This window comes from Salvia splendens, chromosome 12 (assembly GCF_004379255.2).
Source record: "Salvia splendens isolate huo1 chromosome 12, SspV2, whole genome shotgun sequence".
Lineage (NCBI taxonomy): Eukaryota > Viridiplantae > Streptophyta > Magnoliopsida > Lamiales > Lamiaceae > Salvia > Salvia splendens.
The window spans coordinates 11,422,094-11,494,182 of record NC_056043.1 but is presented as its reverse complement, the minus strand read 5'-3'; the positions used below and the strand labels follow the sequence as shown (position 1 = coordinate 11,494,182).

The window sequence follows — 72,089 nt, the reverse complement described above, 5'->3', positions numbered from 1 at the left end:
ACACTCTTAGCATGATCTTACTTCACTGTTGTTTACAAAATACATCACTCTTAGCATGATCTTACTTCACTGTTGTTTACAAAACACATCACTCTTAGCATGATTTTTACTTCACTGTTGTTTACAAAACACATCCCTCTTAGCATGATTTTTACTTCACCGTTGTTTACAAAACACATCACTCTTAGCGAGATTTTACCTCACTGTTATTTATAAAACACATCACTCTTAGCATGATCTTACCTCACTGTTGTTTACAAAACACATCAGTCTTAGCATGATCTTACTTCACTGTTGTTTACAAAACACATCACTCTTAGCATGATCTTACTTCACTGTTGTTAACAAAACACATCACTCTTAGCATGATCTTACTTCACTGTTATTTACAAAACACATCACTCTTAGCATGATCTTACTTCACTGTTGTTTACGAAACACATCACTCTTAGCATGATCTTACTTCACTGTTGTTTACAAAACACATCACTCTTAGCATGATCTTACTTCCCTGTTGTTTACAAAACACATTACTCTTAGCATGATTTTACTTCACTGTTGTTTACAAAACACATCACTCTTAGCATGATTTTTACTTCACTGTTGTTTACAAAACACATCACTCTTAGCGTGATTTTACCTCACGGTTGTTTACAAGACACATCACTATTAGCATTATTTTACTTCACTGTTGTTTACAAAACACATTACTCTTAGCATGATTTTTACCTCACTATTGTTTATAAAACACATCACTCTTAGCATGATCTTACTTCACTGTTGTTTACAAACACATCACTCTTGTTTACAAAACAAAACACATCACTCTTAGCATGATTTTTACTTAACTGTTGTTTACAAAACACATCACTCTTAGCGTGATTTTACCTCACTGTTATTTATAAAACACATCACTCTTAGCATGATTTTACCTCACTGTTGTTTACAAAACACATCACTCTTAGCATGATCTTACTTCACTATTGTTTACAAAACACATCATTCTTAGCATGATCTTACTTCACTGTTTTTAACAAAACACATCACTCTTAGCATGATCTTACTTCACTGTTGTTTACAAAACACATCACTCTTAGCATGATCTTACTTCACTGTTGTTTACAAAACACATCACTCTTAGCATAATCTTACTTCACTGTTGTTTACAAAACACATCACTCTTAGCGTAATCTTACTTCACTGTTGTTTACAAAACAAATCACTCTTAGCATGATCTTACCTCACTGTTGTTTACATAACACATCACTCTTTGCATGATCTTACCTCACTGTTGTTTACAAAACACATCACTCTTAGCATGATTTTACCTCACTGTTGTTTACAAAACACATCACTCTTAGCATGATCTTACTTCAATGTTTTTAACAAAACACATCACTCTTAGCATGATCTTACTTCACTGTTGTTTACAAAACACATCACTCTTAACATGATTTTACTTCAATGTTGTTAACAAATTAGATCACTCTTAGCATGATTTTTACCTCACTGTTGTTTACAAAACACATCACTCTTAGCATGATCTTACTTCACAGTTGTTTACAAAACACATCACTCTTAGCATGATCATACTTCACTGTTGTTTACAAAACACATCACTCTTAGTACGATGTTACTTCAATATTGTTTACAAAACACATCACTCTTAACATGATTTTTACCTCACTGTTGTTTATAAAACACATCACCCTTAGCATTATTTTAACTCACTGTTGTTTACAAAACACATCACTCTTAGCATGATCTTACTTCACTGTTGTTTACAAAACACATCACTCTTAATATTATCTTATTTCACTGTTGTTTACAAAACACAACACTCTTAGCATGATCTTACTTCACTGTTGTTTACAAAACACATTACTCTTAGCATGATCTTACTTCACTATTGTTTACAAAACACATCACTCTTAGCATGATTTTTACTTCACTGTTGTTTACAAAACACATCACTCTTAGTATGATTTTTACTTCACCGTTGTTTACAAAACACATCACTCTTAGCATGATCTTACTTCACTGTTATTTACAAAACACATCACTCTTAGCATGATCTTACTTCACTGTTGTTTACAAAACACATCACTCTTAGCATGATCTTACTTCACTGTTGTTTACAAAACACATCACTCTTAGCATGATCTTACTTCACTGTTGTTTACAAAACACATCACTCTTAGCATGATCTTACTTCACTGTTGTTTACAAAACACATCACTCTTAGCGTGATTTTACCTCACTGTTGTTTACAAAACAAATCACTCTTAGCATGATCTTACTTCATTGTTGTTTACAAAACACATCACTCTTAACATGATCTTACTTCACTGTTGTTTACAAAACACATCACTCCTAGCATGATTTTACTTCATTGTTGTTTACAAAACACATCACTCTTATCATGATCATATTTCACTGTTGTTTACAAAACACAACACTCTTAGCATGATCTTACTTCACGGTTGTTTACAAAATACATCACTCTTAGCATGATCTTACTTCACTGTTGTTTACAAAACACATCACTCTTAGCATGATCTTATTTCACTGTTGTTTACAAAACACAACACTCTTAGCATGATATTACTTCACTGTTGTTTACAAAATACATCTCTATTAGCATGATCTTACTTCACTGTTGTTTACAAAACACATTACTCTTAGCATGACCTTACTTCACTGTTGTTTACAAAACACATCACTCTTAGCATGATTTTTACTTCACTGTTGTTTACAAAACACATCACTCTTAGCATTATTTTTACTTAACTGTTGTTTACAAAACACATCACTCTTAGCGTGATTTTACCTCACTGTTATTTATTAAACACATCACTCTTAGCATGATTTTACCTCACTGTTGTTTACAAAACACATCACTCTTAGCATGATCTTTCTTCATTATTGTTTACAAAACACATCACTCTCAGCATGATCTTACTTCACTGTTTTTAACAAAACACATCACTCTTAGCATGATCTTACTTCACTGTTCTTTACAAAACACATCACTCTTAGCATGATCTTATTTCACTGTTGTTTTCAAAACACATCACTCTTAGCATGATCTTACTTCACTGTTGTTTACAAAACACATCACTCTTAGCGTAATTTTACCTCATTGTTGTTTACAAAACACATCACTCTTACTTCACTGTTGTTTACAAAACACATCACTCTTAGCATGATCTTACTTCACTGTTGTTTACAAAACACATCACTCTTAGCATGATCTTACTTCACTGTTGTTTACATAACACATCACTCTTAGCATGATTTTTACTTCACTATTGTTTACAAAACACATCACTCTTAGCGTGATTTTACCTCACCGTTGTTTTCAAAACACATCACTCTTAGCATGATTTTGCTTCACTCTTGTTTACAAAACACATCACTCTTAGCATGATTTTTACTTAACTGTTGTTTACAAAACACATCACTCTTAGCATGATTTTACCTCACTGTTATTTATAAAACACATCACTCTTAGCATGATTTTACCTCACTGTTGTTTACAAAACACATCACTCTAAGCATGATCTAACTTCACTGTTGTTTACAAAACACATCACTCTTAGCATGATCTTACTTCAATGTTTTTAACAAAACACTTCATTCTTAGCATGATCTTACTTCACTGTTGTTTACAAAACACATCACTCATAGCGTGATTTTACCTCACTGTTATTTATAAAACACATCACTCTTAGCATGATTTTACCTCACTGTTGTTTACAAAACACATCACTCTTAGCATGATCTAACTTCACTGTTGTTTACAAAACACATCATTCTTAGCATGATCTTACTTCAATGTTTTTAACAAAACACATCACTCTTAGCATGATCTTACTTCACTGTTGTTTACAAAACACATCACTCTTAGCATGATCTTACTTCACTGTTGTTTACAAAACACATCACTGTTAGCATGATTTTACTTCAATGTTGTTTACAAATTAGATCACTCTTAGCATGATTTTTACCTCACTGTTGTTTACAAAACACATCACTCTTAGCATGATTTTTACTTCACTGTTGTTTACAAAACACATCACTCTTAGCATAATTTTACTTCACTGTTGTTTACAAAACACATCATTCTTAGCATGATTTTACTTCACCGTTGTTTACAAAACACATCACTCATAGCATGATCTTACTTCACTGTTGTTTTCAAAACACATCACTCTTAGCATGATTTTTACTTCACTGTTGTTTACAAAACACATCACTCTTAGCATGATTTTTACTTAACTGTTGTTTACAAAACACATCACTCTTAGCTTGATTTTACCTCACTGTTATTTATAAAACACATCACTCTTAGCATGATTTTACCTCACTGTTGTTTACTAAACACATCACTCTTAGCATGATCTAACTTCACTGTTGTTTACAAAACACATCACTCTTAGCATGATCTAACTTCACTGTTGTTTACAAAACACATCACTCTTAGCATGATCTTACTTCAATGTTTTTAACAAAACACATCACTCTTAGCATGATCTTACTTCACTGTTGTTTACAAAACACATCACTCTTAGCATGATCTTACTTCACTATTGTTTATAAAACTCATCACTCTTAGCATGATTTTACTTCAATGTTGTTTACAAATTAGATCACTCTTAGCATGATTTTTACCTCACTGTTGTTTACAAAACACATCACTCTTAGCGTGATCTTACTTCACAGTTGTTTATAAAACACATCACTCTTAGCATGATCTTACTTCACTGTTGTTTAGAAAACACATCACTCTTAGTATGATGTTACTTCAATATTGTTTACAAAACACATCACTCTTAACATGATTTTTACCTCACTGTTGTTTACAAATTACATAACCCTTAGCATTATTTTACCTCACTGTTGTTTACAAAACACATCACTCTTAGCATGATCTTACTTCACTATTGTTTACAAAACACATCACTCTTAATATTATCTTATTTCACTGTTGTTTACAAAACACAACACTCTTAGCATGATCTTACTTCACTGTTGTTTACAAAATACATCACTCTTAGCATGATCTTACTTCACTGTTGTTTACGAAACACATCACTCTTAGCATGATCTTACTTCACTGTTGTTTACAAAACACATCACTCTTAGCATGATCTTACTTCCCTGTTGTTTACAAAACACATCACTCTTAGCATGATTTTACTTCACTATTGTTTACAAAACACATCACTCTTAGCATGATTTTTACTTCACTGTTGTTTACAAAACACATCACTCTTAGCTTGATTTTACCTCACGGTTGTTTACAAAACACATCACTATTAGCATTATTTTACTTCACTGTTGTTTACAAAACACATTACTCTTAGCATGATTTTTACCTCACTATTGTTTATAAAACACATCACTCTTAGCATGATCTTACTTCACTGTTGTTTACAAAACACATCACTCTTGTTCACAAAACAAAACACATCACTCTTAGCATGATTTTTACTTAACTGTTGTTTACAAAACACATCATTCTTAGCGTGATTTTACCTCACTGTTATTTATAAAACACATCACTCTTAGCATGATTTTACCTCACTGTTGTTTACAAAACACATCACTCTTAGCATGATCTAACTTCACTGTTGTTTACAAAACACATCACTCTTAGCATGATCTAACTTCACTGTTGTTTACAAAACACATCACTCTTAGCATGATCTTACTTCAATGTTTTTAACAAAACACATCACTCTTAGCATGATCTTACTTCACTGTTGTTTACAAAACACATCACTCTTAGCATGATCTTACTTCACTATTGTTTACAAAACTCATCACTCTTAGCATGATTTTACTTCAATGTTGTTTACAAATTAGATCACTCTTAGCATGATTTTTACCTCACTGTTGTTTACAAAACACATCACTCTTAGCATGATCTTACTTCACAGTTGTTTATAAAACACATCACTCTTAGCATGATCTTACTTCACTGTTGTTTACAAAACACATCACTCTTAGTATGATGTTACTTCAATATTGTTTACAAAACACATCACTCTTAACATGATTTTTACCTCACTGTTGTTTACAAATTACATCACCCTTAGCATTATTTTACCTCACTAATGTTTACAAAACACATCACTCTTAGCATGATCTTACTTCACTGTTGTTTACAAAACACATCACTCTTAATATTATCTTATTTCACTGTTGTTTACAAAACGCAACACTCTTAGCATGATCTTACTTCACTGTTGTTTACAAAATACATCACTCTTAGCATGATCTTACTTCACTGTTGTTTACAAAACACATCACTCTTAGCATGATTTTTACTTCACTGTTGTTTACAAAACACATCCCTCTTAGCATGATTTTTACTTCACCGTTGTTTACAAAACACATCACTCTTAGCGAGATTTTACCTCACTGTTATTTATAAAACACATCACTCTTAGCATGATCTTACCTCACTGTTGTTTACAAAACACATCAGTCTTAGCATGATCTTACTTCACTGTTGTTTACAAAACACATCACTCTTAGCATGATCTTACTTCACTGTTGTTAACAAAACACATCACTCTTAGCATGATCTTACTTCACTGTTATTTACAAAACACATCACTCTTAGCATGATCTTACTTCACTGTTGTTTACGAAACACATCACTCTTAGCATGATCTTACTTCACCGTTGTTTACAAAACACATCACTCTTAGCATGATCTTACTTCCCTGTTGTTTACAAAACACATTACTCTTAGCATGATTTTACTTCACTGTTGTTTACAAAACACATCACTCTTAGCATGATTTTTACTTCACTGTTGTTTACAAAACACATCACTCTTAGCGTGATTTTACCTCACGGTTGTTTACAAAACACATCACTATTAGCATTATTTTACTTCACTGTTGTTTACAAAACACATTACTCTTAGCATGATTTTTACCTCACTATTGTTTATAAAACACATCACTCTTAGCATGATCTTACTTCACTGTTGTTTACAAACACATCACTCTTGTTTACAAAACAAAACACATCACTCTTAGCATGATTTTTACTTAACTGTTGTTTACAAAACACATCACTCTTAGCGTGATTTTACCTCACTGTTATTTATAAAACACATCACTCTTAGCATGATTTTACCTCACTGTTGTTTACAAAACACATCACTCTTAGCATGATCTTACTTCACTATTGTTTACAAAACACATCATTCTTAGCATGATCTTACTTCACTGTTTTTAACAAAACACATCACTCTTAGCATGATCTTACTTCACTGTTGTTTACAAAACACATCACTCTTAGCATGATCTTACTTCACTGTTGTTTACAAAACACATCACTCTTAGCATAATCTTACTTCACTGTTGTTTACAAAACACATCACTCTTAGCGTAATCTTACTTCACTGTTGTTTACAAAACAAATCACTCTTAGCATGATCTTACCTCACTGTTGTTTACATAACACATCACTCTTTGCATGATCTTACCTCACTGTTGTTTACAAAACACATCACTCTTAGCATGATTTTACCTCACTATTGTTTACAAAACACATCACTCTTAGCATGATCTTACTTCAATGTTTTTAACAAAACACATCACTCTTAGCATGATCTTACTTCACTGTTGTTTACAAAACACATCACTCTTAACATGATTTTACTTCAATGTTGTTAACAAATTAGATCACTCTTAGCATGATTTTTACCTCACTGTTGTTTACAAAACACATCACTCTTAGCATGATCTTACTTCACAGTTGTTTACAAAACACATCACTCTTAGCATGATCATACTTCACTGTTGTTTACAAAACACATCACTCTTAGTATGATGTTACTTCAATATTGTTTACAAAACACATCACTCTTAACATGATTTTTACCTCACTGTTGTTTATAAAACACATCACCCTTAGCATTATTTTAACTCACTGTTGTTTACAAAACACATCACTCTTAGCATGATCTTACTTCACTGTTGTTTACAAAACACATCACTCTTAATATTATCTTATTTCACTGTTGTTTACAAAACACAACATTCTTAGCATGATCTTACTTCACTGTTGTTTACAAAACACATTACTCTTAGCATGATCTTACTTCACTATTGTTTACAAAACACATCACTCTTAGCATGATTTTTACTTCACTGTTGTTTACAAAACACATCACTCTTAGTATGATTTTTACTTCACCGTTGTTTACAAAACACATCACTCTTAGCATGATCTTACTTCACTGTTATTTACAAAACACATCACTCTTAGCATGATCTTACTTCACTGTTGTTTACAAAACACATCACTCTTAGCATGATCTTACTTCCCTGTTGTTTACAAAACACATTACTCTTAGCATGATTTTACTTCACTGTTGTTTACAAAACACATCACTCTTAGCATGATTTTTACTTCACTGTTGTTTACAAAACACATCACTCTTAGCGTGATTTTACCTCACGGTTGTTTACAAAACACATCACTATTAGCATTATTTTACTTCACTGTTGTTTACAAAACACATTACTCTTAGCATGATTTTTACCTCACTATTGTTTATAAAACACATCACTCTTAGCATGATCTTACTTCACTGTTGTTTACAAACACATCACTCTTGTTTACAAAACAAAACACATCACTCTTAGCATGATTTTTACTTAACTGTTGTTTACAAAACACATCACTCTTAGCGTGATTTTACCTCACTGTTATTTATAAAACACATCACTCTTAGCATGATTTTACCTCACTGTTGTTTACAAAACACATCACTCTTAGCATGATCTTACTTCACTATTGTTTACAAAACACATCATTCTTAGCATGATCTTACTTCACTGTTTTTAACAAAACACATCACTCTTAGCATGATCTTACTTCACTGTTGTTTACAAAACACATCACTCTTAGCATGATCTTACTTCACTGTTGTTTACAAAACACATCACTCTTAGCATAATCTTACTTCACTGTTGTTTACAAAACACATCACTCTTAGCGTAATCTTACTTCACTGTTGTTTACAAAACAAATCACTCTTAGCATGATCTTACCTCACTGTTGTTTACATAACACATCACTCTTTGCATGATCTTACCTCACTGTTGTTTACAAAACACATCACTCTTAGCATGATTTTACCTCACTATTGTTTACAAAACACATCACTCTTAGCATGATCTTACTTCAATGTTTTTAACAAAACACATCACTCTTAGCATGATCTTACTTCACTGTTGTTTACAAAACACATCACTCTTAACATGATTTTACTTCAATGTTGTTAACAAATTAGATCACTCTTAGCATGATTTTTACCTCACTGTTGTTTACAAAACACATCACTCTTAGCATGATCTTACTTCACAGTTGTTTACAAAACACATCACTCTTAGCATGATCATACTTCACTGTTGTTTACAAAACACATCACTCTTAGTATGATGTTACTTCAATATTGTTTACAAAACACATCACTCTTAACATGATTTTTACCTCACTGTTGTTTATAAAACACATCACCCTTAGCATTATTTTAACTCACTGTTGTTTACAAAACACATCACTCTTAGCATGATCTTACTTCACTGTTGTTTACAAAACACATCACTCTTAATATTATCTTATTTCACTGTTGTTTACAAAACACAACACTCTTAGCATGATCTTACTTCACTGTTGTTTACAAAACACATTACTCTTAGCATGATCTTACTTCACTATTGTTTACAAAACACATCACTCTTAGCATGATTTTTACTTCACTGTTGTTTACAAAACACATCACTCTTAGTATGATTTTTACTTCACCGTTGTTTACAAAACACATCACTCTTAGCATGATCTTACTTCACTGTTATTTACAAAACACATCACTCTTAGCATGATCTTACTTCACTGTTGTTTACAAAACACATCACTCTTAGCATGATCTTACTTCACTGTTGTTTACAAAACACATCACTCTTAGCATGATCTTACTTCACTGTTGTTTACAAAACACATCACTCTTAGCATGATCTTACTTCACTGTTGTTTACAAAACACATCACTCTTAGCGTGATTTTACCTCACTGTTGTTTACAAAACAAATCACTCTTAGCATGATCTTACTTCATTGTTGTTTACAAAACACATCACTCTTAGCATGATCTTACTTCACTGTTGTTTACAAAACACATCACTCCTAGCATGATTTTACTTCATTGTTGTTTACAAAACACATCACTCTTATCATGATCATATTTCACTGTTGTTTACAAAACACAACACTCTTAGCATGATCTTACTTCACGGTTGTTTACAAAATACATCACTCTTAGCATGATCTTACTTCACTGTTGTTTACAAAACACATCACTCTTAGCATGATCTTATTTCACTGTTGTTTACAAAACACAACACTCTTAGCATGATATTACTTCACTGTTGTTTACAAAATACATCTCTATTAGCATGATCTTACTTCACTGTTGTTTACAAAACACATTACTCTTAGCATGACCTTACTTCACTGTTGTTTACAAAACACATCACTCTTAGCATGATTTTTACTTCACTGTTGTTTACAAAACACATCACTCTTAGCATTATTTTTACTTAACTGTTGTTTACAAAACACATCACTCTTAGCGTGATTTTACCTCACTGTTATTTATTAAACACATCACTCTTAGCATGATTTTACCTCACTGTTGTTTACAAAACACATCACTCTTAGCATGATCTTTCTTCATTATTGTTTACAAAACACATCACTCTCAGCATGATCTTACTTCACTGTTTTTAACAAAACACATCACTCTTAGCATGATCTTACTTCACTGTTCTTTACAAAACACATCACTCTTAGCATGATCTTATTTCACTGTTGTTTTCAAAACACATCACTCTTAGCATGATCTTACTTCACTGTTGTTTACAAAACACATCACTCTTAGCGTAATTTTACCTCATTGTTGTTTACAAAACACATCACTCTTACTTCACTGTTGTTTACAAAACACATCACTCTTAGCATGATCTTACTTCACTGTTGTTTACAAAACACATCACTCTTAGCATGATCTTACTTCACTGTTGTTTACATAACACATCACTCTTAGCATGATTTTTACTTCACTATTGTTTACAAAACACATCACTCTTAGCGTGATTTTACCTCACCGTTGTTTTCAAAACACATCACTCTTAGCATGATTTTACTTCACTCTTGTTTACAAAACACATCACTCTTAGCATGATTTTTACTTAACTGTTGTTTACAAAACACATCACTCTTAGCATGATTTTACCTCACTGTTATTTATAAAACACATCACTCTTAGCATGATTTTACCTCACTGTTGTTTACAAAACACATCACTCTAAGCATGATCTAACTTCACTGTTGTTTACAAAACACATCACTCTTAGCATGATCTTACTTCAATGTTTTTAACAAAACACTTCATTCTTAGCATGATCTTACTTCACTGTTGTTTACAAAACACATCACTCATAGCGTGATTTTACCTCACTGTTATTTATAAAACACATCACTCTTAGCATGATTTTACCTCACTGTTGTTTACAAAACACATCATTCTTAGCATGATCTAACTTCACTGTTGTTTACAAAACACATCATTCTTAGCATGATCTTACTTCAATGTTTTTAACAAAACACATCACTCTTAGCATGATCTTACTTCACTGTTGTTTACAAAACACATCACTCTTAGCATGATCTTACTTCACTGTTGTTTACAAAACACATCACTGTTAGCATGATTTTACTTCAATGTTGTTTACAAATTAGATCACTCTTAGCATGATTTTTACCTCACTGTTGTTTACAAAACACATCACTCTTAGCATGATTTTTACTTCACTGTTGTTTACAAAACACATCACTCTTAGCATAATTTTACTTCACTGTTGTTTACAAAACACATCATTCTTAGCATGATTTTTACTTCACTGTTGTTAACAAAACACATCACTCTTAGCGTGATTTTACCTCACTGTTATTTACAAAAACATCACCATTAGCATGATTTTACTTCACTGTTGTTTACAAAACACATCATTCTTAGCATGATTTTTACTTCACTGTTGTTAACAAAACACATCACTCTTAGCGTGATTTTACCTCACTGTTATTTACAAAAACATCACCATTAGCATGATTTTACTTCACTGTTGTTCACAAAACACATCACTCTTAACATGATTTTACTTCACTGTTGTTTACAAAACACATCACTCTTAGCATGATTTTACTTCATTGTTGTTTACAAAACACATCACTCTTAGCATTATGTTACTTCACTGTTGTTTACAAAACACATCACTCATAGCATGATCTTACTTAACTATTGTTTTCAAAACACATCACTCTTAGCATGATTTTTACTTCACTGTTGTTTACAAAACACATCACTCTTAGCATGATTTTTACTTAACTGTTGTTTACAAAACACATCACTCTTTGCGTGATTTTACCTCACTGTTGTTTACAAAACACATCACTCTTAGCATGATCTTACTTCACTGTTGTTTACATAACACATCACTCTTAGCATGATTTTACTTCAATAATGTTTACAAATTAGATCACTCTTAGCATGATTTTTACCTCACTGTTGTTTACAAAACACATCACTCTTAGCATGATCTTACTTCACAGTTGTTTACAAAACACATCACTCTTAGCATGATCTTACTTCACTGCTGTTTACAAAACACATCACTCTTAGTATGATGTTACTTCAATATTGTTTACAAAACACATCACTCTTAACATGATTTTTACCTCACTGTTGTTTACAAAACACATCACCCTTAGCATTATTTTACCTCACTGTTGTTTACAAAACACATCACTCTTAGCATGATCTTACTTCACTGTTGTTTACAAAACACATCACTCTTAATATTATCTTATTTCACTGTTGTTTACAAAACATAACACTCTTAGCATGATCTTACTTCATTGTCGTTTACAAAATACATCACTCTTAGCATGATCTTACTTCACTGTTGTTTACGAAACACATTACTCTTAGCATGATCTTACTTCACTGTTGTTTACAAAACACATTACTCTTAGCATTATTTTTACTTCACTGTTGTTTACAAAACACATCACTCTTAGCGTAATTTTACCTCATTGTTGTTTACAAAACACATCACTCTTAGCAAGATTTTACCTCACTGTTGTTTGCAAAACACATCACTATTAGCATGATTTTACTTCACTGTTGTATACAAAACACATTACTCTTAGCATGATTTTTACCTCACTGTTGTTTACAAAACACATCACTCTTAGCATGATCTTACTTCACTGTTGTTTACAAAACACAACATTCTTAGCATGATCTTACTTCACTTTTGTTTACAAAACACAAAACTCGTAGCATGGTCTTACTTCACTGTTGTTTACAAAACACATCACTCCTAGCATGATTTTACTTCAATGTAGTTTACAAAACACATCACTCTTAGCATGATTTTTACCTCACTGTTGTTTACAAAACACATCACTCTTAGCATGATTTTATCTCACTGTTGTTTATAAAACACATCACTCTTAACATGATCTTACTTCACTATTGTTTACAAAACACATCACTCTTAGCATGATCTTACTTGACTGTTTTTTAACAAAACACATCACTCTTAGCATGATCTTACTTCACCGTTGTTTACAAAACACATCACTCTTAGCATGATTTTTACTTCACTGTTGTTTACAAAACACATCACTCATAGCATGATCTTTACTTCACTGTTGTTTACAAAACACATCACTCTTAGCATGATCTTACTTCACTGTTGTTTACAAAATACATCACTCTTTGCATGATCTTACCTCACTGTTGTTTACAAAACACATCACTCTTAGCATGATTTTACCTCATTGTTGTTTACAAAACACATCACTCTTAGCATTATGTTACTTCACTGTTGTTTACAAAACACATCACTCATAGCATGATCTTTACTTCACTGTTGTTTACAAAACACATCACTCTTAGTATGATCTTACATCACTGTTGTTTACAAAATACATCACTCTTCGCATGATCTTACTTCATTGTTGTTTACAAAACACATCACTCTTAGCATGAGTTTACTTCACTGTTGTTTACAAAACACATCACTTTTAGCATGATTTTACTTCACTGTTGTTTACAAAACACATCACTCTTAGCATGATTTTACTTCACTGTTGTTTACAAAACACATCACTCTTAGCATTATTTTACTTCAATGTTGTTTACAAAACTGATCACTCTTAGCATGATTTTTACCTCACTGTTATTTACCAAACACATCACTCTTAGCATGATCTTACTTCACTGTTGTTTACAAAACACAACATTCTTAGCATGATCTTACTTCACTGTTGTTTACAAAACATAACACTCGTAGCATGGTCTTACTTCACTGTTGTTTACAAAACACATCACTCCTAGCATGATTTTACTTCAATGTAGTTTACAAAACACATCACTCTTAGCATGATTTTTACCTCACTGTTGTTTACAAAACACATCACTCTTAGCATGATTTTATCTCACTGTTGTTTATAAAACACATCACTCTTAACATGATCTTACTTCACTATTGTTTACAAAACACATCACTCTTAGCATGATCTTACTTGACTGTTTTTTAACAAAACACATCACTCTTAGCATGATCTTACTTCACCGTTGTTTACAAAACACATCACTCTTAGCATGATTTTTACTTCACTGTTGTTTACAAAACACATCACTCATAGCATGATCTTTACTTCACTGTTGTTTACAAAACACATCACTCTTAGCATGATCTTACTTCACTGTTGTTTACAAAATACATCACTCTTTGCATGATCTTACCTCACTGTTGTTTACAAAACACATCACTCTTAGCTTGATTTTACCTCATTGTTGTTTACAAAACACATCACTCTTAGCATTATGTTACTTCACTGTTGTTTACAAAACACATCACTCATAGCATGATCTTTACTTCACTGTTGTTTACAAAACACATCACTCTTAGCATGATCTTACATCACTGTTGTTTACAAAATACATCACTCTTCGCATGATCTTACTTCATTGTTGTTTACAAAACACATCACTCTTAGCATGAGTTTACTTCACTGTTGTTTACAAAACACATCACTTTTAGCATGATTTTACTTCACTGTTGTTTACAAAACACATCACTCTTAGCATGATTTTACATCACTGTTGTTTACAAAACACATCACTCTTAGCATTATTTTACTTCAATGTTGTTTACAAAACAGATCACTCTTAGCATGATTTTTACCTCACTGTTATTTACCAAACACATCACTCTTAGCATGATCTTACTTCACTGTTGTTTACAAAACACAACATTCTTAGCATGATCTTACTTCACTGTTGTTTACAAAACATAACACTCGTAGCATGGTCTTACTTCACTGTTGTTTACAAAACACATCACTCCTAGCATGATTTTACTTCAATGTTGTTTACAAAACACATCACTCTTAGCATGATTTTTACCTCACTGTTGTTTACAAAACACATCACTCTTAGCATGATTTTACCTCACTGTTGTTTATAAAACACATCACTCTTAGCATGATCTTACTTCACTATTGTTTACAAAACACATCACTCTTAGCATGATCTTACTTGACTGTTTTTTAACAAAACACATCACTCTTAGCATGATCTTACTTCACCGTAGTTTACAAAACACATCACTCTTAGCATGATCTTACTTCACTGTTGTTTACAAAACACATCACTCTTAGCATGATTTTACTTCACTGTTGTTTACAAAACACATCACTCTTAGCATTATTTTACTTCACTGTTGTTTACAAAACACATCACTCTTAGCATGATTTTTACCTCACTGTTGTTTACAAAACACATCACTCTTAGCGTAATTTTACCTCATTGTTGTTTACAAAACACATCACTCTTAGCGTAATTTTACCTCATTGTTGTTTACAAAACACATCACTCTTAGCAAGATTTTACCTCACTGTTGTTTGCAAAACACATCACTATTAGCATGATTTTACTTCACTGTTGTATACAAAACACATTACTCTTAGCATGATTTTTACCTCACTGTTGTTTACAAAACACATCACTCTTAGCATGACCTTACTTCACTGTTGTTTACAAAACACAACATTCTTAGCATGATCTTACTTCACTATTGTTTACAAAACACAACACTCGTAGCATGGTCTTACTTCACTGTTGTTTACAAAACACATCACTCCTAGCATGATTTTATTTCAATGTTGTTTACAAAACACATCACTCTTAGCATGATCTTTACTTCACTGTTGTTTACAAAACACATCACTCATAGCATGATCTTTACTTCACTGTTGTTTACAAAACACATCACTCTTAGCATGATCTTACTTCACTGTTGTTTACAAAATACATCACTCTTTGCATGATCTTACTTCATTGTTGTTTACAAAACACGTCACTCTTGGCATGATTTTACTTCACTGTTGTTTACAAAACACATCACTCTTAGCATGATTTTACCTCACTGTTGTTTACAAAACACATCACTCTTAGCATGATCTTACTTCACTATTGTTTACAAAACACATCACTCTTAGCATGATCTTACTTGACTGTTTTTTAACAAAACACATCACTCTTAGCATGATCTTACTTCACCGTAGTTTACAAAACACATCACTCTTAGCATGATCTTACTTCGCTGTTGTTTACAAAACACATCACTCTTAGCATGATTTTACTTCACTGTTGTTTACAAAACACATCACTCTTAGCATTATTTTACTGCACTGTTGTTTACAAAACACATCACTCTTAGCATGATTTTTACTTCACTGTTGTTTACAAAACACATCACTCTTAGCATAATTTTACCTCATTGTTGTTTACAAAACACATCACTCTTAGCGTAATTTTACCTCATTGTTGTTTACAAAACACATCACTCATAGCATGATCTTTACTTCACTGTTGTTTACAAAACACATCACTCTTAGCATGATCTTACTTCACTGTTGTTTACAAAATACATTACTCTTTGCATGATCTTACTTCATTGTTGTTTACAAAACACATCACTCTTGGCATGATTTTACTTCACTGTTGTTTACAAAACACATCACTCTTAGCATGATTTTACCTCACTGTTGTTTACAAAACACATCAATCTTAGCATGATCTTACTTCACTATTGTTTACAAAACGCATCACTCTTAGCATGATCTTACTTGACTGTTTTTTAACAAAACACATCACTCTTAGCATGATCTTACTTCACCGTAGTTTACAAAACACATCACTCTTAGCATGATCTTACTTCACTGTTGTTTACAAAACACATCACTCTTAGCATGATTTTACTTCACTGTTGTTTACAAAACACATCACTCTTAGCATTATTTTACTTCACTGTTGTTTACAAAACACATCACTCTTAGCATGATTTTTACTTCACTGTTGTTTACAAAACACATCACTCTTAGCGTAATTTTACCTCATTGTTGTTTACAAAACACATCACTCTTAGCGTAATTTTACCTCATTGTTGTTTACAAAACACATCACTCTTAGCAAGATTTTACCTCACTGTTGTTTGCAAAACACATCACTATTAGCATGATTTTACTTCACTGTTGTATACAAAACACATTACTCTTAGCATGATTTTTACCTCACTGTTGTTTACAAAACACATCACTCTTAGCATGACCTTACTTCACTGTTGTTTACAAAACACAACATTCTTAGCATGATCTTACTTCACTATTGTTTACAAAACACAACACTCGTAGCATGGTCTTACTTCACTGTGGTTTACAAAACACATCACTCCTAGCATGATTTTATTTCAATGTTGTTTACAAAACGCATCACTCTTAGCATGATCTTTACTTCACTGTTGTTTACAAAACACATCACTCATAGCATGATCTTTACTTCACTGTTGTTTACAAAACACATCACTCTTAGCACGATCTTACTTCACTGTTGTTTACAAAATACATCACTCTTTGCATGATCTTACTTCATTGTTGTTTACAAAACACATCACTCTTGGCATGATTTTACTTCACTGTTGTTTACAAAACACATCACTCTTAGCATGATTTTACCTCACTGTTGTTTACAAAACACATCACTCTTAGCATGATCTTACTTCACTATTGTTTACAAAACATATCACTCTTAGCATGATCTTACTTGACTGTTTTTTAACAAAACACATCACTCTTAGCATGATCTTACTTCACCGTAGTTTACAAAACACATCACTCTTAGCATGATCTTACTTCACTGTTGTTTACAAAACACATCACTCTTAGCATGATTTTACTTCACTGTTGTTTACAAAACACATCACTCTTAGCATTATTTTACTTCACTGTTGTTTACAAAACACATCACTCTTAGCATGATTTTTACTTCACTGTTGTTTACAAAACACATTACTCTTAGCGTAAGTTTACGTCATTGTTGTTTACAAAACACATCACTCTTAGTGTAATTTTACCTCATTGTTGTTTACAAAACACATCACTCTTAGCAAGATTTTACCTCACTGTTGTTTGCAGAACACATCACTATTAGCATGATTTTACTTCACTGTTGTATACAAAACACATTACTCTTAGCATGATTTTTACCTCACTGTTGTTTACAAAACACATCACTCTTAGCATGACCTTACTTCACTGTTGTTTACAAAACACAACATTCTTAGCATGATCTTACTTCACTATTGTTTACAAAACACAACACTCGTAGCATGGTCTTACTTCACTGTTGTTTACAAAACACATCACTCCTAGCATGATTTTATTTTAATGTTGTTTACAAAACACATCACTCTTAGCATGATCTTTACTTCACTATTGTTTACAAAACACATCACTCATAGCATGATCTTTACTTCACTGTTGTTTACAAAACACATCACTCTTAGCATGATCTTTACTTCACTGTTGTTTACAAAACACATCACTCTTAGCCTGATCTTACTTCACTGTTGTTTACAAAATACATCACTCTTTGCATGATCTTACTTCATTGTTGTTTACAAAACACATCACTCTTGGCATGATTTTACTTCACTGTTGTTTACAAAACACATCACTCTTAGCATGATTTTACCTCACTGTTGTTTACAAAACACATCACTCTTAGCATGATCTTACTTCACTATTGTTTACAAAACACATCACTCTTAGCATGATCTTACTTGACTGTTTTTTAACAAAACACATCACTCTTAGCATGATCTTACTTCACCGTAGTTTACAAAACACATCACTCTTAGCATTATCTTACTTCACTGTTGTTTACAAAACACATCACTCTTAGCATGATATTTACTTCACTGTTGTTTACAAAACACATCACTCTTAGGAAGATTTTACCTTACTGTTGTTTTGAAAACACATCACTCTTAGCATGATTTTTACTTCACTGTTGTTTACAAAACACATCACTCTTAGCGTAATTTTACCTCACTGTTGTTTATAAAACACATCACTCTTAGCGTAATTTTACCTTATTGTTGTTTACAAAACGCATCACTCTTAGCGTAATTTTACCTAATTGTTGTTTACAAAACACATCACTATTAGCATGATTTTACTTCACTGTTGTTTACAAAACACATCACTATTAGCATGATTTTACTTCACTGTTGTTTACAAAACACATCACTTTTAGCGTGATTTTACTTCATTGTTGTTTACAAAACACATCACTCTTAGCATTATTTTACTTCACTGTTGTTTACAAAACACATCACTCTTAGCATGATCTTACTTCACTCTTAGCATGTTCTTACTTCACTATTGTTTTCAAAACACATCACTCTTAGCATGATTTTACTTCACTGTTGTTTACAAAACACACCACTCTTAGCATGATTTTACTTCAATGTTGTTTACAAAACACATCACCCTTAGCATGATTTTTACCTCACTGTTGTTTACAAAACACATCACTCTTAGCATGATTTCACCTCACTGTTGTTTACAAAACACATCACTCTTAGCATGATCTTACTTCACTGTTGTTTACAAAACATATCAATATTATCGTGATATATATGAAGCGAAATGGGAATTAACGGCATTATATTCTTATTTGAATGTTCCTTGGATTTTGAATGGAATGAAATGACGCATCACAAACTCACAACCAAAATCATCATCAATAGTTTAAACAAAGCACAGTCATCAAAATGTGATGCTTAATTGCTTCGCTTTCAAATTTTGATCTCCCAAAATTTTTCAAATCTTCATAATTTTCTTCTGTAAAACTTTTTGCAACCACCATGCCGCCGCCCCTTCAAAAGCGCTGCAATCTCCGATCAACACAGGCGGCGGGAGATCTCTTTCTCCCTTTAAAACGACTCTGCTGCGCTCAATTCCGATTTTGAAATTGCAGGCCAGTTTTGGTGATAGAAAAGCAGTCAACCCTTAGAGGATTCGAAGCAGTTCACGATGCAGAATTTTGGCTATGCAATGACCATTATACCCCCACCTTGTTATTGTGGAGTAAATTTGTGATTTAGGGAATTAATTTCTCCTTAAATTCGAAAATTACATGTATTAATACTAGCCCTTGATTTTTCTGATCTTGTGGCTGTGATTTGTTCTCTAGTTATGTAGTTAATGGGCATTTGCCCTAGATTACTACTCTATATATATTCTCTATCTTTCTTTTTATACTATTATTATCAATTTATTAATATTATTATTATGATGTTATAAATTAATATTTAATTTATTTTGTAATATAATTCAAATAATGAGTCATACTTAATTATAGTTAGTTATTATATTATTGTAATATTAATATATCGTAATTAATACATAATTATAATATACTTATTTAAAATATGAATTATATAATACTAAATTATAGTAATATTAATTATTATTTTATCTTATTAATAATTAATCAATATAGTCATATAAAATTTAAAATTATGAATTATATTTATAACGATATAAAATGCTTGAATATTTTTAAATAGGTGTTTTAGTTCTAAAATGATATAAAAAAGTTAAATTAAAAATATTTAATTGATTTAATTAGTTTAAACAATAGATTTAATTAGGTATTTTGTCCTTAATTTATATTATTAATGCCAATTAGGTGTACGTATAAAATACTAAAAAAAAGAAGAAAAGAAAGAAAAAAGAAAGAAGAGGAAATAGAAACTAAGAAAAAAAGGAAAGAAGAAAGGAAAAAAAAATGGAGAGATTTTAGGATGTTTTGTTTTGTGTGTTAAATGGAGAGAGAAAATATAATTTTTATATTAATGCGAGAGAGAATTTTTTCCAAAAATGAAAATGTGACATCGTTTGTGGGATAAACTAAAAAGGAAAGTATGTCCAGAGCCTTTGTCCTAGCAACAAAGAGTTTAGACATTATTGTATGAGGTGCCGAGTTCGAGTCCTCTTGACTCCAGTTGAAATTTCCTCCTTTCTACAAGAGTTTATTTAAAAAAAAAACTAAAAAGGAAAGTGTGATATCCATTATGGGACGGAGGGAGTACAATTTAATTAAAATTTCCAAGGATACCCTATATGACTAAAAAATCACATGTTTGGTACCTAGGGTTATTTTTGTCACGAGGTACCAAAACGATATAAAACAAAGATCAGGTACTACCATTTTTATGCGAAAGTGAAAGATATGGTACTATTTATGTAGTTCACTCAATTAAAAAAAATCACTATAAATGACAAGCTGAAAATTATAAAAACAAACAAAAAAAATATAAATTTTGTCAAAGAAGAAGGATTTATGTGTGTAGGAAAGAAGAGATTTTGTGTGTGTGCAAACTATAGCAAATGTGGTCTCTATCTATATAGGATGAAAAGTAATGAATTTTGATATAACTTTCATATTTTTTAATACTCCCTCCGTCCATATAAAGATATCTCAATTTGTCATTATGGAGTGACTGTGATTTAAAGTCTCATTTACCTTTTTTCCATTCTAGCCAGTTGAAACCCACCACTCAACCAAATCATTACATCCTTATTTTACTATAAAATTATTATATAAATGTGAGGTCAATATTTCACTAACTTATTTGCTTATTTTTCTTCACAAAGTCAAACAATTTCTAAAAGCCGATGTCGATTCAAAATGTGACTATAAATCGTGAATCGATGGAGTATATTATATAGTGATTTTTAAATTTTAAATAAAATATTTACCAATGAGATTATACCAAATGTCAATCTTTTGGCCAAATATTTCATTTTAAAATTAATATATATATATATGGGTGTGTTAAGGTCCTTCACAGCTTTTCAGTCCAAGCTTCTTTTCAATCACAGCCCTTGGATCCTTGAATTGGATGGTTGTGATGATCTGCATTATTACACTATAATGGTGCATTATTAATCGGTGTGCATTATTCAACTGAAACTCTGCATTATTACACTATAATAATGCTTTATTAAATGACACGTGGCATCAACCTAACCGTCGGATGACAAAATCGTGGGGCTGAGATTAAAAAGAACAATAGAACAAAATATAGAAAAAGGAAATGAATACATCCCTATGGATATATATATATATATATATATATAGAGAGAGAGAGAGAGTCTCATTATTCACAAATTTAGTCTTAAACACCGAACTAGCGACCAAATTAGGGCACATAGATCTAGTTTTTAATGGATGAGATTAGACCATGTTATATTAATTTGGCTCCTTCATTAGGTACACAATTTACTTCATCCTAGGGGTATTTAGGTAAAATTGCATTTAGGGTAAAAATTTCATGGTTTACATTCCATACTCATTCCCGCTGCTGCGCCTCCAAAAATATTTACGCTTCTTTCTCATTTCCCGCTCCTTTTCTTCTGCAAATCGAAGCTCTAAAGCTGTTTCTTCTACCAAAATCGACGCTTCCACATCTTCTTCTGCAAATCTACGACATCATCGTCTACCTCGACTACAATCGACGACATCTCCAGTAGATTCAACTATAGTCGATTCACCCCCAATTCATCCCCAATCCACTGATTTGAAATGGTTGACACATGCCAATCGTCGACCGAAGGTAATCAATGGTTGTTGCGTTCTGACTGAATGTCTGGTAAAGGTAATACACCTTTGAAGCTTTACAGAGTTCTTAGTCTAAATTTACTTAATCTAATTCCTAAATTGGATTCTGATTTTCGTCAAAATAGTAATAAAATTCCACTTAATCTAATTCCCAAACTGAAATGAAGTAAAAATCAACTGGAATGAAGTAAAAACCTAGTTCAATGTATTTGAATGAAACATGTGTTAAATCATTTGAAAACCTACTGCATGCAATGAACTAAAAATCTGTTTGAATGAAGTAACGACTCATTTAAATGAAGTAATATGGAATAAAGTAAAAATGTGTTCATTTTCAATATATTACGTGCTGGAATGAAATAATAAACTTACTTAAATGAAGTAAAAATCAACTGAAATGAAGTAAAAAACAACTGGAATGAAGTAAAAACCTAGTTCAATGAATTCGAATGAAACATGTGTTAAATCATTTGAAAACCTACTGCATGCAATGAACTAAAAACTTGTTTGAATGAAGTAACGACTCATTTAAATGAAGTAGTATGGAATGAAGTAAAAATCTACTCATTTTCAGTATTACGTGCTGGAATGAAGTAATAAACTTACTTAAATGAAGTAAAAACATTTTCATTTTCAATTTATTAGATAATGAGCTGAAGTAATAAACTTACTGTAATGAAATAAAAAACTACAAAAATGAAGTAATACCTACTGGAAATAAATTACTTCATATTGATATGTTTATTAAAACAAGTGTGAAAAAATCGAGCGAAACCTACTGGAATGAAATAATTTACTATAAGGAAATAAGCACTTCTTCTTCTTCTTCTTCTTCTTCTTCTGACAACCTAGTAATTCATTCAGATAAACTATTACTTCATACTGATATGTTTATTACTACAAACGTGAAAAAATAAAAAAAATACAAATTGTTAATCTCTCGTTAAATATAATTCATTCATCAACAAGGTTCAACAATACATTTTTCATCGGATGTGTTAAAAAACTTTAGCAAAATTAAAAACACATCAAGTATCCAAAAAAATGAATCAAAAAAACTGTGAACCTTCAAATGAGTTGTCGTCTTCTTCTGCCTCTAAATCTGAATTTGTATGAAGAGTTCCAATTGGTGTTTGTAGATCATCCATAATCAGAATTTTTCTATGAGATTCTGAAGATAAGCTTGAGAAGTAATCGGAATTCTGGTCTCACGAAGTAATCGGAATTCTTCACGTCCGGCTTCGTTGTGTAGATATCTCCAGCTTTATATTCAGAGATGAATCACGATTTGATGAAAACTGCAACACGATTTGAGGAAGATTGAGATAAGAAGATAGATATTTACGAGATAAAGGATCGGCAGATCACGTCGACGATTTGCTGTATATGCCTCGTTCCAAGTGTAGTCGGAGAGCTTCTCCATCTCCACCAGATCCGAGATCCTCTCCGCGGTGTGGTGCTTCTTCCTCAACTCCGATGCGGTGGGGTGGGGGAGGCCGCACGGTGGAGGTAGTTGGCGCCGGGGACCGGTGAGAGAGAGAAGTGGATTGAATTTAGGAATGGAGGAAGAAGTGTATGCACGGAACTGCATCATTTTTGGTCTTCCAAAACTACCCTTGTGTCAATTTAATTAAATAAAAGAAATAAAATAATGACTAATTATTAATAACAATTAGATGTGATTAATGGATGGATGAGATTTGGTCTCTAGTTCGGTCTTTAAAATTGGTTCGACATTGATCACTTCGCTACACAAATCTAGTCTTAAACACCGAACTAGAGACCAAATTAGGGCACTTAGATCTAGTTTTTAATGGATGAGATTAGACCATGTTATATTAATTTGGCTCCTTCATTAGTAGGTACACAATTTACTTCATCCCAAGGGTATTTAGGCAAAATTGCATTTAGGGTAAAAATTTCATGGTTTACTTTCCATACTCATTCCCGCTATTGCGCCTCCAAAAATATTTACCATTCTTTCTCATTTCCCGCTCCTCTTCTTCTGCAAATCGACGCTCCAAAGCTGCTTCTTCTACCAAAATCGACACTTCCACATCTTCTTCTGCAAATCGACGACATCATCGTCTACCTCGACTACAATCGATGACATCTCCAGCCGATTCAACTCTAGTCGATTCACCCCCAATTCATCCCCAATCCACTAATTTGAAATAGTTGACACATGCCAATCGTCGACCGAAGGTAATCAACGGTTTTTGCGTTCTGGCTTAACGTCTGGTGAAGGTAATACACCTTTGAAGCTTTACAGAGTTCTTAATCTTAATTTACTTAATCTAATTCCTAAATTGGATTTTGATTTTCGTCAAAATAGTAATAAAATTCCACTTGAAGCTACGTCGTCGTCATCTCCTTCGCGCTGCATCTATTCACCGTGCTCGTTGCTGCTGTCGAGTCACCACTGTGGATAGAACCGCCTCGCCGATGTTTCTAAGTACAAATAACTCTTGGATCCTGAAATGATGGTCATAATTGATTAAAAATGCGATGAGCAAGTGAGTTTGGTGCGGAAGAGGTGATGCATTTTGTTTGATAAATCCATTTGTTCAATTATTAGAGAGGATTTTTGGTTTTCAAAAGCTAAAGGCTCTGCCGTGGACACTGCAGAAATGAAGTATTTGTATCCTACTGGATGAAGTAATAACTTTTTCGAATGAAGTAATAAATATACTGGAATAAATTGTACTATTATTTAGAGTGAATAAAGTAAAAAACCTTGTTCAAAGAATTTGAAAGAAACATGTTTTGAAGTAATAAACAACAAGAATGAAGTAAATAACTACAGGAATGAAGTACGAATACCTACTGGAATGGAATAATTTACTGTAAGCAAATAAGCATTTTCATCTTCTTCTTTCTTCTTACTTATGCATACAACCTAGTAATGCTAATATTACTTCATTGATTCTAGTGATTACTTCATTCAACTAAACTATTACTTCATACTGATCTGTTTATTACTACAAGCGTGAAAAATCGAACGAAACCTACTGGACCGAAATAATTTACTATAAGGAAATGAAGTAATATGGAATGAAGTAAAAATCTATTCATTTTCAATATATTACGTGTTTGAATGAAATAATAAACTTACTTGAATGAAGTAAAAATCAACTGAAATGAAGTAAAAACCAACTGGAATGAAGTAAAAACCTAGTTCAATGAATTCAAATGAAACATGTGTTAAATCATTTGAAAACCTACGGCATGCAATGAACTAAAAACCTGTTTGAATGAAGTAACGACTCATTTAAATGAAGTAATATGGAATGAAGTAAAAATCTGTTCATTTTCAATATATTACGTGCTGGTATGAAATAATAAACTTACTTAAATGAAGTAAAAATCAACTGAAATGAAGTAAAAACCAACTGGAATGAAGTACAAACCTAGTTCAATGAATTCGAATGAAACATGTGTTAAATCATTTGAAAACCTACTGCATGCAATGAACTAAAAACCTGTTTGAATGAAGTAACAACTCATTTAAATGAAGTAATATGGAATGAAGTAAAAATCTGTTCATTTTCAATATATTACGTGCTGGAATGAAATAATAAACTTACTTAAATTAAGTAAAAATCAACTGAAATGAAGTAAAAACCAACTTCAATGAGGTAAAAACCTAGTTCAATGAATTCGAATGAAACATGTGTTAAATCATTTGAAAACCTACTGCATACAATGAACTAAAAACTTGTTTGAATGAAGTAAAGACTTATTTAAATGAAGTAATCTGGAATAAAGTAAAAATCTGTTCATTTTCAATATATTACGTGCTAGAATGAAATAATAAACTTATTTAAATGAAGTAAAAATCAACTGAAATGAAGTAAAAACCAACTGAAATGAAGTAAGAACCAACTGGAATGAAGTAAAAACCTAGTTCAATGAATTCGAATGAAACATGTGTTAAATCATTTGAAAACCTACTGCATGCAATGAACTAAAAACCTGTTTGAATGAAGTAACAACTCATTTAAATGAAGTAATATGGAATGAAGTAAAAATCTGTTCATTTTCAATATATTACGTGCTGGAATGAAATAATAAACTTACTTAAATTAAGTAAAAATCAACTGAAATGAAGTAAAAACCAACTTGAATGAGGTAAAAACCTAGTTCAATGAATTCGAATGAAACATGTGTTAAATCATTTGAAAACCTACTGCATACAATGAACTAAAAACTTGTTTGAATGAAGTAAAGACTTATTTAAATGAAGTAATCTGGAATAAAGTAAAAATCTGTTCATTTTCAATATATTACGTGCTAGAATGAAATAATAAACTTATTTAAATGAAGTAAAAATCAACTGAAATGAAGTAAAAACCAACTGAAATGAAGTAAGAACCAACTGGAATGAAGTAAAAACCTAGTTCAATGAATTCGAATGAAACATGTGTTAAATCATTTGAAAACCTACTGCATGCATTGAACTAAAAACCTGTTTGAATGAAGTAACGACACATTTAAATGAAGTAATATGGAATAAAGTAAAAATGTGTTCATTTTCAATATATTACGTGCTGGAATGAAATAATAAACTTACTTAAATAAAGTAAAAATCAACTGAAATGAAGTAAAAACCAACTGGAATGAAGTAAAAACCTAGTTTAATGAATTCGAATGAAACATGTGTTAAATCATTTGAAAACCTACTGCATGCAATGAACTAAAAACTTGTTTGAATGAAGTAACGACTCCTTTAAATGAAGTAGTATGGAATGAAGTAAAAATCTACTCATTTTCAATATTACGTGCTGGAATGAAGTAATAAACTTGCTTGAATGAAGTAAAAACATTTTCATTTTCAATTTATTAGATAATGAGCTGAAGTAATAAACTTACTGTAATGAAATAAAAAACTACAAAAATGAAGTAATACCTACTGGAAATAAATTACTTCATATTGATATTTTATTACAACAAGTGTGAAAAAAACAAGCGAAACCTACTGGAATGAAATAATTTACTATAAGGAAATAAGCATTTCTTCTTCTTCTTCTTCTTCTTCTTCTTCTTCTTCTTCTTCTTCTTCTTACAACCTAGTAATTCATTCAGATAAACTATTACTTCATACTGATCTGTTTATTACTACAAACGTGAAAAAATATAAAAAAAAACATATTGTTAATCTCTTGTTAAATATAATTCATTCATGAACAAGGTTCAACAATACATTTTTCATCGGATGTGTTAAAAAACTTTAGCAAAATTAAAAACACATCAAGTATCCAAAAAAATGAATAAAAAAAACCGTGAACCTTCAAATGAGTTGTCGTCTTCTTCTGCTTCTAAATCTGAATTTGTATGAAGAGTGCCAATTGGTGTTTGTAGATCATCCATAATCAGAATTTTTCTATGAGATTCTGAAGATAAGCTTGAGAAGTAATCGGAATTCTGGTCTCACGAAGTAATCAGAATTCTTCACGTCCGGCTTCGTTGTGTAGATATCTCCAGCTTTATATTCAGAGAAGAATCACCATTTGATGAAAACTGCAACACGATTTGAGGAAGATTGAGATAAGAAGATAGATATTTACGAGATAAAGGATCGGCAGATCACGTCGACGATTTGTTGTATATGCCTCGTTCCAAGTGTAGTCGGAGAGCTTCTCCATCTCCACCAGATCCGAGATCCTCTCTGCGGTGTGGTGCTTCTTCCTCAACTCCGATGCGGTGGGGTGGGGGAGGCCGCACGGTGGAGGTAGTTGGCGCCGGGGACCGGTGAGAGAGTGAAGTGGATTGAATTTAGGAATGGAGGAAGAAGTGTATGGACGGAACTGCATCATTTTTGGTCTTCCAAAACTACCCTTGTGTCAATTTAATTAAATAAAAGAAATAAAATAATGACTAATTATTAATAACCATTAGATGTGATTAATGGATGGATGAGATTTGGTCTCTAGTTCGGTCTTTAAAATTGGTTCGACATTGATCACTTCCATATATATATATATATATAGAGAGAGAGAGTCGTGATCATATGATAACCCCTAAATATCGTAATCCCTATAACCAAATCTGGACCACACATATTTCTAATCATGCGGTTGAGATTCAAACTTAGATTTACTTCATAAAAAAAAGCGCGTGGGTAAAACTGTCATTTCCCTCATTTAATTTCTGAATTTCGCCAAATATCACGTAAAATGATAGGTTTATTACATAGAATGATAGTTTTGAGATTCAAACTTAGATTTCTTCATAAAAAAAAGCGCAGGATTAAAACTGTCATTTCCCTCATTTAATTTCTGAATTTCGCCAAATATCACGTAAAATGATAAAATGATATGTTTATTGCATAGAGTGATAGTTTGCCGCATAGATTGATACTCTGAGTTGATAAAATGATACTTTTGACTGTCTGATAAAATGATAGGTTTATTGCATAGAATGATAGTTTTGCCGGATAGAATGATACTCTGAGTTGATAAAATGATACTTTTGACTGACTGATAAAATGATAGGTTTATTGCATAGAATGATAGTTTTTCCGGATAGAATGATACTCTGAGTTGATAAAATGATACTCCCTCCGTCCCGCACTACTTGCACTTATTTCCTTTCTGGGCGTCCCAAGTTATTTGCACTCTTTCCATTTTTAGTAACAATTTATACCTACAGCCGTAATTGCTGACTTTGTCTATCACTCATTCCTTAATCTCCGTGCCCAAAAGGAAATGTGAGAGTAGTGCGGTACGGAGGGAGTACTTTTGACTGACTGATAAAATGATAAAATGATAAAATGATATATGTTAGGTTTATTGCATAGAATGATAGTTTTGCCGGATAGAATGATACTCTGAGTTGATAAAATGATACTTTTGACTGACTAATAAAATGATAAAATGATATATGTTAGGTTTATTGCATAGAATGATAGTTTTTCCGGATAGAATGATACTCTGAGTTGATAAAATGATACTTTTAGCTTATAAATGTTAGGTTTACTGCATAAAATGATAGTTTTGCCGGATAGAATGATACTTTCAACCGATAGAATGATAGTTTTGCCGGGTAGAATGATACTTTCAGCCGATAGAATGATAGGTATTTTTTGTGTATAAAATGACATTTTTGTTTAATAAAATTATACTTTAACTGATAAAATGATAATCTAAGCGGATAAAATGACAATAACCTTATAAAAATAATACTCTGAGTTGATAAAATGATACGTTTACTGCTTTGTAGGTTTGTATATTATGTATTGTGCCGATTATATTAGGTTTATTGCATAGAATGATAGTTTTGCCCGATACAATGATACTCTGAGTTGATAAAATGATACTTTTGACTGACTGATAAAATGATATATGTTATGTTTATTGCATAGAATGATAGTTTTGCCGGATAGAATGATACTTTGAGTTGATAAAATGATACTTTTGACTGACTGATAAAATGATAAAATGATAGGTTTATTGCATAGAATGATAGTTTTGCCGGATAGAATGATACTCTGAGTTGATAAAATGATACTTTTGATTGACTGATAAAATGATAAAATGATATATGTTAGGTTTATTGCATAGAATGATAGTTTTGCCGGATAGAATGATACTCAGAGTTGATAAAATGATACTTTTGACTGACTGATAAAATGATAAAATGATATATGTTAGGTTTATTGCATAGAATGATAGTTTTTCCGGATAGAATGATACTCTGAGTTGATAAAATGATACTTTTGACTGACTGATAAAATGATAAAATGATATATGTTAGGTTTATTGCATAGAATGATAGTTTTGCCGGATAGAATGATACTCTGAGTTGATAAAATGATACTTTTGACTGACTGATAAAATGATAAAATGAGCGAAATTCAGAAATTAAATGAGCGAAATTTGGATACGTAAATTTTATCATGAGCGAAATGACATATTTACCCCCGCGCTATTTTTTATGAAGTAAATCTAAGTTTGAATCTAGACCACGTGATTTTAAAATGTGTGGTCCAGATTTAGTTATAGGGTTATTACGGAAATTGGGGTTATCATTATAATGCACCCATATCTAGGGCAAGTGCTCACTAACTACATAACTAGAGAACAAATCACAACCACAAGATTAAGAAAATTAAGGGCTAGTATTAATACATGTAATTTTAGAATTTTTTTTAAAAATTAACTCCTATATAAGGGAGAAAATTACAAATAAACTCCTATACTATAGATAGGAGTAAATTGCAACTGATCTCAAGAGGGCTCGAACTCGGCACCTCATGCAATAATGTCTAAGCTCCTTGCCGCTAGGACAAAGGCTCTGGACATGCAATTTTAGAATTTAAAGGAGAAATTAGTTCCATCTCTCACAAATTTACTCCACAATAACCCAGCGAGGGTATAATGGTCATTGACGGCAGCTAGATCCTTAGTGAGAGGCCACTCGATATCGTCGGAGACGGCGGCGACGACGTCGACAGTGTTGTCGCCCTGGCGGAGGCGGATGATCAGGAGATCTCCGGTGGCGAGCTCGACGGAGTAGTGCGTGTCGATCAGGTGGACGATTGCGCCGGGGATGGTGCAGTAGGAATCCTCGGCGGAGTCTGGCGGCGCGGAGAGGGAGTAGCCTTCGCTGCGCGGCGAGGGGAATAGGTTGTGTAGGTCGTTGGTGTCGACGGTAGGGTAGAGAGGATTATGAACCCGAGTATGTCAGAGCAATAGATTTTGCAGCTATAGAATTCGAGTCTCATTGATAAAAAATTAGTGAACCCGGTGCGTGATATATTCTCAATTGTCATCAAATATTAATGGATTATGAAAATATATATGACTGTGTATGAATTATCATGCAATAATAATGGAATATCAAAATATACATAAGTTGTGTATCAATTATCATCCAATATTAATGGATTATGAGAATATTATAAAAACTCCAAATACAATCATATCGAATAGAAATTTAGTTAACAATAATTAACATTATTTACAACCTCTGATTATATTACGATTATTATAAGAACTCTAACTACAAAATGACTTGCTAACATAACTAGAAAAGAAAGATGATTTTTTATGGCGGAAAGGTTTCAGTATTTGTAGTTTCCTAAATACGACGGTAGTGATGTGTTTTGTTAACAACAATGAAGTAAAATCATGCTAATAGTGATGTGTTTAGTTAACAACAGTGAAGTAAAATCATGCTAATAGTGATGTGTTTTGTAAACAACAGTTAAGTAAAATCATGCTAAGAGTGATGTGTTTTGTAAATGTCACGACCGCCCATACAAAGGGGTACCACAACGCGGCGATCGTGACCGACATGCATGGACAACAATTTAAAAAGAACATCTAAATTAACTTAAAGAAAAGAAAACAACTTAGTTTAAAGATTTTAAGGTTAAATTTTTTTCGAAAAGGCATAAGATAAAATACTTTTAAAAGGACAACGGGAAAAATTTGACTTAAGGAATACATCAACTAACTAAAGTTGAACAAATACTTAACTTAAATCGCGAAGAATAAATTTTAAAAAGACAACATAAACACTTGTTTAAAACTCATCACCACCATACATGTTCACACACAAAACGTAAAGGAAAGATTAAGTCTTGAGTCATGGTTCAAATTATAGCAGCGGAAAAAAATACGGTTTAAGGAGAGTCAAGGACGACGCCTATGTATGTCGACACAACGCATCCTAAGTACTTAAGCCAGCTCAACATCCACCGCAACATCCCGCTCAACCTGCACATAAGAAAATAATATGCAGGGCTGAGTACTTGTTGTACTCAATGGGCTCATGCCGAAAACATTTTAATAATAGTTATGTCATCCATACCAGTGATCTCGAGTTTTATGTAGTAGGAAAATATCACGAGAAACACAAAAATATTCAAGTCTTGCCAGAAAATTTATCTCCCCACTTTTCACATCAATCCAACAATCACAATCGCAGTGCGACGAAAGTGTGGCCACACTATTCGCCCACGAGACCGGCCGACTTGCAAGGACGGCTCACGATCCCACCAGTGTACACAGCCCGATAGGGTTTACGGCCCTACTCGGACCCGAATTCGTTTCACAACACAGCCATATAGCCTAACGGAGTAAACTCATACGAACTAGGCATCAGGCACACAATCTCATACAAAAACAACATGGCATGACATAACAGTTAAACCACCCTTATATCTCCACATAATATTTTTCGGAAAAGTAAAGAGGTTTGAAAAGAAAGCCCACCTCGTTCTCTTAGCAATTCACAACCCACTTAGCAACTCTCGATCCTCGAGTTCACGACCACACAACACCCTCGTCAAAGACAACACAATTAGTTTCCCCCAACAACATATTACTATGCATGTCCTATCGATTCTCTCGTCGTTTTTCTCAAATCCCCGACCCAACATACGTCACAAAGATGGGAGAACACATCGTAACACATTTCGATTTATCACACGTGATCACATCATTTAGACACGTTCCTTGGACATACATGCATCATACAATACTTTTAGACTTGAAAATAAGAGATATTTTAACAAGGCAGAAAACTGGCAGAACTGCGCGACCGTTTTGTAAAAAATCACCATAAATTCACCCGACCTCAAAAGAAGCCAAATTTTGGTCACAATACAGAATACACATTCAAGTTCATACATGAAAATTTTCACACCGAAATCACGTCATTTATTCAGTCATATCACATATTGAACTCTCTGGTCGTAGCATACAATTTCCGACAGTATTGCGCAGTTTATTTGAAAAATTCACCATAAATTCATCCAATGCCCAAAAAGGCTGAAGATTTAACACGACTCAGAAGACACTTCAAATTTTCATATAGTTCAAGAATCACATCAATCGGAGGCCATTTGGTCAGTCAAACAGAAAACGAAACATTCATGGCGAGAACTGACGTTTCTGGCAGATTTGCGCAGTCAACTCCAAAAATTTATTAAAAATTCATTTTTCGATAAAACAGGCTGAAATTTACACGAGACACAGAAAACACCTTGAAGTTTACTCAGTAAAAGTTTCGTAGCAAAATTCGTTCGTTTGATGGGTCGAATACAGATCATAAGTCACTGGTCGTGCATCACAGATTTCTGGTTCAAATTCGGGATTATGGTTTTTAAACTTCCACAACACAACCACCGATTTTTCATGCTCGAAAACACATAATCATGCTTACACGTTCTTCATACACATATTTGCATACAACCTCATATTATTCACAAATATTTTGATCCAATACACATGATTCCAATCAACAACGTAAAAATCAAACAAGTTCTTACGAACACACAATTTCCCTCCCGTTAAAACTTGCGATCTATCAAACCTAAACTCTCTACATGCACGTAGGACTCAAAACATGGTTCAAAAGAGAAGGAGAAGAAAAAGTGTGCAATTATACCTTCCTTTACAAAAACCAATCGGTAGAAGAGAAGAACGAAGCGATCCGTCGGAAACTCTCGAAGGTACTTTCAATGGATGCAAGAATAAGCTTGAATGGAAGATTTTTGGAGATGGGAGAGTGGAGAGGAGAGGGAAAACGTGTGAGGAGAGAATGAGGGAGAGGGAGGCGTGTTAAAATAGTGGCTAGGGTTAGGATTTATTCTATTTTATGTACTAGGTTTAATTCACACCCAAGTAATAATTAAATTGTGGGAGGAATAAATTAAATAAAAATCCCACAATTAGATCACAAAGTAGGCGTGTATTTTGAGGGGATTAATTCCAAAATTTACTGATTTAATTACAAGGAAATATTGCAATATTTACTTGGAGAGAATATATTCATAATTTAGGAAACAAAAATAATGAATACAAGGGAACAATTAAATTAAATCTCCAAGTAGGAAATAATAGGAGGGGGCCGAAAAATTTAAGGAGAAATTGTACCAGGAAATTATTTAAATCCCCAATTAAACCAAAATAGGATTTAAATTAAGTAATTTCTTTATAGGAAAAAGGCTCCCATAACATAGGTAACAATTAATTAAATTCCCACAAGGAAAAATAATGCAAAGGGACGTGTGATATGGAGGAAAAATAGAAGGAAAATATTCACATCCCCAATTAATTAGACATGGGAATTTATTTGAATAAAAGGAGGTTCCACAAAATAGGAACAAATAAAATATCCTCCATATTTTATTGGAGGAGCCGAAAATTATTAGGCTAAAATAGCCAAGGAAATGTTCCAACTCTCTATTTATTTTGGGTGAAGAAATAATATGTGGCTTGATTTAATTGGATTTAATTTAAAAGAAGAGAGTCAATAAAGCACCAATTAAATCAAATGAAAAATAATCCAGTCTCCTATTGGAGATTTTCGAAACTCCCAAGGATAAAAGGATGGAGTTCGAATTTCATGTAGTGTAATTTAAGGTCCATTGGTTTGGATTTAATTTGGAATAATGTCCCAAAATAATTAATTAAATCCACAAAAAGAAGTACTATTTCAATAATTTGGGAGGGCCGAATTTTTCAATGAATTGACTTGAGAAAGAATAAATGCATGATCCTATTAATAATTTCCCCACATTGAAATAACATAAATCTCAAGCTCGTCATTCCACAATAACCACGTCAATTTTTTTCACACAAAGCACTTAATCACATAGAATCAAACGTTTCAGAATTCCCCAAAATTCCAATTACATAAAAAGAAGTCACAAAAGTTTGGGATGTTTCATCCTTCCCCTCTAAACAGAAATTTCGTCCTTAAATTTAAACGTCTCACACAAACAGCTCGGGAAACTTTTCTTTCATCTTATCTTCTAACTCCCACGTAGCTTCCTCGGGACCATGGTGCTTCCACAACACCTTCACGGGCGCTATCGACTTGTTTCGAAGCTCTTGTACCTTCCGATCTAGTATTGCTTCGGGCCTTTCCTCGTAGCTCATATCGGGGGTTAGGATCACTTCCTCTTGATGAATCACATGCTTGGGGTCGAACACGTACTTGCGCAACTGCGACACGTGGAACACGTTGTGCACGTTCCCAAAGCTGGGAGGTAACGCCAATCGATACGCTACAGGACCTACTTCGTCGATGATCTCGTACGGTCCCACAAAACGCGGTTTCAGCTTGCCTTTCACTCCAAATCTCACAACTCCTCTCGTCGGGGACACCTTCAGGAACACTTTGTCACCAACGTCGAATTTGATTTCCGTTCGACGCACGTCAGCATATGATTTCTGCCTATCTTGAGCTTCCTTGATCCTTGCACGGATTCGATGCACAATTTCGGTCATCTCCTTTATGGCGTCGGGTCCTAACATCTTTCTCTCGCCAACTTCATCCCAATAAAGTGGGGATTGACACTTCCTGCCGTACAAAGCTTCATACGGAGCCATATCGATCGTCGCTTGATAGCTATTGTTGTAGGCAAATTCAACCAATGGTAGAACCGTTTCCCAACTTTCCCCTCGATCTAAGACAACTGCTCGCAACATATCTTCAAGTGTCTGAATCGTCCTCTCGGACTACCCCATCCGATTGCGGGTGATATGTAGTGCTGAAGTTCAGTTGTGTGCCCAATTCGCGTTGCATACTCATCCAAAATTTGGATGTGAACTTCGTATCGCGGTCGGATACAATGGTCTTTGGCACTCCGTGCAATCGCACAATCTCGTTCACGTAGAGCTTTGCTAGTTTGTCCGTGCCATAAGTAATCTTAATTGGTAAGAAGTGCGCGCTTTTAGTAAGTCGATCAATGATCACCCAGATCGCAGTGTTGCCCTTCTGTGACCTTGGCAAACCCGTCACGAAATCCATAGCTAGATGCTCTCACTTCCATTCGAATCGGGAATTTCGAGCGGTTGTAACTTCCCATATGGCCGTTGGTGTAAGGCCTTCACTTGTTGGCATGCTAGACATCGTTCCACAAATGACGCTACGTCTCCTTTCATTCCATTCCACCAAAACCGTTGTTTCAAATCCCGATACATCTTCGTGCTTCCGGGGTGTGCGGTGTAAGGCGTGTCGTGCGCTTCACTCAAAATCTCCTCTTTTAGCACCTCATCGCTTGGCACACACAATCGTCCATCATACGTCAAAGCATTATCCGCCTCCTCACGGTAATGATCAAGCTTCTCGGCTCTCACCTTCGCACGTAACTCCTCCAACCTTCCATCACGTTGCTGGGCTTCTATGAGCTTGGTCCTCAAGTCTGGCTCAATCACTAGCGTCGCCAATCTTGCACCCACTGTCTTGGGCGCTTTCACTATCTCCAAACTCATCTTGTCAAACTCGTGAATCAACGCTTCCTCTTGCGTTAGGAAATAAGCCAGTTGAGGTTGGTTCTTCCTACTCAAAGCATCGGCGACCACGTTCGCCTTGCTCGGATGGTAATTAATACCGCAGTCATAGTCTTTCACGACCTCTAACCAACGTCGTTGTCGCATGTTTAGCTCCTTCTGCTCGAAGAAGTACTTGAGACTCTTGTGATCGGTGTAGATTTCGCATCTCACTCCATAGAGATGATGTCTCCAAATTTTCAGTGCATGCACCACTACTGCTAACTCCAAATCATGCGTCGGAAAATTCAACTCATTCGGTCTCAACTGTCGGGAAGCATATGCTATCACCTTCCCATCCTGCATTAACACACATCCTAGTCCTACTTTCGACGCGTCCGTATAGACGGCGAAGTCCTTGTCGGGTTCTGGTACCGCTAGGACTGGTGCTGTAGTCAATTTCTCCTTCAATAATTGGAAACTCGCCTCGCACTCTGGCGTCCAAACCACCTTGATTCCTTTCTTTAGTAGTTGCGTCATCGGTCTCGCAATCTTGGAGAATCCTTCAATGAATCGTCGATAATATCCTGCCAATCCCAAGAAACTGCGGATTTCACTTGGCGTTTTCGGCGATTTCCAATTCTGTACGGCCTCGACCTTTGCTGGGTCTACTTGAATCCCATTTGCCGTCACAATATGACCAAGGAAGTTCACTCGAGTCAACGTTTCCAACACTGTTCGTAGGTGTTGTCCATGCTCCTCCTCGTTCTTCGAGTATACCAACACGTCGTCGATGAAGACTAACACAAACTTGTCAAGATACTCATGGAAAACTCGGTTCATCAAGTCCATGAAAACGGCTGGGGCGTTGGTCAGCCCAAATGGCATCACGACGAATTCATAATGGCCATAACGAGTGCGAAAAGCAGTCTTAGGCACATCCTCTCGTCGGACCTTTAGTTGATGATACCCTGATCTCAAACCCATTTTTGAGAATACGCCCGCTCCTCGAAGTTGGTTAAACAAGTCGTCAATCCTTGGCAGTGGGTACTTATTCTTTAAAGTCATCTTGTTAAGCTCACGATAGTCGATGTACATCCTCATCGTTCTATCCTTCTTCTTAACGAACAAAACTGGCGCTCCCCATGGTGACACACTGGGTCGAATGAAACCCAAGTCTAACAGTTCCTGCAACTGAACCTTCAACTCGGCCAACTCCTTAGGGGCCATTCGGTATGGCGCCTTTGATACTGGCGCCGACCCTGGTTCCAAATCAATAGTGAACTACACTTGTCTGTCGGGTGGCGGTCCTGGCAAGCTTCTGGAAACACATCGGGAAAATCTCGCACTACTGCCACGTCTTCCACTTTCAACTCCTTCTTTTCCTCCCCATTCAAGTACACCAGATATGCCGGACGCCCTTTCCTTATCATCGTAGTTGCTTGCAAAGCAGAGATTATGGAGGTTCGTCTGTTCATGGAGATCCCATACAAGATAGCCGGCTCTTCGCCCGGGGCTTGAAAAGAAATCTGCCTCTCTTTACAGTAAATCGTTGCGTGGTTCTCGGTAAGCCAATCCATTCCCAAGATTATGTCTACATTCTCCAAAGGCATAACGTGCAAAAGCTGGGCCACTACTCCTAATTCTCCTAACACAAACTCTATGTTCGAGCAAGTTCTCACAATGTCAATCAATCCTCCAACCGGTGAAGATACATTCAAATTCGATTCAAGCATTGCAGTAGGGAGTTCTAAGGCATTCACACATGACATGGAAATAAAAGAATGCGAAGCACCCGTATGAAACAGCACAATAATAGGCAGTTGTTGGAGCTTTCTCATACCTGCCAAATTCTCTTTGCCCTTGCTGGCTTGGGGTTCCTGCCCTTGATTCCCTTTGAGTGCATATGCCCTTGCTTGCTGTGGGGCCACTTGTCGGATTGGTTGAGGCTGCTGTGGTGGTCTCTGTCCTTACCCATTCTTCACTCCACCTTTGTTGTTGTTTGGGCACTCTCGAGACATGTGCCCGTTTCCACCGCAGGCATAACACCGAATGCCTCCAACTCGGCACTCCCCAACATGATGCTTGGAGCACCGATTACAGTAGGGTGTTCTCTGCGGGTTTCCCCTCTGATGTGGCACAATTTGGCGCCCATGATTCTGCGGTTGCCGAAAAGTGGAGAAACGCCTCTTGTTGTCAAAAGGAGCTCGGTTTCCCTCCCATTTCCTCTTGTCTCTAAAGTTCGCTTGGGGTGCAGATGGGGTAGGGTTTGTTGTCCTCTCATTCTTGGGCAGTGCTTCCTCCACATCTAAGGCACAGCCCAATACCTCGGAATAAGGAATTCCCCTGCGACTAGCCACCGCTACCCTTATCTCTGGCCTAAGGCCGGAACGGAACTTTGCGGCCATCTTCTCGTCTGTATCCACCAATTCTGGCGCATAACGAGTCATCTCACATAAGGCGCGGTCGTACTCCGTGACCGTCATACTTCCTTGTTTTAAGGTGTGGAACTCCACTACCTTCGCCCGCCGGTAACTCATGGGAACATACTTATTGTAAACTTCTTCCTTAAACTCCTCCCAAGTAAGCGCCTCACGGCGAGCGGGGTCCATAGTTCTCTTCTTCGTTTCCCACCAAAAGTCAGCGGGTCCTGTCAGCTGATACGTCACGCAGGCCAGGCGTTCTCTGTCCGTGCATCCCATAAACTCAAAGACACGCTCAATGTCGCGTACCCATGCCTCCGCCTTCGGGGGCTCTCCCAATCCATCGAACTTGGGTGGGTTCTCTTTCCGAAAGGCTTTGATGTACTCCCTTTCGTTTGGTTGGGGTAGAGGTGGTGGTGGAGGCGGGGGCAGATTCCCGACACTTCCTTCCGTCTGTTCCCCCACATTGTTCCCCACATGCTGACCACGTCTACGTCTTGGGGGCATGTTGATCTAAAAGACAGGTTAGCACCGTTGTGAGTACATCGTTAATAAAACATCATCGCTTTCATGCACGCGTACGATACGATAAAAACACAAGTACTTAAAAGCACGTGAAAAGGGAAGCTTCCATAAACAACGTGGGAAAAGAAAGACATAGCATTCGATCGGAAAACAAAAAGGTACTACTTCCATCGTCTTAACAACTTAAGGAGAAAAAAGAAACAACATCACTCATCTATCTAGTGTTTAGATCCTCTTCCGGGTCTTCTTCCTCTTCCGGGTCCTCTTCCTCTTCTACGTGATACTCGTCGACCATGCGGAGGGCTTCTTCGATATCCATGCTATCTTCCACATAATCATCCTCAAAACCCGGAACCATGCCTTCTTGTGATACGGCTTCTCTTTCTGCCGTGGGTTTAACCTCGATCACGTCTTTGTCTTCCCATACCGTTTCATCTTTTCCTTCTTGTGTCGACGGTGGTCGCTCGGAACGTGAGTCAATCAAAGCACACGTTAAGGCCTTTAGAAAACCCTTCATGTCGCCAGCCATCATCTGGTTTCTTGGTTCGTACCACGTGAACCGACTGGCTGTTGTTTCCATCCAAGGCTCCCAATTGTCGGGCATCAACTCAATTAGTCTCCTTATGCCACCATAGGCCGTTACATGGTACCCGCAGACATCTCGCCATAGGGTCTCAAAACGGGCAACAACCTCTCTCAAGGCTTTGCCTTCCTCTCTCTCATAGTGGTCGTATTCGTATATCGCTTGTCGCATTCTGGCACTATACTGACTGCTCTTAAGCGCGGTTCGTTTCGTTCGCACCATCTATGTGAAGACGAAAGTTTCTTTTAAAACACCAAAAGTATTATTGTTTGTTCGAAAAAGTTCATAAGTTTGTCGCGTAGTTTGAAAATTTGTCGTTGTCTTAACGTTTCATATCTTTGCATGCTATCGTGGTAATATTTTCGCGAATTATACACATTTAGCAACATCACTAAGTTCATGCTCACACGTATTCATACCATATCGATATCACCTTTGTATATACAATACATGTCTTAATTATCATGTCAATCATACTTGTATTCCACGCAATCATGCTATTACAACATCATATTTACGCACATAATGCATGCTTAAATTATCATACCGATCATGCTCATATAATCATTCCATTACAACTCATCCTTATGCATATCATTCATTCACATGCGTAACTTGTCAACGTCATATCATATCATCATACATTTTCATGCATCAATCTTCCATACTTTCAACAATTTAAACATACCTCACTTTCATCGGTTGAGCGTGATGCTTTGAATGTTGAGCCTTCGTGACACTTCTAGTCAAATAAGGGTTCACTAACTTAGACTTAAAGTGAAAGAAGACTCTCGGAACAGAGCGAAAGAACAAAGCTCTGATACCACTCTGTCACGACCGCCCATACAAAGGGGTACCACAACGCGGCGATCGTGACCGACATGCATGGACAACAATTTAAAAAGAACATCTTAATTAACTTAAAGAAAAGAAAACAACTCAGTTTAAAGATTTTAAGGTTAAATTTTTTTTCGAAAAGGCATAAGATAAAATACTTTTAAAAGGACAACGGGAAAAATTTGACTTAAGGAATACATCAACTAACTAAAGTTGAACAAATACTTAACTTAAATCGCGAAGAATAAATTTTAAAAAGACAACGTAAACACTTGTTTAAAACTCATCACCACCATACATGTTCACACACAAAACGTAAAGGAAAGATTAAGTCTTGAGTCATGGTTCAAATTATAGCAGCGGAAAAAAATACGGTTTAAGGAGAGTCAAGGACGACGCCTATGTATGACGACACAACGCATCCTAAGTACTTAAGCCAGCTCAACATCCACCGCAACATCCCGCTCAACCTACACATAAGAAAATAATATGCAGGGCTGAGTACTTGTTGTACTCAATGGGCTCATGCCGAAAATATTTTAATAATAGTTATGTCATCCATACCAGTGATCTCGAGTTATATGTAGTAGGAAAATATCACGAGAAACACAAAAATATTCAAGTCTGGCCAGACAATTTATCTCCCTACTTTTCACATCAATCCAACAATCACAATCGCAGTGCGACGAAAGTGTGACCACACTATTCGCCCATGAGACCGGCCGACTTGCAAGGACGGCTCACGATCCCACCAGTGTACACAGCCCGATAGGGTTTACGGCCCTACTCGGACCCGAATTCGTTTCACAACACAACCATATAGCCTAACGGAGTAAACTCATACGAACTAGGCATCAGGCACACAATCTCATACAAAAACAACATGGCATGACATAACAGTTAAACCACCCTTATATCTCCACATAATATTTTTCGGAAAAGTAAAGAGGTTTGAAAAGAAAGCCCACCTCGTTCTCTTAGCAATTCACAACCCACTTAGCAACTCTCGATCCTCGAGTTCACGACTACACAACACCCTCGTCAAAGACAACACAATTAGTTTCCCCCAACAACATATTACTATGCATGTCCTATCGATTCTCTCGTCGTTTTTCTCAAATCCCCGACCCAACATACGTCACAAAGATGGGAGAACACATCGTAACACATTTCAATTTATCACACGTGATCACATCATTTAGACACGTTCCTTGGACATACATGCATCATACAATACTTTTAGACTTGAAAATAAGAGATATTTTAACAAGGCAGAAAACTGGCAGAACTGCGCGACCATTTTGTAAAAAATCACCATAAATTCACCCGACCTCAAAAGAAGCTAAATTTTGGTCACAATACAGAATACACATTCAAGTTCATACATGAAAATTTTCACACCGAAATCACGTTATTTAGTCATTCATATCACATATTGAACTCTCGGGTCGTAGCATACAATTTCCGATAGTATTGCGTAGTTCATTTGAAAAATTCACCATAAATTCATCCGATGCCCAAAAAGGCTGAAGATTTAACACGACTCAGAAGACACTTCAAATTTTCATATAGTTCAAGAATCACATCAATCGGAGGTCATTTGGTCAGTCAAACAGAAAACGAAACATTCATGGCAAGAACTCACGTTTCTGGCAGATTTGCGCAGTCAACTCCAAAAATTTATTAAAAATTCATTTTTCGATAAAACAGGCTGAAATTTACACGAGACACAGAAAACACCTTGAAGTTTACTTAATAAAAATTTCGTAGCAAAATTCGTTCGTTTGATGGGTCGAATACAGATCATAAGTCACTGGTCGTGCATCACAGATTTCTGGTTCAAATTCGGGATTAGGGTTTTTAAACTTCCACAACACAACCACCGATTTTTCATGCTCGAAAACACATAATCATGCTTACACATTCTTCATACACATATTTGCATACAACCTCATATTATTCACAAATATTTCGATCCAATACACATGATTCCAATCAACAACGTAAAAATCAAACAAGTTCTTACGAACACACAATTTCCCTCCCGTTAAAACTTGCAATCTATCAAACCTACACTCTCTACATGCACGTAGGACTCAAAACATGGTTCAAAAGAGAAGGAGAAGAAAAAGTGTGCAATTATACCTTCCTTTACAAAAACCAATCGGTAGAAGAGAAGAACGAAGCGATACGTCGGAAACTCTCGAAGGTACTTTCAATGGATGCAAGAATAAGCTTGAATGGAAGATTTTTGGAGATGGGAGAGTGGAGAGGAGAGGGAAAACGTGTGAGGAGAGAATGAGGGAGAGGGAGGCGTGTGAAAATAGTGGCTAGGGTTAGGATTTATTCTATTTTATGTACTAGGTTTAATTCACACCCAAGTAATAATTAAATTGTGGGAGGAATAAATTAAATAAAAATCCCACAACTAGATCACAAAGTAGGCGTGTATTTTTAGGGGATTAATTCCAAAATTTACTGATTTAATTACAAGGAAATATAGCAATATTTACTTGGAGAGAATATATTCATAATTTAGGAAACAAAAATAATGAATGCAAGGGAACAATTAAATTAAATCTCGAAGTAGGAAATAATAGGAGGGGGCCGAAAATTTAAGGAGAAATTGTACCAGGAAATTATTTAAATCCCCAATTAAACCAAAATAGGATTTAAATTAAGTAATTTCTTTATAGGAAAAAGGCTCCCATAACATAGGCAACAATTAATTAAATTCCCACAAGGAAAAATAATGCAAAGGGGCGTGTGATATGGAGGAAAAATAGAAGGAAAATATTCACATCCCCAATTAATTAGACATGGGAATTTATTTGAATAAAAGGGGGTTCCACAAAATAAGAACTAATAAAATATCCTCCATATTTTATTGGAGGAGGCGAAAATTATTAGGCTAAAATAGCCAAGGAAATGTTCCAACTCTCTATTTATTTTGGGTGAAGAAATAATATGTGGCATGATTTAGTTGGATTTAATTTAAAAGAAGAGAGTCAATAAAGCACCAATTAAATCAAATGAAAAATAATCCAGTCTCATATTGGAGATTTTCGAAACTCCCAAGGATAAAAGGATGGAGTTCGAATTTCATGTAGTGTAATTTAAGGTCCATTGGTTTGGATTTAATTTGGAATAATGTCCCAAAACAATTAATTAAATCCACAAAAAGAAGTACTATTTCAATAATTTGGGAGGGCCGAATTTTTCAATGAATTGACTTCAGAAAGAATAAATGCATGATCCTATTAATTATTTCCCCACATTGGAATAACATAAATCTCAAGCTCGTCATTCCACAATAACCACGTCAATTTTTTTCACACAAAGCACTTAATCACATAGAATCAAACGTTTCAGAATTCCCCAAAATTCCAATTATATAAAAAGAAGTCACAAAAGTTTGGGATGTTACACTAAACAACAGTGAAGTAATATCATGCTAAGAGTGATGTGTTTTGTAAACAACAGTGAACTAAGATCATGCTAAGAGTGATGTGTTTAGTAAACAACAGTGAAGTAAGATCATGCTAAGAGTGATGTGTTTTGTAAACAACAATGAAGTAAAATAATGCCAATAGTGATGTGTCTTGTAAACAACAGTGAAGTAAAATCATGCTAATAGTGATGTGTCTTGTAAACAACAGTGAAGTAATATCGTGCTAAGAGTGATGTGTTTTGTAAACAAATATGAAGTAAAATCATGCTAAGAGTGATGTGTTTTGTAAACAATAGTGAAGTAAAATAATGCTAAGAGTGATGTGTTTTGTAAACAATAGTGAAGTAAAATAATGCTAAGAGTGATGTGTTTTGTAAACAACAGTGAAGTAAAATAATGCTAAGAGTGATGTGTTTTGTAAACAACAGTGAAGTAAGATCATGCTAATAGTGATGTGTTTTGTAAACAACAGTGAAGTAAGATCATGCTAATAGTGATGTGTTTTGTAAACAACAGTGAAGTAAGATCATGCTAATAGTGATGTGTTTTGTACACAACAGTGAAGTAAGATCATGCTAAGAGTGATGTGTTTTGTAAACAACAGTGAAGTAAAATAATGCTAAGAGTGATGTGTTTTGTAAACAACAGTGAAGTAAAATAATGCTAAGAGTGATGTGTCTTGTAAACAACAGTGAAGTAAGATAATGCTAAGAGTGATGTGTTTTGTAAACGACAGTGAAGTAAGATCATGCTAAGAGTGATGTGTTTTGTAAACAATAGTGAAGTAAAATCATGCTAAGAGTGATGTGTTTTGTAAACAACAGTGAAGTAAAATAATGCTAAGAGTGATGTGTTTTTTAAACAATAGTGAAGTAAGATCATGCTAAGAGTGATGTGTTTTGTAAACAATAGTGAAGTAAAATCATGCTAAGTGTGATGTGTTTTGTAAACAACAGTGAAGTAAAATAATGCTAAGAGTGATGTGTTTTGTAAAAAATAGTGAAGTAAAATAATGCTAATAGTGATGTGGGAATTTATCCATATTTTTATAGAGTTATCCCAAATTTAAGATCATTCAAAATTTCCAAAGTATTAAGCTTATTCAAAAAACAAACATGCATGGCTACACATCCAATTCTCCACAATTATAGTATCCATCCAAACGCAAAATAGAACTATAATTAAATGTCATTTCAGTCAAAATCGAATTCCATAAATTGTGGCAAATAACACACAGTGCTTGAAAAATGAAATCAACAACATTGAAATTTCGGTCCCCAACCTCCGCCCCGCTCTTCTCACCGGTTCCGACGAGCAGCTCCTCCGCCTTCTTCGCGTAGTCCCCAACCTCGCCACTCTCCTCCGGCTTCTTCATGTCGCCGCCCGAAGGAATTTCGGTCTCAGCAGCGGGTTTGTCTTCAGCGGCGGCGAGGGTGGATTTGGGGGCGCCGTACTGGCGGAGGTATCCCTCGGCTTGGTCGACGTACTTTACGACGCCCTGGGTGGAGTCGAGCTTCCATACTCGGAGGAGGTCGGCGGAGGAGCTGGCAGTCTTGGCCTTGTCGCACTTCTCCGGCTCGTTGCTGAACTGGGCTGTGTAATTTGATTTAAATTTCATAATATAATTTCCAAAAATACCCTTGGCCTATTTTATATTATTAAAATAAATCATATTTGTTCCATTTATTTGGATGGCTGAGATTTGTTCTCTAGTTATACACCTAAAATTAGTTATATCTTGATCTTTAACCTATATATATATATATATATATATATATATATATATAATTATTACATTATAATATAAATAGACAGATCTCAAGACAGGAAAGGTAACTATACAATAAATCTTGGATTTTTGCAAGTAATTAATTATTAATCAATGATTACGAATTTACGATTGTCAAAAATTTTAGTAGAGACAAGGGTTGTTAAAAATATCCTGTATAAAACTAAACCTCAAATAGTAGGTCTTGCTATTTTTTATCCTGTCATTGTATTTGTTTTAATCTATACCTTGTTACAGCCGAAAACCTAATTTTCTTGATGAATTAATTAAACAAAAAGCTAGGTGCCTGCCAAAGTTGTTACATACCTCCTTTTTAGTCACATTCAAATTAGGTGATTTTTCTAAACGTTTGAGAACTTCATTCATCAATATAATAGAGTTTCTCAATGGACAAAAATAATTTGTATTGAATATTACTTTATTTTGACCTAACATGGATTGATGTGGGGCAATGGAATTAATATGCAAAAGAAAAGAAAAGCTATTGTAATAAGGAAATCAATTAATTGGAGAACAAGAAGGCAAGAGATGAAGTTATGACAAGAATAATAAAGGAAATCAATTAAAGATTGTGAAAAATCAAGTGAAGAACATATTTATGGAATTCGAATATATTTTCCATGTATGGCTAGAATTAGATCCTATAAAAGGTTGTGTATCCATTGAGAAAAAATTAAAAATTCAAGTTTAATACAATGTAGTCCATAAAGATTTTAGCGTTTTTTATTTTCCACATTTTACTTTTCAACATGGTATCAGAGCAGGTTCGATCATGGACCGATCTGTCTCTATAGCAAAAAAAACACCCAAAAACCATATCGGAAAAACATCAATTTTAAGAGGAGGCTCTGTGATTAGCAAGAGGTTGAAACTCTACCCAACAGGAAGTTCTTCACTAACAAAGTGATGGCATAACAAGAACCGTCGGAAACGGCGGCAACGGCAGTGACCGCATCCGATGCTGGCGGTGGGGCGTTGTAAACGACAGTGGTGCTTGGCTGGACCGAGACGACTACAGTGAGTTCTCGGCGGTTAAATTTCGAATGCATGTCAACGGCGAAGCCCCACCATGGCGATGACAACAGAGGTGGAACCCGAACAGCGATGAGTAGACGTCGGCGATGACGAGGCTGCTGCTCTACGGACAACCGACCATAGTGGAGTTGGCAGCGGCGAGAAGTAAGGCTGGCGGGCGCTGGCAGAAGTGGCGAATCGATTACCCGCCGTAGAGATTGAGAGCCCAAAGATGGGCGCCTTGAAGGATGCCGAGAAGATGGCCACAGAGAATGAAGTATCCCATCGAGAAGAGCTCACGGTGGTCGGACGGTGGATTGGAGAGGTTGCTGCCTGCTTCCTGGTGACCGGTTGAAGGACAAAGAACAATTAAAGATTGCAAATTGGATGGATACTACTGGTTACTGCTGAACAAGGCTGACTGTAGCCAAAAAGAAAAACAACACCAATCAAGATAAGAAGAAGTTCATGGTTTGTCCGGCCGAGGGGGTGAGGAAGAATGCGACCGAACAACTCCTCTCCAAATCTATGGTGGTCGTGAAGTCCAAAGAAGACCTATTTGATACCGCCGGAATGGCCTGTGAGAAGCTTGCCATGACCAACAGCAGGGCATTCGGGTAAGGAGACAAAGCAGTCGAAGAATTATCCAGTCGAAGGGGAGAGGTTAGCCCCAACCGGATAATTATTCAAGATGATTGGAGGAACGCCTATGCCAGAGAAGATAGCTTCAGGCAGAAATGGTCTGGACAAGAAGAAGCAACCGAGAAAGGAGAATCTACTACTGAAGAGGTGGCAGCCGTGAGAGGATGTGAACTCACGTTATAATGGATGAAACATTTGGCTAAGGGGAGATATCAACCACTGCCAAACAATTCAATCTCCAAATCAAGGAGAGAATTGCTGAGGACGAAGGCGGAGCAGCCAACATTTGCGCGGTGAGTGGGAGAGAGAGTGTTGCCACATAGTCGCTGTGAAGATTTGGTGGGAATGGGATGTCGTCGAGGGGACGTTGAGAACTTGTTGCCAAAAGACGATGTTAAAGGAATAACCCGGAAAAGGCCAAAGCCAATAAGAGAAGATGAGACCTTCTTAAACTAAATGGGAGAAGATCCAGAGATGGGGGATGCACAATGGCCGCGAAGCGTTGGCTGTTGAAGAATCAGAAACCGGATTGAAGGACTGACAGGAGAATTCTCACCGGTTGGAAAAGCTTGTGTAGGCTCCTAGATATGAGCAAAAACTGTCTAGATTAGCTCCTCGACAAGAGTCAAAACTGTCTAAGATGGCTCCTGTATACGAGCAAAAACTGTCTTAGATGGCTTCTGGATACGAGCTAAAACTATCTAAGATGACTCTTAGATATGTAAAAACTATCTAAGATAGATCTTAAATACGAGTTAAAAATGTCTAGATTGGCTCCTTGACACGAGTTAAAACTGCCAACAAAAAATTGAAGAGCTCCTTGACACGAGTTAAAACCGTCAACAAAAAATTGAAGAACTCCATGAAATGAGTATAAACTTTCAATGATGAATGGAGAGCTTATTGATAAGAGCCTAAACCTTCAATGAAAAAAAATTGAAGAACTCCTTGAAACGAGTTTAAACTTTCAATAACTCTATGATACGAGCATAAACCATCAATGGAAATTGAAGAACTCTTAAATACGAGTATAAACTATTTATCAAATTAAAGATCGTGCAAGTTAAGTGTCGAAAAACTCGATACTCAACTTGAGTGAGAGTGTTGGAATAAGGAAATCAATTAATTGGAGAACAAGAAGGCAAGAGATGAAGTTATGACAAGAATAATAAAGGAAATCAATTAAAAATTATGGAAAATCAAGTAAAGAAGATATTTATGGAATTAGAATATATTTTCAATGTATAGCTAGAATTAGAGCCTATAAAAAGTTGTGTAACCATTGAGAAAAAATTAAAAATTCAAGTTTAATACAATATAGTCCATAAAGCTTTTACCGTTTTTTATTTTCCACATTCTACTTTTCAACAAAAGCAATATGCCTTTTACGTGCAGTTTAATTGTATTTTGCCGTAGTTGTATTCTATGAATGGTTTGATTATATGTTGCAATGTGTTTCTAACAGTGGAATGACAATTTCGTGATTAAAAATAACTATTTTGAATTCCACTGATATGTTTTTGTCAAGGGAATATATTAAACTATGAATATCTTTTAGTGAAATACGGATTACTATACATTTATACTTTTCATATTAATTTATTCACAAAGTACGATAGACAATAACTAAATTTAAGTGGGCACATAAATTTTACATAATAAAAAAGAAAAAAATTACATAAAAAAAAGAAAAAATTACATAATAAAATTTTTGACTCGGCTCACTCCTCGTCGTCCGTGCCGCCCTCGCCGTCGCCCGTGCCGCCCCCGTCGTCCCCGCCGCTAATCTCGGCGCCATCATCTCCAATGGGTGGCATGCTCAAATCGCGCCGACATCCATCGATGACATCCTTCAACATCCTTTTGTACACAGGATCTGTCGTGCTATGTCATCTATGCATGGTTCGGACCAAGCTAGTCGTTATCTGCGCGCGGGCGAGACGGTCGTACTCTTCTTGGGGAGCAGGGGCCTCCGATTGGACCTCGAACGACCCGCTGCTGCTTCCCCTAGCCTTCCGCTGCGCATCCTTTTGCCCAATCGGGCGACGACGCCGACGGGAGTCTGATTGAGGTAGCGGGGACACTTCCTTGGCTTCTGGGAGCTCGTGCGAACCAGCATTGCTGCTGTATTCACCGGAAGAGTTGATCTTCGTCCGCTTCTGCCAGCCCGATTCGACACCCCCACAAAACTTTTGGGAATCCTTCACCACGAGATAGGACTCCCACTGGTCGAAATCTTTGAACTTCAATGATCCGTCGGGGTACTGCGCCAGGGCACGGTTCTTCACATCCTCCTCGGACATACCGCTGGTTGCCTGGCGGAGATTGTTTTGGTAGAGGCTGGCAAATCGACTAAGCTTAGGCCTCAACCGCTCCCACTGTTTCTGGCATTGTTCGGGAACGCGACTCTTCGCGCCCAGCCGGTTTGTGTGTGAGCTAGGCTTCAGCGACGCGATGCCACAGTTTGTCAATATGCTGGTTAGCACCCACATAGGGATCCTCGACTATTGAAACCCAAGCCTGTCACGACCGCGCCTCGCTAAGGATAGCAATGCTTGGGGAAACGTGACTAGGGAAGGGGAATAAGAAGAGGGGATAGAAAGGGGATACGGATAATGGAGCATCAAACACTTCTTGATAAGACAGAAAAGGTTCATAAGACAATATGAAGGATTATACAATCCAAAAGAGAGTTTGCGAAGCGTCATCTCAAAACAAAGTATTGTCCTTGTGACCTATTTAGTACAAATTATTACAACGAGGCACAAAGGAAGAAGTTTCAAAACACGGCGATATGTGTGAAGACATATGCCACCGAAAATCCTACAAAAGATGTGAGACAACCACCAACTCCACTCAGCCACCATTTCATCATCAGCTCAACCTGCACATTTATAAATACATACAGGGCTGAGTACAGGGTACTCAGTGAACACATTGCCGAAAGTTACACATATAAATAAAAAGTCATTGTCATCATGCCATAGCAGTAACACACGGGGTTTTTTTTTCCTAAAGGCCCGAGCTTACTAAGTTCATTTTCATAAAGTTTGTCTGATCAGACTAAGTTCATTCTTGTAATCCGCCATATCTGATAATTCATAGTGTGTCGGGAAGGTGGCCACCTTCCACGATCACATTGACCGGCCAACCCTTACGATGACACACGGTCCATTCCTTTGTGCACACTAACTCGAATAGGATCTTGGTCCTATTGGAGTCCGAATTCGATTTGTTCATTCTTTTGGCATAGCCAAACAGATAGGCATCATAAAACAAATCATTTATGGCATGATAACATTTGAAAAGAAAGTAAGTGCGATTTTATCAAACAAAAATTATTTCATATATTTGATAATTTATCCACACTTAATGTGTTGGATATAAAGCCCACCTCGATGCTTCCAAAAATACCCTTCTCAAGCTCGGTTTCGAAAATCAACTCCTTGAACACGCCCTTCTTGAAAGAGGGTATTAATTCAATTAGTCGTAAGAACATTCATAAAAGATGGTATGCAATGATCCTACATGAGGTATGCATCCTACGTTCAGGGTTTAGATTAAAAGAAAGTTCGTTCGATTCAAGATTTCGGCACTCTAAATAATTTAGAGACTTTAATTACTTGGAAAAAAATAAAAACTCATTAAGCACATTTTTTTTAGTTATTCATAAGAAATTCATCAAGAGATCAATATTAATTGACTCTAAAGATTAGAAAAGAAAAATAATTAATCGTGAGATTAATTATTTAATCAAACCGAACCATTCAAAATTATTTGGAAACCACTATCAAACCATCAATTAAATTGAATAGCTAAACCTCTCTCATTTAATGAAGCCCAAACAAAAATATTAAAGTTTTGGCCCAACAAGAGCCCAAGTCCCAAAAATTCAAAAGCTGTGAACCCTATATTCACCATCCCAAATTATGATTTGTCTCGCCTCTTTCTCTCTCACCGATCTCTCACTCTCTCTCGTTCTTCTTCGTTCACCGGGGCTCGGCCGGTCATTGCGTCGCCGGCGAACGACGCTCGCACCGCCGGCTGCACGCCGCCCACCTCACCGCTGTCAGCAGGTCACGCTGCTGCTCGTACTCCCACCGTCCGCTCCCTCTCACGCAGCTGCGTCGTCGACCACCAGGTACATCTCTCTTTTCTCATTTTTCTCTTTCTCTTTAACACACACACGCACATACATGTACATACACATGCTTTCCCCTTCATCTTTCACTTCAGTTCTTCCAAAACAGGTCCGGCAGCCCCGTCGCTTAATCGGGCTCGCCGGCGTGTGAGCCCAGCTGCCGTCGTGGGGTGGGGCAGCGGGGTCATTCCGGATGCGATGTTGCAGCCGCCGGAGCTTTGCTGGCAGCTGGTGCGTTGAGGGGCAGTGGCGACAGGGGTTTGGCGTGAAAGGCTGCCACCGTCTGACAGCAGTAGCAGCAGCGTGTGTGCGTGTGTGGCTGCCGAGAGGGCAGCAAGGTGTGCGTGGCTGCCGCAGACAGCAGCAGCGGCACCGTTCGGGCAGCCCGGTGTTCTCCTAAGTTCACTAAAAGCTAAGTTCTACTATCTCGAGCTCAACGTTATTTCCATGGTTATCAAAGATCTTGATTGCTTAAAATATATATATATATATATATACATATATATATATATAATCATGGTTCTTGGCTCTTTGCTTAAGGAAGTTTGTTCAAGAAATTTTGTTTATAAGCAGGAATGCTTTTCCTACGTTCACGGCATATAAGAAGATGGAATTTGGTATGTGAAAATTCTAAGTGTTCATGTTTGAATGTGGTATGAAAATGGCTATGTAGCAAAATAGTTATTAGGAGGAATTACCTTGAGGAGAGGAGGAGAAGAAGGATAGTGAGTAGGAAATTGAACTCCTCTTCTTCAAACACTTATATGCATCCTCATTTTGATAAAATTTTGGTTAGAGAATTTTGTGAAGGAACAAAAAGTAGAGGATGATATAGTGTGGTATTTATAGGGAAGAAAGGTGCATGATTTACATGGTTAAAACTTGATCCATACGTGGAGGTATAATGTCCAAAAGTTATGGACTTTTTTTTTCCACTAAAAACAAAAATTCACGTCTTTTCGTTTTGATGCGACGAGTAATAAATGCGGCCTTAGGAAAACGTGCTTGATGTGATGCGGTTCTTATCCACTTGTCGTCTTGATTTAATGTCGAAAGTGTATTTGATACGTGGTCTATCCTTTCGTGTAGGTATCGGGAGTGCAAAAAGTGGTGATCGAGCAAGACCCGGAGGACAGAAGACGGGTTGTCCCGGTGCTGCCCGGCACTCGGCACGGCTGTCCGGCGCGAGTCCATCCCGGCACGACTCTTGTGATGTCCGAAATCGTTTTCTTATTCTAATCTAGCATCGAACTCGTTGTAAAAAAAACGCTTTTGGACTTTTGCTGGATGTATAAGACATTAAAACTTTGATTATGGGTCTCGATTCTTTTATTGCACATATATATATATATATATATATATATATTATATACTTGGCTGACGTTAGAAACAACAACGACACTCTATCGTAAACAACCTTCTATCGTAGTTTGAAATTAATTACGCAAAAAAGTCACTTATATAGGTATAATTACGCCAACACTATTGTTTCTAATAATATCGTTTTAGCAGGTCGTTACATACTATCTCCCTTAAAAGAAATTTCGTCCCGAAATTTGCGATGGTCTATTCAAACAGGTCCGGGTATTTTTCTTTCATCTTGTCCTCCAATTCCCACGTGGCCTCCTCGTATCCATGGTGCCTCCACAATACCTTCACTGAAGTGATAGATTTGTTCCTCAGTTGTTGCACTTTTCGGTCTAAGATTGCTTCGGGCTTCTCTTCGTAACTCAAGTCCGGATTTAACATCACTTATTTATGGTGGATCACGTGCTTCGGGTCGAACACGTACTTCCGTAGCTGTGAAACGTGGAAAACATTATGCACATTTCCAAAACTTGGTGGCAGCGCCAAACGATACGCCACTGGTCCAACTTCTTCTAGGATTTCGTAGGGTCCAATGAAACTGGGACTAAGCTTTCCTTTGACACCAAAACGCATGATCCCCTTAGAAGGAGATACCTTCAAGAAGACTTTGTCTCCTATGCTGAACTGCAGGTCGGTCCGACGAGCATCTGCGTATGACTTCTGCCGATCTTGTGCTTCCTTGATCCTTTCTTTGATTTGTCGCACGATTTCGACCATCTCATTGACCACTTCGGGGCCCAACATCTTTCTTTCACCGACTTCGTCCCAATACAATGGCGATCTACACTTTCTCCCGTATAATGCTTCGTAAGGTGCCATACCCGTGGTCGCCTGATAGTTGTTGTTGTAGGCAAATTCTATTAGGGGTAGTATTGCCTCCCAACTTCCTCCCCTGTCGAGCACGACTGCTCGGAGCATATCTTCAAGAGTTTGAATTGTTCTTTCCGACTGTCCATCAGACTGTGGATGAAAAGCAGTACTGAAGTTTAGTTTCGTGCCTAGTTCTGCTTGTAAGCTCCTCCAAAATTTTGAAGTGAATTTAGCATCGCGATCGGACGTGATTGAGGCCGGAATACCATGTAGACGTACAATTTCCCATACATAAAGTTGTGATAACTTCTCGGATCCAAGGGTGATTGAAACCGGCAGGAAATGGGCACTCTTCATAAGACGGTCCACGATCACCCAGATGGCGGTGTTCCCTCGCTTAGTCTTTGGCAGACCTGTCACAAAATCCATAGTTATGTGCTCCCATTTCCATTCGGGAATTTCTAAGGGTTGTAGCTTCCCATACGGTCGCTGATGCAGTGCTTTAACTTGTTGACAAACCAAACATCTCTCCACAAATGATGCTATACATCTTTTCATGCCGTCCCACCAGAACTTCCTTTTCAGGTCTTGATACATCTTGGTACTCCCAGGGTGTGCGGTGTAAGGCGTGTCATGTGCCTCACTCATGATCTCATTCCTCAGCTTCTCATCCTTAGGCACACACAGTCTTTCTCCAAAAGTGGGAGCGTTGTCTGCTTCCTCGTGGTAGTTCTCATGTCCGTTGGTTCTCACCTTTGCTCGTATCCTTTCCAGGTTCTCGTCTTTCCCCTGTGCTGTGATGATGCGCTCTCTTAAATCTGGCTCCACCACTAGAGTGGCTATCCTTGCTTCTACCGTTTCTGGGGCACTCACCATCTCCATGTTGAGTTTGTTGAATTCCTGCAGAAGTTTCTCTTCGTGGGTGAAGATGGCTGCAACGTTATGCGTCTTTCGGCTTAGGGCATCAGCCACCACGTTGGCCTCGCCGGGATGGTAGTTAATGCCACAATCGAAGTCCTTCACTAGTTCCAACCATCTCCTCTATCTCATGTTTAAGTCCTTCTGCTCGAAGATATACTTGAGGCTTTTGTGGTCCGTGAAAAATTCACACCGAATTCCGTAAAGGTAGTGCCTCCAAATCTTTAGGGCGTGTACTACCGCGGCTAACTCCAAATCATGGGTGGGATACTTTAGTTCGTGCGGTCTGAGCTGTCGTGATGCATATGCTATCACTTTCCCATTCTGCATGAGGACGCAACCAAGTCCATTTCTTGACGCATCGGTGTAAACTACATAACCTATCCCCGGCTCTGGGATAGCTAGAACTGGCGCGGTGGTAAATTTTTTTCTTCAGTAACTTAAAGCTTTCTTCACATTCGGGGGTCCACGAAATTTTGATGCCCTTCTTGAGTTGTTGTGTCATTGGTCTTGCAATCTTAGAGAAACCCTCAATAAATCTTCTATAGTAACCTGCCAGTCCCAAGAAGCTTCGTATTTCGTTGGGTGTGGTAGGAGGTTTCCAATTCTGCACAGCCTCTACTTTTGCTGGATCCACCTGGATTCCTTCAGCCGTCACCACATGACCGAGAAAGTTCACCTCATTGAGCCAAAACTCACACTTACTGAATTTGGCGTACAACTTCTCAGCCCTCAGTGTTTCCAAGGTGGTCCGCAAGTGTTCTTCGTGTTCCTTCTTGTTCTTTGAGTAGATGAGCACGTCGTCTATAAAGAATAATACAAACTTGTCAAGGTAGGGGTGGAATACCCTGTTCATGAGATCTATGAATACTGCAGGTGCATTGGTCAAGCCGAAGGGCATCACCACAAACTCGTAGTGGCCATACCGTGTTCGAAAATCCGTCTTTGGTATGTCGTCTTCTCGAATCTTCAGTTGGTGGTAGCCGGATTCTAAATCCATCTTTGAAAATACACTCGCCCCTTGAAGTTGGTCGAACGAGTCATCAATTCTTGGCAACGGATATTTGTTCTTGAGGGTCAACTTGTTCAACTCTCGATAATCGATGCACATTCTCAGCGTCCCATCTTTCTTTTTCACAAAAAGTACTGGTGCTCCCCACGGCGAGACACTAGGTCTGATGAAACCTAGGTCCATAAGTTCTTGAAGTTGGAGCTTGAGTTCTTCTAATTCCTTTGGAGCCATTCGATACGGGGCTTTTGACACTGGAACGGATCCGGGTTCAAGATCAATGGTGAATTCCAGTTGCCTATTTGGGGGTAAGCCAGGTAAATTGTCGGGAAACACATCTGGAAACTCACGCGCCACTACTACATCTTCAATTTTCTTTTCTTCTTTCTTCTCCTCGTTCAGGTATACAAGGTAGGCTGGGTAGCCTTTTCGTACAAGCGTTGCAGCTTGTAGTGCAGAGATTATGGATTTCCGCTTACCCATTGTGATCCCGTGAAAGTTCGTGGGTTCTTTCCCTGGAGGGTGGAAAGAAATTTGTCGTTGTTTGCATAGGATGGTGGCGAAATTCTCAGCTAGCCAATCCATTCCAAGGATTATGTCGATGTCCCACATCGACATAATGTTCAAGTTGTTAGCTAACAACTTATGTCCTCCAAAGAAAATCTCTATGTTTGAGCAAAAACGGTCAATTTCGACTATTCCCCCGACTGGCGAAGACACCCTAATTTTATGTTCAGTTTGTTCCGTGGGGAGGTCTAAGGAATCTACGCAGAGTGCTGATATGAAGGAGTGCGACGCACCAGTATCAAATAAGAGAATAATAGGCACATCGAGGAGCATGGCCATACCTGCTAGATTTCCTTGGTCCCTTTCTGGCTTCTTCTGTCTCAGAGCATAGGCGCGGGCCTGTGATGGGAGTCCCGGTCGTAAAGCTTGTTGTTGCTGCGGTGGAGGAGGTAGCTGCAGGGGCTGCCAAGGTTGCATTTGTATTGCTCGCAGCTGTGGGCGCTGTGCTGATTGATTCGACCTTGCCCCTATTCCGGGAAATTTGTTAGGGCAGTTTCTAGCAAAGTGACCACTCTTGCCACACACGAAGCAAATGTCTGTCCCTGCTCTGCAGATCCCCGTGTGTACTTTGTTGCATTTGAAACACGGCCTTAGATTTGACTGATATCCTCCTGTTGGGGCATTTGGTCTTCCAAAGTCCTGGGGGCGAGATTGTGGTTGCCATGGCCGTTTCTGTTCCTGAGGGCCTCGGTTACCATCCCATTTGCGCTTTTCTTTGAATCTTTGGGGATGCAGCTGCGGGGGTCCCTGGGCTGCAGTCTGGGTGTTCCTCTCGTTGGGCATTGCTGCCTCTATGTCCAAAGCTCTGCTGAGGGATTCCGAGTAGGACAATCCCCCGTGGCTAGCTAGCGTCATCCTAATCTCATGTCTTAAACCGGCACAAAATTTCTCCGCCATCTTCTCATCAGTATCGACTTGTTCCGGGGCATATCGAGACATGTCGCAGAAAACTCTATCATACTCAGTAACTGACATCCTTGCTTGTTTAAGGTGATAAAATTCCATTTTTTTCTTCTTTATGTAACTCTTGGGAATATATTTATCGTATATTCCTGCCTTGAACTGTTCCCATGTCAAATCCGCCAGTTGGTCCGAGGTCATGGTCTTCCTACGTGCCTCCCACCAGAAGTCGGCCGACCCGGCCAACTGGAAAGACACGCATGTCATGCGCTCTGTGTCTGTGCAGTGCAGGAAGTTGAATATGCGTTCTATAGCGCGAATCCAGGTCTCAGCCTCGACCGGGCCGCCCAATCCGTTAAAGACTGGTGGGTTCTGCCGGAGAAAGACTTCTTCAATCCTTCGCTCAGGTATCTGAACCTGTACCAGTGGTGGCGGAGGTGGATGTGGTGGTGGAGGTGGAGGTGGAGGTGGAGGTGTGTCGTCGCTCCACTCCTCTTGATTTCCTTCATCAATTGGGAGCATTCTTCCACCGCGCCCCCTCCCTTGTCCTCTAGGACGTCCAGCCCTTCTAGGTGGCATTCCTCTTGGAAAAGAAAGAAGAAAATAATAATAATAATAATAAAAATAAAAATAAAATAAGGTACTTGCATTCGAAAACTCATACAATCAAGATCACACTGTGGGTTCCCAGATATGATTATATTTGAGGATGAACAATAAGGGAGCATAAGGAAACTTCACAAGTAAACCTGATTTGTAAGCATAAAGCATTGCAGATAGATATATATACATATATATACACATCAAACCAAAATTGCCTCTAGGGAGGTCTTTCTGTACAAAGCTGACTCCTTATGCATAACAACCAAAAGTCCCAAATTTCTACACGGTCAAAAGATGAAGAGATCGTGAAACTGAAGAGTGAAACAGTTTTCACGTCGCCAAAAGGGGACTGCAAGAGAAGGAAAAAAGAAAGGAAAAAAAAAACTAGCATCAGGACTGCCTCATAAAGGGTCAGTTGCTGACGACACACGAACTATCACTACTCTACAGATCTTCACCGGAATCTAGTGAGCTCAACCCAGAACTTCCCTCAAAATCATCTCCGTGATCCGAGTCACTGCTGATCTCGACCGTGTGATCCTCGGCCGCTCCTGGCAACTCTTCGGGTACAGGAAGAGGCATCGCAACATCAGGGACAAAAAAATCCTCCAGCTCTGCCCTGAGGGCGTTGAGACGGACTCGTAGCTCTGCTGACATCTGATGTATGTCGTCACGAATCTCCTCAGCAAGAGGTAGGAGGGGTACTCGATCAGGCACCTCTGGAAACTGTTGGTACTCGTAGGAGCTCCTCATCTGGGGTGTTGTCTCGTCATCAGCAGGGTACTCCGTCGGCTCCTCATCGTCGTCCGGGGCAGCTGCCATGGGGGCCTTGCCTCGCCATGTGGGGTCATGCTCCTGGCCAGGGAACTGACGTACTCCTTGGGGTTGATCAAAACCCGGGGGCAGGTCCATCTCTTGTCTGTGTGAAGGTCCAGCCTCATGATGATACTGGCCATAAGACTCGACAGTGAAGTGAGCAGGAGTGTCCCATTGGGGTGGGTGTGACGCCTGAATGTCTGGGGAGGCTGGCGGGACATTCTGATACTCCGCGTACTGTTGGAAAATGGCAGATATGAAACCTGGGAAGTCTCCCTCATCTTCTAAAGTGTCGGGCCGACGATAGATGTAATCTTCTGATAACCTGGTCGTCCATATCTCCCAATCATCTGGTAGTAAGGGAATCAAATGTCGTATGCCATCAAGTCCGGAGATACCGTGTTTGTGGGCTTCCTCCCACAACTCGTAGAACTTATATAAAATCCTCATTATGCTTGTCTCGGGACGAGGCCTGTAGGATCGGTAAGCAAGTATCGCATTGTCCGCAATAGCCTGGGGCGTGACTTGCTTACGAGCAGTCCGACGCTGATTCATCTACACGAGAAGTTTTACTGAAACGGTAAACAAGAGAGAAAGTATAACAAGTATGTACAAAAATACTTCTTCTGTGAAAGAAAGGGTTACACTCGGCCGAAGCCGCACGCCTCGGTGGCGTCTACTATGTTACAAAGTATTGCGTCTCGACTCGAGATATCACTTCTTTTATTACCTCCACTATTGTACTTTTGAAAGGAACGTCCCACTAGAAAGAATAATTTACCTTTCTCCAGGTTGAGTGCGATGAAACTGGTGCTGAGTTTTGGTTGGTCTGTTAGTTTAATCTAGAGGAATAAGTCTAGACTTTTCGTTGCGAAGGAAGACTCACGATTTCAGAGCGGAAAACCTTAGCTCTGATACCACTCTGTCACGACCGCGCCTCGCTAAGGATAGCAATGCTTAGGGAAACGTGACTTGGGAAGGGGAATAAGAAGAGGGGATAGAAAGGGGAAACGGATAATGGAGCATCAAACACTTCTTGATAAGACAGAAAAGGTTCATAAGACAATATGAAGGATTATACAATCCAAAAGAGAGTTTGCGAAGCGTCATCTCAAAACAAAGTATTGTCCTTGTGACCTATTAAGTACAAATTATTACAACGAGGCACAACGGAAGAAGTTTTAAAACACGGCAATATATGTGAAGACATATGCCACCGAAAATTCTACAAAAGATGTGAGACAACCACCAACTCCACTCAGCCACCATTTCATCATCAGCTCAACCTGCACATTTATAAATACATACAGGGCTGAGTACAGGGTACTCAGTGAACACATTGCCGAAAGTTACACATATAAATAAAAAGTCATTGTCATCATGCCATAGCAGTAACACACAGGGTTTTTATTTTCCTAAAGGCCCGAGCTTACTAAGTTCGTTTTCATAAAGTTTGTCTGATCAGACTAAGTTCATTCTTGTAATCCGCCATATCTGATAATTCATAGTGTGTCGGGAAGGTGGCCACCTTCCACGATCACATTGACCGGCCAACCCTTACGATGACACACTGTCCATTCCTTTGTGTACACTAACTTGAATAGGATCTTGGTCCTATTGGAGTCCGAATTCGATTTGTTCATTCTTTTGGCATAGCCAAACAGATAGGCATCATAAAACAAATCATTTATGGCATGATAACATTTGAAAAGAAAGTAAGTGCGATTTTATCAAACAAAAATTATTTCATATATTTGATAATTTTATCCACACTTAATGTGTTGGATATAAAGCCCACCTCGATGCTTCCAAAAATACCCTTCTCAAGCTCGGTTTCGAAAATCAACTCCTTGAACACGCCCTTCTTGAAAGAGGGTATTAATTCAATTAGTCGTAAGAGCATTCATAAAAGATGGTATGCAATGATCCTACATGAGGTATGCATCCTACGTTCAGGGTTTAGATTAAAAGAAAGTTCATTCGATTCAAGATTTCGGCACTCTAAATAATTTAGAGACTTTAATTACTTGGAAAAAAATAAAAACTCATTAAGCACATTTTTTTTACTTATTCATAAGAAATTCATCAAGAGATCAATATTAATTGACTCTAAAGATTAGAAAAGAAAAATAATTAATCATGAGATTAATTAATTAATCAAACCGAACCATTCAAAATTATTTGGAAACCACTATCAAACCATCAATTAAATTGAATAGCTAAACCTCTCTCATTTCCTTTCCCTTCTCGGCCCAAAGAAAAGATTTAATGAAGCCCAAACAAAAATATTAAAGTTTTGGCCCAACAAGAGCCCAAGTCCCAAAAATTCAAAGCTGTGAACCCTATATTCACCATCCCAAATTATGATTTGTCTCGCCTCTTTCTTCTCCCCTCTTTCTCTCTCACCGATCTCTCACTCTCTCTCATTCTTCTTCGTTCACTGGGGCTCGGCCGGTCATTGCGTCGCCGGCGAACGACGCTCGCACCGCCGGCTGCACGCCGCCCACCTCACCGCTGTCAGCAGGTCACGCTGCTGCTCGTACTCCCACTGTCCGCTCCCTCTCACGCAGCTGCGTCGTCGACCACCAGGTACATCTCTCTTTTCTCATTTTTCTCTTTCTCTTTAACACACACACGCACATACATGTACATACACATGCTTCCCCTTCATCTTTCACTTCAGTTCTTCCAAAACAGGTCCGGCAGCCCCGTCGCTTAATCGGGCTCGCCGGCGTGTGAGCCCAGCTGCCGTCGTGGGGTGGGGCAGCGGGGTCATTCCGGATGTGATGTTGCAGCCGCCGGAGCTTCGCTGGCAGCTGGTGCGTTGAGGGGCAGCGGCGACAGGGGTTTGGCGTGAAAGGCTGCCACCGTCTGACAGCAGTAGCAGCAGCGTGTGTGCGTGTATGGCTGCCGAGAGGGCAGCAAGATGTGCGTGGCTGCCGCAGACAGCAGCAGCGGCACCATTCGGGCAGCCCGGTGTTCTCCTAAGTTCACTAAAAGCTAAGTTCTACTATCTCGAGCTCAACGTTATTTCCATGGTTATCAAAATTCATAGATCTTGATTGCTTAAAATATATATATATATATATATATATATATATATATATACATATATATATATATAATCATGGTTCTTGGCTCTTTGCTTAAGGAAGTTTGTTCAAGAAATTTTGTTTATAAGCATGAATGCTTTTCCTACGTTCACGGCATATAAGAAGATGGTATTTGGTATGTGAAAATTCTAAGTGTTCATGTTTGAATGTGGTATGAAAATGGCTATGTAGCAAAATAGTTATTAGGAGGAATTACCTTGAGGAGAGGAGGAGAAGAAGGATAGTGAGTAGGAAATTGAACTTCTCTTCTTCAAACACTTATATGCATCCTCATTTTGATAAAATTTTGGTTAGAGAATTTTGTGAAGGAACAAAAAGTAGAGGATCATATAGTGTGGTATTTATAGGGAAGAAAGGTGCATGATTTACATGGTTAAAACTTGATCCATACGTGGAGGTATAATGTCCAAAAGTTATGGACTTTTTTTTTCCACTAAAAACAAAAATTCACGTCTTTTCGTTTTGATGCGACGAGTAATAAATGCGGCCTTAGGAAAACGTGCTTGATGTGATGCGGTTCTTATCCACTTGTCGTCTTGATTTAATGTCGAAAGTGTATTTGATACGTGGTCTATCCTTTCGTGTAGGTATCGGGAGTGCAAAAAGTGGTGATCGAGCAAGACCCGGAGGACAGAAGACGGGTTGTCCCGGTGCTGCCCGGCACTCGGTACGGCTGTCCGGCGCGAGTCCATCCCGGCACGACTCTTGTGATATCCGAAATCATTTTCTTATTCTAATCTAGCATCGAACTCGTTGTAAAAAAAACGCTTTTGGACTTTTGCTGGATGTATAAGACATTAAAACTTTGATTATGGGTCTCGATTCTTTTATTGCACATATATATATATATATTATATACTTGGCTGACGTTAGAAACAACAACGACACTCTATCGTAAACAACCTTCTATCGTAGTTTGAAATTAATTACGCAAAAAAGTCACTTATATAGGTATAATTACGCCAACACTATTGTTTCTAATAATATCGTTTTAGCGGGTCGTTACAAAGCCTTCGAAAGCGCGACGTTTTCCCACACGCTCCAGACCGTCCGCTTTCCCGTCTCCTCATCATCCTCCTCCTCATCCACCGTTCGCGAGGAAGAGCCCGTGGCTTTCCCCTTGCCCTTGCCCCTGCCACGGCCCTTGCACCTGCCCTTTGCCGCTGTCCCCATATCATCGGGAGTCTCCCTGATTGGAGATAGCCCCAACTCCTCAAAAGAGAAAGTTTCCACGCCGGTGAACTGAGTCTCCGGAACAAAACTGGAGGGGGTATCAGTAGACAGCATATCGATAACCGGGCGATAGACATCGTCCGCTAGTGGTTCAGGGCCCCTGCCACCCCCTCCACCAGGCATGGTCTGCATCATCCCCGACATCATCCCACCCATCCCCATCATATTTGGGGTCATGCCCCCCATCCCCATCCCCATCATATTTGGGGTCATGCCCCCCATCACCGCTGCCCTGGGCATCATACCACCCATCCCACCCATACCACCCATCCTACCCATTCCATCCATCCCCGACATTGCCGGAACCATTGTCGCATTTCCGCTAGAGTTTCCCTCCAGTTCGGCGGGAAACGTCGGAGTCAGCGACTCGTTCGTGCCGGGGGAGGTTCTGTCGTTCTCCATTAAGTAGAAATGAAATTTGTAGTAAAAGAAGAGAGAAACTTGTTAACACAAGTGGTGTGAATGAAACGACGGGCAACGAGCCATATATATAGAGTTTTTTTTAAAAAAAATTAATACCGGACGTCCGACCCGGACGTCCGCCCGCCCGTCGCCCGCACGTCCGAGGACATCCGACGTCCTTACGGGACGTCCGTATCCTACCTTCCACGCCACAATGGCGAACGTCCCGGTCGCCCGTCGCGGATGTCCGACCGGACGTCCGCCATTGGAGATGCTCTAACCATAATATTACTTGGATATTTGTGACATTTGATTCAAAAAAATTAAAAAAAAAAGAGAAAAGGGGGATTTAAAATATGGTTAAAATGCAAATTTATGTAACCATAATGTATCATGGGATTAGAAGCCAGAAAAAATGTAATGCAAATTTAAAGCCATTACTAGGGGTTCCAACATATTAGTAGTAAAACCATTGAACCGTTTATTAGGCTTTTTTTTATGTACTTTTTCAACAATAAAATAAGAAAATCAATATTGGGTAAAAAGAACTCAAAAAAGGGTAAAATAAATAGTTAATGGCCCGGGGTAAACGTAAAAATAAGTTTCTCAATAAACTTCTCAAGGAGCGTATGAGCGAGTACAATTGTGTTCATGTTGATTGATATATATGCATTGATTATTGAACATTGGGATGAACTAAAATTGGGTTGTTTTCATTTTTGTTATTTATTCATTTTTACTTAATATTTTCCCTTTTTTGTATGTATTTTTCCGATATATTAGATTTTGAAGTTTAATTTTGATTATATATTATTATTGTTACTTATAAATATAGGTAAACGAATCACTTTTTAGAAAACTTTCTCAGACTGTTGATAGTTTCATCTTCCTAAAATAATGAACCTACACTTCTCTAATCTTAAAAACTATTTACGCAAGATAAAATTCAACTCGGTTTAGAATTTTTCCGAGGCCCAAACATAATTTTTCTGGCTCCATCATTCCTAACATCCTTTACTTGTAGGAATTTTCAGCCAAGCAAGGAATCCCAAAAACGATTTAAGATTGAATCTTTTAATCGGCTTAATTATATACTCCCTCCGTCCCCCAATTTGAGTCACTCTTTTCCATTTTGGGCCGTCCCCCAATAAGAGTCACTCTTCCCACTTACCATTTTTGGACATCAAAATTACCCTTCATTACACCAAAAGTCAAAGGGGCCCCACATTTCACTACCTAACTCCATTTATTACACCACACATTCAAACTTTTCCTTAAAACTCGTGCCGAGTCAAAGAGTGACTCAAATTGGGGGACGGAGGGAGTAAGAATCAGGACATCAAGCTATATACGACCTGTCATATCAATTGACGACAACCAAATCAATTGTCTGGGATCAATGTCGACGACTACGAAGTCACCGACATAGAACCATCAAGGCCTCTCGCAAAAGAAAAAAGGGAGCTGAGAGCATCTCCAGTAAGACTGGACGTCAAATAGCCCTCACATAGCCTTTACATTGCCACATCATCAGCATTACAATTCTCCTGCCACATCAGCTTGCCACATCAACTGGACATTAAATAGCCCTCACATAGCCTTCACACTACCTATCCACATCACTAATAACAATTATATAATTTAATTTACACTCGTATCAACATACGGAATTTAATTTACGAGACAAATACGGAAAATTCGAATAATAATATTAAAACTTAAAAAGTACATTAATTTTAAAAAAAAGTACAATAATTTAAAAAAAAGTACACAAATTAAAAAGTGCATTAATTTAAAAAAGTAAAACAAAATCACTCCTCGCCGCCGTCCTCGTCTCCGTCGTCGCCCAGCGCTTCTTTACCGTCGTCGCCGCCGCCTCCGCTCCGGTGTCCCTCCTCATCGCCTCCAATTCTTCACGCTGGCTCTGGAGCAATACACGAAGAAAATCCTTCACCTCGGGATCCACCGCCGCTTGGAAGTCGGCTAAGGTCTTCACCATTTGAGCGCGCGTTTGTTGGCGCACGAAGAATTTGAGCTCCTCGGTAGACCTGCCGAGGGGGGATGTCGAATGGACCCCCTGGGAACTCGGGGTGCCCCCCCTCGCAACCTGTTGCACCCGCCTTTGGCCAACCGGGCGAGGTCGGCGACCGAACGAACGAGGAGTCGGGACCTCCTGGGCCGTCTCGGGGAGGTCTGTCGAACCACCGCTGCTGCCGCTATAATCTCCGGTATAGTTCAGTTTCTGCCTCTTCAGCCAGCCAGCGTCGACGCCTGCCCGGAATTTCTCCGACTCGTTGAGCACAACGTAGCAGTTCCAGTAGGTGAACTCATAGTACTTCTTCTGCGGATCGGGGTAGGCTCTCTCCGCAATCCTCCTACAGTCTTCCTCTGTTTGGCCACTGGTCTGCATGCGGAGGGCGTTGGCGTACAAACCCGAAAATCGAGAGACGCCAGACCTGATTCGGTCCCAGCACTTCCGGACCTCCTCCCCGGTGCACGGTCTCCCTTCAGGGCAAAATGCCCTGTAGGCTGCGGCTACCTTGGCCCACAAGTTGACGATCCTCTGGTTGTTCGAAACGAGAGGATCGTCGCAGACACTCATCCACGCCTTGGCAACCGCAACGTTCTCCGCGTCCGTACACTTCCTCCGGCCCCGGATTTCCGCCTCCGGCTGCGACGACTCGCCGACCTTCTTTGCCTTGCCCTTCTTCTTACCCCGCCCTACTCCCTGGCTTTGAATGAGAGTTTTCGGAACCTCGTTCATATCAAAACCCAGGTCCGCTAAGGAGAAGGTCTCCGTATACTGTGCATCCGTTGGGGTCGATGTGTGCGAAGAACCGGTGGAAAAATCAAAAGTCGGCCGATAGGCGTTGTCCCCCCCGTGCGTCCCCTGCGCCGGGGGAATCATCTGCTGCGCCGGTGGCTGCATCCCGGGTGCCCACCCCGGTATCATCTGCATAGGGGGCTGCATGCCGGTGCCCACCCCGGCATCATCTGCTGCCACGGGTACATGTTGTAGTACCCGGTCATCGGAGGCCAACCATCTCCCCCAGGAGCCGGGGAAGTATGGGACCCTACCCCGGGAGTCGGGGCCGTCTGAGACCCTACACCGGGAGGCGGGGGAGTCTGAGACCATCCCCCGGGAATCACTGGAGTACCTTCGTAGTTGTTCTCCATTGCTCGTTATTGATCTTGAACAGAAAGTAAGGTAGAGAGAGTACTCGTTAAAACAAGTGGTGCGAATGAAAATGACGTTCAAAGCGCGTATATATAGTGTTTTCAAAAGAAAAAAAATAAAAAATAAAATCTGACGCCTGTTTGACGCCGATCCGGGACCCACAATGGCGCCGTGAGGATCGGCATCGGAACCGGCGTCATCGCGCGAATCGGCATGGCCACGCCGATTTTGACGCCGATTTCGCCAATGCCGGTTCCAATGGTTCGGCGTCAGAATTGGCGTCGGCGAAAAATCGGCGTCGCGATTTTGACGCCGTTATTGGAGATGCTCTGAAGGGGGCGACGCCAAAAAGTACTCCTCCGATGAGTCGACATTGTTGGCCTCCATCTATGTCGACGTCTTAAAAGACCCTATTGGCCTATTCTCTCACAACAACCTAAGAATAAAAAATATTAGGAGAGGGTTGCAAAAAATACAATAGTTAAAGTCGACAGCAACACAAACATGTGAGTATGTTCACTTACGCAAACATTGGGCCGAGTGCATAATGAAGTTGCTAGGTAGTAGCAGGAGCAGAAAGATAAATATTTATCGACGGGGCTGTGACTTCTAAATTTCGTTTTAAAGTATATTTTTTAGTAAATTAGACAATTTATAGGGTCTTTACATTATAATTTACACTAAATTTGACTAAATTTTAAAAATAATAAATAGAAAAAAAAGGTAACAAAAAAAAATCATTGAGGGCTTAAGCTAGGCATGCACACGGTTCGAAGACCGCCGGTTCCGGTTCGAAACCAGTGGTTCACGATTCAAGATTTCCTTGAACCTGAACCGGCCCGCCAAGGTCCCCGGCGGTCGTCGGTTCCGGCGGCAGTTCAAAACCGCTTGTTTTTGGCCGAAACCGCCGGTTCGACGGTTCGTAATTTTTTTCATTTTTTTATTTATTTATCTATTAAATGTGCATAAATAAAATTAAAAAAATCACGATGAAAATTACAATTTTATTGAGATTACAAGTTACAACAATTACAAATCACAAAAAACTTAAAGTCTTAAACAAAAAATTTATATACAACGAGACTACTAGTCTACAATGAAGCTAATTACAAATTACAAAAAGACTTGAAGTTCTGAACAATAAATTTAAAAGGAGATGTTTCTGCATAGCTAAATTGAGGACACATTTAGCAATTCAACCTTAAATGTTGAATTTAGTCTAACAATCAACAATTATAGTAGATTTGTCACAAGTTTCCCGGATTTAGCCTTATAGAGAAATCTATTTCACCGACTAGAGTATATACAAATAAAATTATTTAATTGTATTTACATATTTTTAAAGTAGAAACAAATGGAAAAAATGAAATAAAGGAAAAAGGACTTGAGCTCAACTTAAATTTAAAATTTAAGTTGAGGTGCCTACGTGTCCCCAATGCTCATTTGCATTAGGGAATCAAAGCTCACGTAGTTCTCTTACCTTACTTACCTATTTGGGTTGGCCGGCGGTTGACGGTTGGCCTACGATTCATCCCCGGTGAATTCTTCTTGTGATTCCTCCCGACGATCATCCCAATCATTTTCTTGTTTTCTGACGTCAGCTTTGGCCCAATCATCAAGTAACATCACGGCTTCCATATTTTTCGCAGAGAGCTTACTTCTGAATTCATCCAACACACATGATCCAACACTGAAAGCGGACTCGACGGCGACAGTGGAAGCCGGAACTGAAAAAGTCTACTTCGCCATTGACGCAAGTATGGGAAAATCTTTCTCGTGTGTTCCCCACCAATCGAGGAAGTCGATTTGGGCGGGAGGAGTAGGACCTACATCACCAAAGGAAAAGAGTGAATCGAAATATAAATCTAACTCACTTACCATATCTGAGGATAGGCATGCACACGGGTCGGAAACCGCCGGTTCTGGTTCATGAACCGGCGGTTCACGGTTCATCATTCCCATGAACCGGAACCGGCCCGCCAAGGGTCCCGACGGTTCCGGTTCAAAAAATGCCGGTTTACGAGGCGGTTCAAAATCGTCGGTTTTTGGCTTGAACCGCCGATTCCGGGCCGGTTCGGCAGTTTGGCAATTTTTATTTTTGCAATTTTTTATTTGTTTATCTATGAAAAGTGCATAAATAAAATTAAAAAAAAAACACGACGAAAATTACAATTTTATTGAGATTACAAGTTATAAGAATTACAAATCACAAAAACCTTGAGGTCTTGAAGTCTTAAACAAAAATTTAAATACAACGAGACTACTAGTCAACAACGAAGCTAATTACAAATTACAAAAAAAACTTAGAAGTTCTGAACAATAATTTTATAAGTATATATACTCTTAGTCAGCGAAGGAGATCTTTCTACATAACTAAATTAAAGACACCTTTAGCAATTCAACTTTAAATGTTGAATTTAGTCTAACAATCAACAATTATAGTAGAATTGTCAAAAGTTTCCCGAATTTAGCCTTATAGAGAAATCTATTTCATCGACTAGAGTATATACAAATATAATTATTTAATTATATTTGCATATTTTTAAAGTAGAAACAAATGGGAAAAAAAGAAATAAAGGAAAAAGGACTTGAGCTGAACTTAAATTTAAAATTTAAGTTGAGGTGCCTACGTATCCCCAATGCTCATTTGCATTAGGGAATCAAAGCCCACGTAGTTCTCATACCTTACTTACCTATTTGGCTTGGCCGGTGAAGAGAGGATTTTTGCACGTGTGTCGTGTGCACGTGTTCCTCTTTTCAACAAGATTTATAATTTTCCCACTAATGCAACAAATATTACGAAGTATAAGCGGCAAGAGCGGGGTCGAACCACTGAGACTAGGGACCTACTCGAGATTGTTTCTACGACACATTCAGAAAAGTGATCGGCTGCTGCCACGCAACGAGAGGGTTCAGTTTTAACTCCTAGACCTGGGAAATTAAACCTAATCTATTCTATCTACTAGATCCAGAGAACTGAATGTGCTTCAAATGTAATTGCAATCATGATTTGAAACAGAAAATTAACTCTAGTTCATTCACCAAATTTCCTGGGTCAAGCAAATAAGTTTCCTGGGTCAAGCAAATAAGTTTCCTGGGTCAAGCAAATAAGTTTCCTAAAACAGCCAGACAACAGATCGTAAGAAAAGCAGCAGAACAGATTTCCCTTAATAGCTACTGACAAGAAAGCTGCAACTAACAAACTAAAGTAGATCTGATTCTAACTACCAACAAACTTCATCTTCTTCATGTAACTAAGCTAAAAACAGAGTGAAAACAGAGCATTGAACACCATGAAAACAGAGCAATCTCAGATCTAAAATTAAACATGGAATTAAAGCTTAAACTAACAGATCTAAGCTACTGGGTCTAGCAGAAAGCGGAATAAACACAGATCAACCTTGCATGCATCACCTAAACTAACAAATCTCAGAAATTGAGCACGTGAATAACTAGATCTCAACCTCTAAACTACTGGAAATCATGTAAACATCATGGATCTAAACATCTAAGCCACCAATTGCGAAAAGCATCCAAGAAACATAAGTAAAGAGCATCATCAACAATAAAATAAACACCAAAGCTTCATAAAACCAGAAATAGGTCGAGATCCAAAGGCGGAGTCGTCAATTCCTCCGATGAAACTCGAGATCCAACTACATCATCTCAAAAACGGTAAAGAAAGCAAGGATCCAACGCCGGAGTCGTCAATTCCATCGTCGAAACCATTGGACTAAGCTATGAAATCAGCAACCAAACTAAACTAAGCTAAGAGAGCAGTGGCGTTAAGCGCCTTTGAGAGTTTCCTACCTAAACTACGAGAACGGTAGCGTTAAGCGCTACCGAGAGCTCCCTACCTAAACTACCATAGCGTTAAGCGCTACCGAGAGCTCCCTACCTAAACTACCATAGCGTTAAGCGCTCCTTTTCTTCATTCATGTTGGTCCCTTTATATAGGGAGGCTTCAAGCTCGAATCCCTAGGGTATGCTCTTCATGATTTGACGTTTGTACCCTTAAAAAAAGATCTTTTAAATCTGCTCTGCTCCATTTTCCTCGCCCCGGGTAATTTGTGTGCGTTCCTGGGTCCGGCAGATTTTTCACACACCTGCTCTCCTGATAATTCTCCTTGACCTAGCGGATGTTTGACACTTTTTACTCCTTTTCTGCTCATTTTGCATCTGCTCGGTCAATTTGCAGCTTCTACTTGACCCAGCAAATATCTGCACACTTAAGCTCAAATTTGCGCATTATCTCCCCCAAAAAGCATGTAATATTACCAAAAAAATAATGCATGAAACGAGCCTTATCAAACTGCTCACACTTAAACCATGCTTGTCCTCAAGCATGAAAGACAAGAAAAAGAAATAAGGCAAGTTTCAATGCATGTTCCCCTTTTAACCGAC

General features: G+C 37.7%; 1 protein-coding gene and 2 long non-coding RNA genes across 3 annotated transcripts; 2 read left to right on the top strand and 1 right to left on the bottom strand.

Moving 5' to 3' along the window:
• Positions 1 to 39,200: 39,200 nt before the first annotated feature.
• Positions 39,201 to 40,293, bottom strand: LOC121757538. Its single transcript, XM_042153066.1, has 2 exons — positions 39,691 to 40,293; positions 39,201 to 39,332 (listed from the first exon to the last, which is right to left on the bottom strand). The coding sequence occupies exons 1-2, from the start codon at positions 40,291 to 40,293 to the stop codon at positions 39,201 to 39,203; spliced, it is 735 nt and encodes a 244-aa protein (XP_042009000.1).
• Positions 40,294 to 52,571: 12,278 nt separating this feature from the next.
• On the top strand, positions 52,572 to 54,105 carry LOC121757356. The gene is made up of 2 exons (XR_006041248.1): positions 52,572 to 52,768; positions 52,878 to 54,105. It is a non-coding gene; the product is annotated as an uncharacterized LOC121757356 (long non-coding RNA).
• An 8,032-nt stretch (positions 54,106 to 62,137) lies between these two features.
• LOC121757987 lies at positions 62,138 to 63,684 on the top strand. Its single transcript, XR_006041296.1, has 2 exons — positions 62,138 to 62,348; positions 62,457 to 63,684. It is a non-coding gene; the product is annotated as an uncharacterized LOC121757987 (long non-coding RNA).
• The last annotated feature ends 8,405 nt before the right edge of the window (positions 63,685 to 72,089 follow it).

Bases quoted from the DNA above. Each gene is read 5' to 3' on its own strand.
- LOC121757538 (XM_042153066.1), bottom strand. From the start codon at position 40,293: ATGCCCCCAAGACGTAGACGTGGTCAGCATGTGGGGAACAATGTGGGG. The intron at 39,333-39,690 runs GTATTGGGCTGT...AGAATGGGTAAG, and splicing joins GGGGAATTCCTTATTCCGAG to GACAGAGACCACCACAGCAG.